The sequence below is a fragment of the Phyllobates terribilis genome, unplaced genomic scaffold (genome assembly GCF_046119375.1).
Source record: "Phyllobates terribilis strain yellow unplaced genomic scaffold, ASM4611937v1 Scaffold_2__4_contigs__length_985480577, whole genome shotgun sequence".
Lineage (NCBI taxonomy): Eukaryota > Metazoa > Chordata > Amphibia > Anura > Dendrobatidae > Phyllobates > Phyllobates terribilis.
In genome coordinates this window covers 184,396,559-184,468,647 of record NW_027362762.1, presented here as the reverse complement: position 1 = coordinate 184,468,647, position 72,089 = coordinate 184,396,559, and the positions used below count along the sequence as shown (strand labels likewise).

The window sequence follows — 72,089 nt, the reverse complement described above, 5'->3', positions numbered from 1 at the left end:
ACCTGGCGGAGGACCCCCTGTTGCCTCCTGAATCCTCCGGGATACCACTCGATGACAAATGGAGAGAGACTTCTCTACACCCGGTACTCGATACTTTGTCCGCTTCGTCCTGTGAGCCTGACAATGGGTACCCCAAAGTGGTAGTTACCTCCGAGTCTCTACACCCCTCCGACCAGGCGGAGGACCTCCAGTTGTCTCCAGAACCCTTCGGGGTGCTACCTGGTAGCGAAAGGACAGAGACTCTCCTATACTCTGTACCTGATACCTCGCTCGCTTCGTCCAGTGAGTCCAACCTAGTGTACTCCGAAGCAGAGGTTACTCCCGAGTCTCTACACCCCTCCGACCAGGCGGAGGACCTCCAGTTGTCTCCAGAACCCTTCGGGGTGCCACCTGGTGGTGAATGGATAGAGACTTTCCTATATCCTGGATCTGATACCTTGCTTGCTTCGTCCAGTGAGTCCGACCTAGTGTACTCTGAAGCAGAGGTTACCCCTGAGTCTCTACACCCCTCCGATCAGGCGGAGGATCTCCAGTTGTCTCCTGAACCCTTCCGGGTGCTACCTGGTAGCGAATGGACAGAGACTTTCCTATACTCGGTACCTGATATCTCGGCTGCTTCATCCAGTGAGTCCAACCTAGTGTACTCTGAAGCAGAGGTTACCCATGAGTCTCTTCACCCCTCCGACCTGGCGGAGGACCTCCAGTTGTCTCCTGAGCCCTTCGGGGTGCTACCTGGTAGCGAAAGGACAGAGACTCTCCTATACTCTGTACCTGATACCTTGCTCGCTTCGTCCAGTGAGTCCCACCTAGTGTACTCCGAAGCAGAGGTTACTCCTGAGTCTCTACATCCCTCCGACCAGGCGGAGGACCTCCAGTTGTCTCTAGAACCCTTCGGGGTGCCACCTGGTGGTGAATGGACAGAGACTTTCCTATATCCTGGATCTGATACCTCGCTTGCTTCGTCCAGTGAGTCCGACCTAGTGTACTCTGAAGCAGAGGTTACCCCCGAGTCTCTGCACTCCTTCAACCCGGCGGAGGACGTCCAGTTGTCTCCTGAACCCTCTGGGGTGCTACCTGATAATAAGTGGAGAGAGACTTCCCTGTGTGCTGTTCCTGGTACTCCACCTGTTTCGTCTGTTGCTGAGGATGGCTGGCTGGAGGTAGCATCCTAGCTACCCAGATGAGACCAGTTTCTCCAGTGGACAGTGGAAGTGATCTCCTTGAAGTAAAGGATTGGCCCTCGAATTCCCTGCGGAACATTCTGGCAGGCCTGAAGAAGAGGGGGCGTAAGGGGGGGGTACTGTAACATACCTGGCGGCGTCCTTGCATAGTGGTCCATCTCCCACTGTGCAAGAGCGCGCACTTGATCTCCAGTCCAGGGTGTCTCTCTGGCTTCCCTCCATGCTGTCTGTTTGCTTCTGTGTCTGCTGCTTATGGGCGGCGCCCGATCACTTCCTGCTTTTTGTACCTGCTGCAGGCACACCCTTTGTGCGTCCTCAGCCTATTGCTGTCTGTCACCTGGTATTTAAACCAGCTGCCCCATTAACCCATGCCTGAGCATCTTGCCCTGTCAGTTGGCTTTTGTCTCTGACATGCCAGGTCCTGTCTATGTTACCTGTCTTGCAGTATCTGTTCCCATGTCTGTACTGTGTCCTATCTGTGTACCTTAACCTGCAGTCTGTACTCGTTCCTTGCCTGTTCGTTCTGCCTTCCTGGAGGCTGTATTTCCAGGCCAGTCTGAACACGCTCCTTGCCTGTTCGTCCCGCCTCTCTGGGGGCCGTATTCCCAGACCCGCTCCTGTATCCCGCTGCAGTGTCGGTCTCCTCCGTACACTCAGTTCCAGTCTGAACTCTCTCCTATCTTTTACCTGTTTTTTCTCTATGTCCGTTCCTTTCCTTTTTCTGCAGAGTCTGAACTCGTACCTACTCCTGCTCGTTGTCACTGTACTTCCGTTTGTGAGTTTGTGGTCCACTCGCTACTTCTCTGCAAGTACCCTGTGGGTATCTGGTTCTGCCTTTCCCTTCTAGTCTGTTCCGTGTGAACAGAGCCCTGTTCCTTCCGCGTCTGCGGTTTTCGCTTTGCTCTGCTCTGTCCACCGCGTCTGCGGTTTTCGCTTTGCTCAGCTCTATCCGCCGCGTCTGCGGTTTTCGCTTTGCTCAGCTCTGTCCGCCGCGTCTGCGGTTTTCGCCTTGCTCAGCTCTGTCCGCCGCGTTTGCGGTTTTCGCTTTGCTCAGCTCTGTCCGCCGCGTCTGCGGTTTTCGCTTTGCTCAGCTCTGTCCGCCGCGTCTGCGGTTTTCGCTTTGCTCAGCTCTGTCCGCCGCGTCTGCGGTTTTCGCTTTGCTCAGCTCTGTCCGCCGCGTCTGCGGTTTTCGCTTTGCTCAGCTCTGTCCGCCGCGTCTGCGGTTTTCGCTTTGCTCAGCTCTGTCCGCCGCGTCTGCGGTTTTCGCTTTGCTCAGCTCTGTCCGCCGCGTCTGCGGTTTTCGCTTTGCTCAGCTCTGTCCACCGCGTCTGCGGTTTTCGCTTTGCTCAGCTCTGTCCACCGCGTCTGCGGTTTTCGCTTTGCTCAGCTCTGTCCACCGCGTCTGCGGTTTTCGCTTTGCTCAGCTCTGTCCACCGCGTCTGCGGTTTTCGCTTTGCTCAGCTCTGTCCACCGCGTCTGCGGTTTTCGCTTTGCTCAGCTCTGTCCACCGCGTCTGCGGTTTTCGCTTTGCTCAGCTCTGTCCACCGCGTCTGCGGTTTTCGCTTTGCTCAGCTCTGTCCACCGCGTCTGCGGTTTTCGCTTTGCTCAGCTCTGTCCACCGCGTCTGCGGTTTTCGCTTTGCTCAGCTCTGTCTACTGCGTCTGCGGTTTCGAATTTGTCTCCCAGTCTGTACTGGACCCTACCCAGCTTGTGCTCTAGTCTGCCTGTTCCTGTATTCCCCAGTGTGGGTCAACAGCCGTGTCCGGAGTCTGACCTGGAGTAGACCCTGGTTCCTCTGCTCGGTTCCTCCCTGGTGCACTGGCATCGTATGCCGTCGTGCGACCTTGGTCGGATCGGGCAGATACTTAGTTACGCCCCTCCAGGCACTCTCCGGTTCATGGCACAGTGGAATCACTACATAAACACGCACACGCCAGTCAGTCCGGGCGTGTGCATTACATTATATAACAGTCCAAAAAGGTGTTGAAACATTTTTCTGTATTCAATTACTCATCCATAGAGTATTATGTGCTCTATAGTACAATTCGGTGTTATATAATAGGCCAAAAATGCGTTGAAATTTTTTTCTGTATTCAATTGATCATCCATAGAGTATTACGTGCTCTGTGGTATATTTCTGTTTCATATAACATTCCAAAAAAGTGTTGAAATTTTTTTCTGTATTCAATTACTCATCCATACAATATTACCTGCTCTGTGGTACATTTTGGTGGCATATAACACTCCAGAAAAGCGTTGAAATATTTTTCGAATTGAATTTGTCATCAATACACTTTTGCGTGTTTTCTGTTACATTATGGTGGTATTAAACTCCAAAGAAACGTTTTGACTGCTGCCGGTGACCAATTTTTTTATTTTATTCAAAAAATAAACTTGGTTTCAAGATACCTAACAATTAGAAAATGCATAAGGCGTGCGGTAAGGGACAGGTAAGTGGAGGTGCTGATGATGGAGCATGAAGATGCTGAGGACGTGGGGCAGGTGCGACTATGCCTGTTACGGAAGTACAAGAAACACGCCAATCCGCGATACATAGATTCCTGTTCAACTTTGCAGGGAGGCACGGTACACCACTTCTGAAGCCAGAGCAGTGCAAGCAGATGGTCGGTTGGATAGCAGATAATGCTTCCAGCATGCTTGGCAGCACCACCTAGACTTCCACACGGTCCAGTCTCACCAGCCTACAGTTTGAATCACTTCATCTCCTCACCCTGATCCTCCTTCCACCAACCATGCTGAGTCCCAGGAGACTAGTAATCCCACACTAAGACAATCCGAGGAGCTCTTTACAACATTGTCGCCTCTCAACCTGCATGCTCCAATTGGGACAGGAGGACATGCTGTTTAGCGATGCACAAAACTTAGAGCAGCCATAGCCACAAAAAGATGACTTTGGGGAAAGGCAAATTTTAACTAAGGAGGAAGATGAAGATGAGACACAGTTGCCGATAAGTCAGGTTGTTGTTAAGTCACCAAGTCAGGAGGACCAGGGTGCGGCGGTGGAAAAAGAGGTGACGAAGTCACGACCCAACCTGGGAATCTGGCATGCAGAGCAAGGCCACAAGTGCTGAAGGGAAGTTATCAGCAGCACCGAAACAGGCAGGACGAGGCAGTGGGGTGACCAGAGGGAGAAGGTGGGCAACTGTTCCGCAGACACCGACACTAGTGAATTTCTCCATCAAAGAATTAGGGGTTCCCCAGTCTGGGACTTTTATAAATAGAGTTCTGAGACAAAAAAATAGTCATTTGCAACCTGTGGCATTCTAATATCAGCAGGGGCCTGACCACTGAGAGCCTAACTACCATCAGCATGATCAAGCACATGTCATCTAAGCACTCGACTTGGTGGGCCAAACATGTGGGTCCACGACAGGTGCCAGCAGGTGACACCACTGCCTCTTCCCCTGTGCTAGGTGCTTCCCAAACTCCTATCCATGACACTGGCCCAAATGCCTCCCGCCCTGCACCTGTCCTTGCACATTCAGATGCACCATCATCAGGCACTTCCAAATCTTTGTCCGAGCACAGCGTTCAGCTGTCCCTACCCCAGGCATTGGAATGAAAGAGAAATTTTCCAGCCACTCACCCACAGGCCCAAATACTAAATGGGCAAATATCCAAGCATTTACTGGGATTGTCCACTTAACGACCAACACATGGACAAGCACTATTGATCAGGAACACTACATTTCCCTTACGGCACACTGAACATTGTGGAGGCTGTAGCTGAGTTCTACCCTGGCTCGGCACATAAGCTCCTAATGCTGAGGATTGCTGGCCCTACTTCTATCAGGGTTTCCTCCACATCCTACATCAGTTCTTGCACCCCCCCCTGCTCCTCCTCATCCTCCATCTCCGATGTGTTATGTCAGAGCACGTTGCCCACATCAGCTGGAAGCTCTGCAGCACTGCCTCAGAGAAGTGGCAGCAGGCTCTGCTGAAGCTAATTTATCTAAGAGACAAACCGCACAATGCTGCAGGGTTACTTAAAGGAATAACAGACCAGACAGATCTGTGGTTCTTGCAGCTGAACCTCCAACCAGGCATGGTCGTATGTGATAATGGGCGCAACCTGGTGGCAGTTGTGAAGCTTGGCAAGCTCACACATGTACCATGCTTGGTACAGGTGCTCAACTTTGGTAGTTCAGCAGTTTCTGAAAACATACCCAGATTTGTCATAGCTTCTAGTCAAGATACCGCACGTCAGAGCCCATTTCTCCAAGTCGGCTACAGCTGTCGCTGCTCTGGCAGTGCTGAAGCAGCGCATGCAAGTGCCAGCTCATCAAATGGTGTGTGACGTGCCCATGTACTGTAACTCCACACTGCACATGCTAGCAAGGCTTTGTAAGCAGCAGAGGCCAGTTGTTGAGTACCAGCTCCAACATACCCGTCAGTATTCTGGTCAGCCCCCGTACATAACAAGTGAATAGTGGGCTATAGTCAGCGCGACGAACCCGCTTCTGTGCCTACTTAAACAGTTACTGCTTTGGAGATAGAGGAAGACAAGAGACAGGGAGATACTACCCAGCCCAGCCTCTTCTCCTCTGCTCAGCATGGATTGGGTAAAAATGAGGAGGTGGAGGCTGAGGAGGAGGAACAGGAGGCTAGTACACACTTTGTCTTGTCTTTGTCTTGTCTCTCCTATGTGGAGGGTCTGAGGATGGGAGTGAGGAAGAAGAGAGGGAGGAGGAGGAGATGGAGAGTTGTCATCATGGTGGAGACCGGGAAGTGTTGACTGTAGAAAGCTTGGCACATATGGCAAACTTTATGTACCGCGGCTCTTCCAGTGACCCTCGCATTACAATCATCTTGGCCAAAAAAACAGTACTGGTTGTTCATCCTGCTAGACCTATGCTACAAGGAGAACTTTGCATCTCTTCTTCCTGAGAAGGAAAGGTCTTTTGAAATAATGCTATACCAGAAGGCAACTGTGGAAAATATGTTGAAAAAATTCCCATCAGACAACGCTAGTGGCAGAGAGAAAGCTTCCTTGCTCAACTAAGGAGGAGAGGCGAGGGAGACACACAGCAGAAGCAGAGGTACATTGTCAAAGGCCTGGGCCAATTTCATGACACCAGCCCAGCGTCCAAAGTCTGATGACCCGGTATTTTTGACAATGAGGTAAAAGTTTTAAAAGATGATTAAGCAATACCTGGTCGACCAAACCAGCGTACTCCCTAATTCCTCTGCAACTTTCAACTATTGAGTCTCAAAGCTAGACACCTAGCATGAGCTGTCTCTCTATGCCTTGGAGGTGTTGTGCTGCCCTGCCTCTAGTGTCTTGTCTGAGCGGGTTTTTAGTGCCACCGGGGGGTCATAACAGACAGGCACTTTCGCCTGTCAACAGAGAATGCTGACAGACTCACTCTCATAAAAATGAACAAAGCCTGGATTAGCCCCCACTTTTCCACACCACCATATGACAGCATCATATAAAGTGTTTTTAATATTCAATATTTGAATGAGGCCCATCGGTTGTTGCTTTTCAGGGGTCTATGGATGACTGGATGACCCTCCTAATAAATTTTGCCAGGCTTTGCACTTTTTGCAAAGCCTTTATGAGTGTAGAAGTACATCAACTACACTTTCAAAATATTTACGTGCAACAAAAAATTTCTGGATTCAATTAGTCATCCATACAGTTTAACGTGATTATTGATACATTATGATGTTATGTAAAACTCAAAAAAAAAGTAGAAAAATATTTCTGGATTCAATTAGTCATCCATAGAGTATTACATGCTCTAGGGTACATTTCAGTGGTATATAACCCTCAAAAAAAGCATTCAACATTTTTTAGTATTCAACTACTCATCCATAGATTATTACGTGTTCTGGTGTATATTAGGGTGGTAGGTAAAACTCCAAAAAAGCATTCAAAATGGTATCTAGATTCATTTACTCATCCATAGAGTATTATGTGTTTTCTGTTACATTTCTATGGCATATAACATTCCAAAAATGCGTTCAAAATTTTTTGAGTATTATATTGCTCATCCATAGAGTATTATGTGCTCTGGGGTACATTTTTGTGGTATATTACACTCCAAAAAAGCATTTAAAAACTTATTTGTATTCATTTACTATTCTATAGAATATTACGTCCTCTGGGGTTCATTTCTTTGGATAATATACCACCAAAAAAGAGTTCAAATATTTTTCGGTATTATATTGCTCTTCCATAGAGTATGACATCCTCTAAAGGACATTTTGGTCATATATAACCCTCCAAAAAAGCATTCAAAAAATGTTTGGTATTATATTGTTCATCCATAGAGTATTATGTGCTCTGGGGTACATTTCTGTAATATATAACACTCCAAAAAAGGGTTGAAAAATGTATCTGTATTCAATTACTCAACCATAGAGTATTAAATCCTCAGGGGTACATTTCGGTGGTATATAACCCTCCAAAAAAGAGTTCAATTTTTTTTTCGGTATTTATATTGCTCATCCATAGAGTATATTACGTGCTCTGGGGTACATTACGATAGTATGTAAAACTCAAAAAAAACGTTCAAAAATTTATCTGTATTCAATTACTCGTCCATAGAGTATTGTGTGCTTTCTGTTACATTTCGTTGGTATATAACACTCCAAAAAAGCGATAAAAAATTATTCTTTATTCAATTACTCATCCATAGAGTATCACGTGCTTTGGAGTACATTTCGGTGGTATATAAAACTTCAAAAAAGCGTTCAAAAATTTTTCTGGACTGAATTAGTAATCCATACAGTGTAGGTGACAAAGATGGCAGAAACCCTTGAGCCTCCCGAGGGAGCGACCGAAGGAATAGTGGAGCCAGACCAAGCTGGCGCAACTGCGAAGTTAACAGTAGCCTGTGATCAGGAACCGGTTGCTTTCCCAGAACCACCAGGGCCCAAACCCAAACCCAGGCTGCAGCCTTCACTGCTAGGATTCTTGAAGACTGCTGATGCAAGAGCCAGGAACCAGCAACAGCAACTAGTGAGTGGACTGCGGGCCTAGGCAGGTTCAAAGAGAGAAGAAGGCGAGCCAAGACCAAGGCTGGAGAAACGGGCCCGCTAGTCGCAAGGTACCGACAGTTGGCATCCCGGGGGGGGGTTGTTATGTACGACCGGCAGTGGAGATGGGGGTCCATAGAATTCGGGACCCGTCATTACATCTCGTTCAACCAGTGGGCAATAGAGACGGAACACTTGCCTCGAAGGCTGCAGGAGCTGATGGCTGGAACCAAGGTCTCGTTCCTCAAAACGGAGGGTCAACATCGCTGGTATGCAATCGGTGTACTCCGAGAAGGGAGGGAGCAGGATGATCCCTTCTTGAGAAATTAACAGGCCTGGGAGAGGCTTCTCGAGGTGGCTTGAGACGGGGCTACCACCTCTGAGAGATCGTACTGTCCTTGGGGTTTCCCCCCTCCTATGCAGGAGCAGGCAATGGTGCAGGTGACACAGGGGGCAGTCACCCATTTCTATATGTCGGTTGCTCCAGCACTACCCAAAGCCGGGTCACTTACAGCCCAGGCACCTGGGAATCAGGCTCCGGGAAGCAGGTGGAGGTAGTCTACCCAGCCTCTGAAGGAAGGAGAAGACGAAACGGACACCAGAAAAGGATTACTTTATTACCTTCCTTATAATTTTTTCCTGGCTTTGCACTTCCTGCAAAGCGTTTATGAGTGTAAGAGCACATCAACTACACTTTCAAAATACTTCCATTCAAAAAATGTTTCTGGATTCAATTAGTCATCCATACAGTTTAACACGCTTTGTGTGAAATTACGGTGGGTTAAAATTTTTAAAAATCGCTTTTCCTGGTACAGTTCATGTGGCATCAGCAGGGAGAAGTAAATATTAGAATTAAAATATAACTTTTAAGGGTATATAATAAAAGAGGACCTAACACGGAAGGCCACAAAAGACATAAAACAATATGGAATACCAATTGGTACGGTACAAAAATATAAACCAGTGCTCAATAAAAAAAGGTTTGATCTCACCAAATTTTCAGACTCGATGATTCCAGGTCTCTGTGGTAGAAATAAGACCAAGATCATCTAGTAATTCACACAGGGGAGGGTTTTGAATGTCTGTCTCAATTACTGCAGAGTAACATGTTGTGCCTCTGTGTTGGTCCTGCCCTCACAAGGGCAGTACCCAAGTGTTGCCTAGATGTTACTAGATAATAAGCATATAACCTCCCAACATACTGTATGTGTAATCTCCCTACGCCTTTCCCTGTCCATGAGGAAGGATCATCAAGGGAGTTTCTAGAAGCTGTGGGATATTAGAGAAATAATGAATGCAGCTCCTGCAGTGGAACAGAGCTGTTCAGTGGGTCTGGTCACTTTTGCCAGTACCCGTATAGGGATCAGTGGTCTGTTTGAGCACCTAAGCTATGTTAGCTTAAATAACAGTGTGCCCTCCCTCCATTAGAATGGCGTCCAGCATCATTTCTGGTCCCTAGGCCACATGGTATTGCCGGCGTGACGCTGGGTACTCTGTAGTAATGTAATTGAGACAGACATACAAACCCTCCCCTGTGTGAATTACTAGATGATCTTGGTCTTATTTCTACCATAGAGACCTGGAATCATCGAGTCTGAAGATTTGGTGAGATCAAACCTTTTTTTTATTGAACACTGGTTTATATTTTTGCACGATACCAATTGGTACTTTGTATTGTTTTATGACTTTTGTGGCACTTCTTCCTGCTGATGCCATATTGTCTATATTGAGATGTTTACACATAGGTACAACTACTATATGGTTGCTTGACCTGGTACAGTTCACTAAATATTTTTGTTCCAAAAAATTACTATTGTCATTTCTGTAGTATACTGTAGAACCTGCTTTGCGTGAAATTTTGTTGGTTTGAAATATAAACCAAAAATGGCCTGCTACAGGTGTACAAATTTGGTTGTTCAAAAATTGACTATTGTCGTATATACTCTAGAACTTGGTTTGTGTGAAATTTCATGGTTTGAAATAAAAGCAAAAGTTGGCCTGTTACAGGTGTAGAAATTTTGCTGTTCCAAAATTGACTATTACCATTGTGACCATGCGCTGGAACTCCACACTGCAAAAGCTGACAAGGCTTTGTGAGCAGCAGAGGCCAGTTGTGAAATACCAGCTCCAACACGCCCATCGGTATTCTGGTCAGCCTCCACACATAACAACTGAAGAGTGTGCATGGATGTCTGACATTTGTGTGGTTCTCCAAGACTTTGAAGACACCACAAAGATGGTGAGCGGCGTTGACACCATCATCAATGCAACGATCCTGCATCTGTGCCTACTTAAACAGACGCTGCTGACAAACATGAAGCTTTGCATGCGGGCCAGGTAGAGACGGAGGAAGACATGAGACAGGGAGATACTGCCCTGCCTCATCTCATCTCATCTTCTCAACGCTGAGTCCCTCATTTTTGGCACTCTTGCTTCCTTCATAAATTACACTGAAATTTCCAATTTTTTTATAAGAAATTAAATTTTTGTTTACTTAAATTATATATATTTTTTAAATCTTTTTTACATTTTGCCTTGTATACAAGTCATTATACAGGAAAAAAATGTTTCTTAACATTTTTTTCCTTTAAACTCCAATTTCTCGTATATTTTGAATGTTTTATTGTCATTCCTTAAAGTGTGACACCATTGTTTTCAGCAGTGATATAGGAGTCAGAGATGCTTCCAAGGGACTTCCCCAAGGTGTTAATCTTCCATTCTGTACTTTTTGCATGCATTTCAACATTTTCACTGCCCCCCAGACCTCCTTGTAGGGTCTGCCGGAAAAATGCTCAGATTTCCCATTGACTCCCATCATACATGAGGAGGAAGACATGTGAAGACTCAAACTTCAAGGTTAGATTTTAGAAAGGCAGATTTTAAGAGACTCAGAAAGAGAATAGGAGGGATCCAATGGCTGGATGTCCTTAAGGACAAAAATGTCCAGGAAGGATGGGAAATTTTTAAAAATGAGATTCTCAAAGCACAATCGTTAACAATCCCGAAAAGTAGGAAGAATGGGAAGCATTTAAGGAAACCAGGATGGATGAACACAGAACTTAAACACATGCTAAAAAGAAAGAAAGAAATGTTTATTAAATGGAAAGAGGGAGGCATATCTAAAGAAGATTATAATGCAGTCTGCAGATCCTGCAGGGCACGTATCAGGTTAGCTAAAGCTGACAATGAATTAAGGCTTGCAAGAGATGTCAAAAGCAATAAAAAAGAATTTTGGGGGTATGTCAAAAGTAAAAGAAAAGTCAAAGATGCTATAGGATTTTTACAGGATGAAAATGGAGAAATGGTAAGAGAGGATGTTGAGAAGGCCGAACTTTTTAATTCCTATTTTGCATCTGTTTTCTCTCAGAAAGAAAATGTAACATCAACTGATTTTCACTGTCCTTTCAAAGGAATAGAAGAATCCAAGTTATCTGTAAACAGAAAGATTGTGAGGGAATATTTAGCTAACATAAATGAGTTCAAGTCTCCAGGTCCAGATGAATTACACCCCAGAGTACTGAAGGAGATCGTAGAAGAAATTTTAGAACCACTCTCCATAATCTTTGAAAATTCTTGGAGAACAGGAGAAGTCCCAGAAGACTGGAGAAGAGCAAATGTTGTTCCTATCTTCAAAAAGGGGAAGAAGGTGGACCCAGGGAACTATAGGCCGGTGAGTCTGACTTCTATACCAGGAAAGATCTTTGAACAAATTATTAAACAAAATGTATGTAAGTACATGGATAAGAATGAAGTGATTATCCAGAGTCAGCATGGGTTTGTAACTAACAAGTCATGTCAGACTAACTTAATTTCCTTCTATGACAGAATCACTGACTGGGTGGATCAGGGAAATGCTGTAGATATAGTATATCTTGACTTCAGCAAAGCATTTGACAAAGTATCTCACACCATCCTTATTGAAAAAATGACCAAGTATGCAATGGACCAGGCAACTGTTAGGTGGATTCATAACTGGCTTAGTGATCGGACTCAAAGGGTGGTTGTAAATGGCTTCACATCCAGCTGGATGAATGTCTCAAGTGGGGTACCACAGGGCTCCGTCCTGGGACCTGTATTGTTCAACATCTTTATCAATGATTTAGATGAAGGAATTGAGGGTAAACTGATTAAATTTGCTGATGACACAAAGCTAGGAGGGATAGCTAATACTAGAGAAGAGAGAGAGAGGATTCAAAAAGACCTAAATAAACTGGAGCAGTGGGCAGCAAACAACAGAATGGTTTTTAACAGGGAAAAATGCAAAGTACTACATCTGGGCAATAAAAATGAAAAAAGCATATACAGAATGGGAGGAATAGAGCTAAGCAACAGTACATGTGAAAAAGACTTGGGTATACTAATAGATCATAGACTGAACATGAGTCAATAGTGTGATGCAGCAGCAAAAAAGGCAAATACAATTCTGGGATGTATTAACAGAAGCATACAGTCTAGATCACGTGAAGTCATTATCGGTCTTTACTCCTCTTTGGTCAGACCTCATCTGGAATACTGTGTACAGTTTTGGGCACCACATTTTAAAAAAGACATCGACAAACTGGAGCAAGTTCAGAGAAGAGCGACCAGAATGGTGACTGGTCTGCAAACTATGTCCTATGAGGAACGGTTGCAGGATTTGGGAATGTTTAGCTTGCAAAAAAGAAGACTGAGAGGAGACTTAATAGCTGTCTACAAATATGTCAAGGGCTGTCACATTGTAGAAGGATCATCTTTATTCTCATTTGCACAAGGAAAGACTAGAAGCAATGGGATGAAACTAAATTGGAGGAGACACAGATTAGATATTAGAAAAAACTTTTTGACAGTTAGGGTGATTAATGAGTGGAACAGGCTGCCATGAGAGGTGGTGAGTTCCCCTTCAATGGACGTCTTCAAACAGAGGCTGGACAGACATCTGTCTGAGATGATTTAGTGAATCCTGCTTTGAGCAGGGGGTTGGACCAGATGACACAGGAGGTCCCTTCCTACTCTACCATTCTATGATTCTATGATACATAGTAACATAGGTTGAATAAAGACCTAGGTCCATCCAGTTCAACCTTTCTCCCCCAATTGTACTCCCTACAATAACTTACTAACTTACTGGGACTTGGCCTCACAAATGTATTATTACCATTTTTATTATTGCTGCACTATTGCAATTAAAAATTAATCCGTTTATAATTTTTTATTAGTTTTATATTTTGTATTACTCTTATGATTCTGATAATGGTATTACTAAAATCCCAATGCCTAAATCTGGTGATTCAGAAGAAGGCAAAAACCCCTGGACACATCCAGCCAATTTGCATCACGGGGAAAAATTCCTTCTTGACCCAGAGAAAAGGCGATCAGTCCAAGAACCCTGGATCAAACCTAAGTATGATATGACGAGCCCAGGGGATGCGGACGACTCGGCGCCCGGGCCTTGTTGTTGCCTTACCTTGGGGGATGTCGGGGGATGTCGTGGTGGTCGGCTCCCGGGCCCGTACCCTGGGGTCACTCTTAAAAAGAAGGGGGAAAAGTTATATGGATAGGGGAATGTTCGTGACACCACCTGTGTTGTCTGGTGAGGATCACCAGTGCTGCGACAGTCCTCTGAGGTCGGTGTTCAGGCAGCTTAGTTGGTGCGGCTCCCCACAGGTGGAGCGGGGCCTCAGGGCAGCGTAAGTGTAGGAGAAGGGATGCAGGACAGAGGGGACCCAGCCAGGTCAGAGGAAGGATAGAAGAATAGGCACGCACACCGGAGTTCACTTCAGTACCTTTACTGGTGGTGTTTCAGGCACGATCCAGGGCACTGTAGGGCGAAGGGTGCATATCATTACTTTCCCCAGTGAGCGGGTGTGGGGCCTCCTGTTTCTTGCCTTTCCTTGATAAGTTTCTGACCTGCCTGGAGCTAGGCCTAACTTGGTCTCTGTCTTGCACCTGCTGACCTGGTGGTAGGGCCTTCTGTTGGAGTTCACACTCCCTGGTCTCTTGGGCCTCCGTGACTCCTGACCCTGGTACGTAATCAGCTTTTGGTGTTCCTGGGACATATAGCTTGCCAGGCGTTCCAGTTGTTTCTGCTGGATGTAAGGAATCCCTGCAGACGCGGACCCAGTGTCCGGTATGTGTTCTTAGGGTGAGTGGGAAAAGCTCCTCTGCCCCCTATGTTACTCTCTTTCCACTCGCCTTCGGCCACGCTCGGGGCCCTCACTAGGCTTCACACGGGCAGTAGGCCTCGCTACTCTTCACCGCTCTTTTAGCGTCGGCACGCCCTAGGCTCACTACCTCGAGCTCTCTGAGTCTGGACTGAGCTGACTGTGCTCCACTGCAGGCTAGCTTCTGCAGGAGCTCCTCTCAACAGACTGACCTTCTCACAGACTGAACTTCTCACAGACTGGAGACCAGACTGAACTGCCTAGCTCCACCTTCCCTATTTATATCCCTAACGAGCTCCCTCTGGTGGTCTGAGGTGGAAGGTGGAGGTGTGTGAATGCTATGAGGGCCTCTTGTGGAGGAATCCGTCCATGCACCCCTCTGGGATCTGTGGCACCAATGCGCAGCAGGGCGCCACATTCCCCCCTAGCAAGGCTCAGTACTCCCGGACTGAAGTAATTTTTATAACAACAATAACTCTTCCCTTTATGGGAGGCACTTTGCTTAAACATTGCATATAAAACATTAGAGTTAATAAATAGATATGTACAATACAATAAGCAACCTCAGAATTCAAGTCTCTTCCGGTTAGGTCCCCTAACAGGGTGTCCATCTCACAGGTTAAAGTACTTGGTAGCTTGAGGGACCTGTCCAAAGCAAACCCTCAATGTAGGTCATGGGGTGGCTGCAGGGCATGGTGATCCTGAGTTGGACCTCCACTTTTGTTCTGAGGTCACCTAAAGGGGCACTCCAGGGAGTGCAATTATTTACAGCATACAGTTTTTGGGCTGCACACAGTCCTCAGCCACAAAGTTCTTTATGTACCCTTACGGGTAGTTAGAGGCAAACAAGAAAAGTGTCCATATCACTTAGATTGTCCATTATAAGGCATAACACAAGTTAAGGAATTCATACATGAAAATACACAATATAATACCCCAAGGGCAACTATCTACACTGTTTCCTTCTTTATTCTCTGTATCTGACAGGGGTCTGACCTCGTGTGCTACGTGTCGACCTACATGGTACTGGGATGCGTGAGGCACTAGTATTTGCATTACCTCCCATTCTGTCAGTTCTAAGTGTTGGAGGACCGCAGGGTTGCCTTAACCTCTCTACGGGACTGGCAAGTATACCATTGGCTGGGCCTTCTTGCTCTGCTCCAACCGAGGATCCTTCTTCCGGGCATTCTTCTTGAGCAGGCTCTTCTGAAGCACTTACAGGCTCTACTTGCTGTGGAGGGTCTTCTGGCTGTTGAAAGTAGTGGATCACAGGTATTATTACTGCTCCTCCTAGTTGAGGCCAATCTGCCGGGAAATCTCCTAAGTTAGTATGAAGTACTGCTTCTTTAGACTCCTCTGGTACGGTGAGAGGCACTTCTTCTTGGGGCTTTAGCAGGTCTGGACACAACTTCAGATGGTCTCTAGATACCATTGCAGTCGTTATTCCTCCGTCTTTGCTAATCAAACAGGTCTTCTTGTTATCAAATCTTGAATTTAACACAGTGTAGGGTTCTCTCTCCCACTGGTCATCAAGTTTGTGGTTTCTCCTTTTCCTCTTTAACACCACTTCTCCTGGTGTGAAGGGTTCTGCGGGCGCACTTTTATTGTAGCGGGCTTCCTGTTTCTCCCTTACCCGAGTGAGACTGTCTTCGACACAGGCCTGTACTCTTCTGTACTGCTCCTGTCTGGTCATGTCCCAGTCCTCAGTGGACATGTCTGCTTCTGGTTCTACTACACCAAGCTCCAGGTCCATGGGCAACTTCCCGAGTCTGGCTCGCATGAGATATGCTGGAGTACAATTGGTGGAACTCACAGGTATGTGGTTGTACAGATCTACCAGGTCAGGTAGTAGGTGTGGCCACTAATTTCTCTCCTCTAGTGGTAAGGTCTTCAGCAGGTCGATGATGATGTTATTCATCTTTTCACAGAGACCGTTGGTTTGGGGGTGGTACAGTGTAGTCCGGATCTTTTTACACCCGTACAGATGGCAGAACTCCTTGAACAATTCTGCTTCAAAGTCTGAGCCTTGATCTGTCAGCACCTGCTCCGGGTATCCATGGGGCCTGCAGAAGTATGCCTGAAACGTCCTAGCTGCTGTCTCTTCCGTCAGATCCTTGACGGGGGCGACCACCAGGAACCGGGAGTAGTGATCCACCATGGTCAGGGCATAAGAATATCCTGACCTACTGGGTGACAGCTTGACATGATCCAGGGCCACGATCTCCAAAGGTCGAGTTGTCTTGATAGGTTGCAGGGATGCCTTCTGGCTGCTGTAGTCTTTTCTTCTGAGGCTACAGGGTCCACAATTCCGGCACCACCTCTCAATGGAACTGAGCATTCCTACCCAATAAAGCCGACACTTCAGCAGGGTTTCTAGCTTCTTCCAGCCAAAGTGCCCCGCCTGATCGTGGTAGGCTTCCAACACCATCTGGATGTCTGTCTTGGGCACCACTATCTGCCACACCATCTCATGGGTTTTGGGGTTGACGTACCTTCAGCACAGCTTCTCTCTATAGATGAACAGCCGGCTTCTCTCATTCCACAGCTGCTTGGCTTGTAGAGACGCGTCCTTCTCCAGGGAGAAACCTTCCAGGGTTATCAGCGATTTTATACGGCTGACAACCGGGTCGCTGTCCTGGGTCTCCTTCCAGCTGTGGTGAGGCAGGGGGTTTAACGTCTTACCGCGATGCCTCCTGGAGGCTCGTTGCTCGTCGACCATTCCATTCCGATGAAAGGCAGGTAGTTCAATCTCCTCCAAGTCATCCACTTCTTCTTCAGTGTCCGACTGGTGAGGCATCCTGGACAGGGCATCGGCGTTGGCGTTCTTGTGGCCCTCCCGGTACTTAATAGTGAATTGGTAGATTGACAGCCGAGCCATCCATCGTTGTTCCATGGCTCCTAACTTGGCTGTTTCCAGATGAGTCAAGGGGTTATTATCAGTGAAGGCAGTGAACTTACTGGAGGCTAGGTAGTGCTTGAACCGCTCAGTGATGGCCCAGACCAGGGCCAGGAACTCCAACTTGAAGCTGCTATAGTTCTCTGGGTTCCTCTCGGTCGGGCGGAGCTTCCTGCTTGCATAGGCGATCACCTTCTCTCGGCCATTCTGCTTATGACTCAGTACAGCTCCTAAACCTTCGTTGCTGGCATCAGTGTACAGCAGGAACGGTTGGCTGTAGTCAGGGTAGGCTAGGATCTCTTCGCCGGTCAGGATCTCCTTCGTCACCTTAAAGGATTCAGCTTGCTCCTTACCCCACTGGAACGGGGGATTTCTGCCTCTGGGGGACTGTCCTACCAGGAGGTCTTGCAGAGGCGCCGCTTTCTTGGTATAGTCCTTTACAAACCTCCGGTAATACCCGACTAGTCCCAGGAACTGACGTACCTCCTTGAGGCTCTTCGGCTCCGGCCATTTCTGGATGGCAGTGACCCTCTCCGGGTCTGGTGCTACTCCCTCTGGACTAACGATGTGCCCCAGGTACTGTACCTTTTGCTTGAGCAGGTGGCACTTTGAGGGCTTCAGCTTGATCCCATACCGGGACAGCGACTCAAATATCTCCGCCAGGTGCTTCAAGTGGTCCTCATACGTTTTGGAGTACACTATCACGTCGTCCAGGTATAGTAGTACAGTCTCGAAGTTGCGGTGTCCCAGGCAGCACTCCATCAATCTCTGGAACGTCCCGGGGGCGTTGCAGAGTCCAAAAAGCATACTATTGCACTTGCAGAGTCCCATCGGGGTGGTGAAGGCCGTCTTCTCCCGATCCACCTCAGCAACAGCTACTTGCCAGTACCCACTAGTGAGGTTTAGGGTGGAGAAGTAATTTGCAGACTTTAAGGCAGCCAGGGATTCCTCTATACGTGGTAAAGGGTATGCATCTTTATGTGTAATGCGATTTACTTGTCTGTAATCTACACACATTCTCATGCTTCCGTCCTTTTTCCTGACTAGAACTAGGGGAGCTGCCCAGGGACTACAACTATCCCTTACTACAAGGTAAATAAACAAAAAAGACAGCCTCACCGTATCCTCTTAGTATAGCTCAGTCCGTTTTGCAATGCTGTGGGTCTCCAACCAATAGCCGTGACTTAAGGCTTCACATAAGAAAAATAAATATAAATTTGGTGAGTACCAAGAATAATTAAAATCCTCAATTTATTAGAAAATAATTAAAAGATCATACAGGTTGGGGATACATCTCAACGCGTTTCTGGCAAAAGCCCTTCCAGGACCTGGCGCTTCCTGGTTTGACGTTGAGGCGTGTGGCGTGTCCGGGGCTTCGGGCGCTTCAGCAGGTACGCCTCTCAGTTTCCCGCGGTTACGCCCTTCTTCCCGCTCGGCGGCACAACAATGGCGGCGATCTTCACCACAGTTAAATACACAGTTCTGATTAAAGGCGCACAATACCCGGTGGCAACGGGCACAACACTCCGTCGTTGCAGGGGGCACGGAATCCTGTTCGTGACGCCAGGAAGAGATGGCACGCCCAGGGGATGGGGAAGACTCGGCGCCCGGGCCTTGTTGTTGCCTGACCTTGGGGGATGTCGCGGTGGTCGGCTCTCGGGCCCGTACCCTTGGGTCACTCTTAAAAAGAAGGGGAAAAAGTTATATGGGATAGGGGAATGTTCGTGACGCCACCTGTGGTGTCTGGTGAGGATCACCAGCGCTGCGACAGTCCCCACTCTTGGGGTGAGCGGGTAAAGCTCCTCTGCCCCCTATGTTACTCTATTTACACTCGCCTTCGGCCACGCTCAGGGCCCTCACTAGGCTTCACACGGGCAGTAGGCCTCGCTACTCTTCACCGCTCTTTTGGCGTCGGCACGCCCTAGGCTAACTACCTCGAGCTCTCTGAGTCTGGAATGAGCTGACTGAGCTCCACTGCAGGCTAACTTCTGCAGGAGCTCCTCTCAACAGACTGACCTTCTCACAGACTGAACTTCTCACAGACTGGAGACCAGACTGAACTGCCTAGCTCCACCTTCCCTATTTATATCCCTAACGGGCTTCCTCTGGTGGTCTGAGGTGGAAGGTGGAGGTGTGTGAATGCTATGAGGGCCTCTTGTGGAGGAATCCATCCATGCACCCCTCTGGGATCTGTGGCACCAATGCGCAGCAGGGCGCCACAGATACTATGTATGATATTATGAAATTACTATTATCGTATTAAATGTACTACTATAGGTGTCACATTTTGTCTAATTTAACTGTAACCCACAATATTATGTGTATCTAGGAAATCTTCCAGCCCTTTTTTAAAAGTGGTTATAGTGTCTGCCATTAGTACCTCTTGTGGTAGGGCATTCCAAAGTCCAACTGCTCTGACTGTAAAGAACCCTTTCTTATTTAGGTGCTGGAATTGCCTTTCTTCCGCCCGTAATGAGTGTCCCCTGGTCCTTAATATGGTCTTTGGAAGGAATAAGTCATGTGCTAGTCCTTTGTACTGACCACACATATATTTATATATGTAAATGAGATCTCCTCTGTGGTGTCATTTTCCTAAGCTAAACAGACTCAACTTTTTTAACCTCTCATCATATGAGAGGCCTTCCATCTCTTGTAATTATCATATTCCGCAACGTTTTATAGACATTGTCATCACTGTCCCCATTACTTGAAATGAGCACCCAAGCATTAGAAATTGCACGGTTCGAGTAATGAGCATCCGAGCATTTTAGTGCTCGCTCATATCTATTTGAGACCCAATAGCTGAAGGTCGCAGAGGAATTAGGCAATACGATGGTTTTGTCTGCCAGATTTTGCATGACCATCTTTAAAAACTTTGATCTCCTTGTCAAAAATACCCTGTCATCAGGGCATGGGCGCTGGTTGATGTCATGAAATTGGCCCAAGCCTTTGACAGTGTACCCCTGCCTTTGCTGTACCTGGTGTGTGCCTCGCCTCTCTTCCTTGGTTGGTCAAAGAAGTTTGCCCCCTGCCGCTAGGGTTATCTGATGGGAATTTTTATTATACAATGGCCTTCTAGTATAACACCATTTTAGTACACCTCTCTACCTCAGGAAAGAGAGATGCAAGATTCTCCTTGTAGCATGGGTCCAGCAGGGTGAACAACCAGTACCTGTGTCAAGGTCCCTACAGCCAACACTTCCCTGTCTCCTGTCGGTGAGCTGGCATTTGCATGCGCTGCTGCAGCACTGCCGGAGTGGCAGCTGCTGTAGCTGATGTGCGGAATTTGGCAAACACGCGGCATACTTTCACTAGTAACTCAGGCAAATTTGGTTAGGTTTTCAAAAGCTGCTGAACCACAAAGTTGAGCACATGGGCCAGGTATGGTATGTTTGCAATCTTGCCAAGCTGTAAAGCCGCCACCAGGTTACGGCCATTATCACACACGACCATGCTTGGCTGGAGGTTCAGCGGAGAGAGCCACAGATCTGTCTGTTTTTTTTATTCCTTTCAATAACTTTGCCGTGGTGTGTGGTTTGTCTCCTGCAAATTAGCTTCAGCAGAGCCTGTTGCCACTTCGCTGAGGCAGTGCTGCAGAGCTTCCATCTGATGTGGACGATGTGCTCTGAGATGGAGGATGAGGAGGAGCAGGAGGGGGTGAAGGAGGTGGAGGAAACCCTGATAGATGTAGGGCTAGCAATCCTCGGCACCGGTACCACATGTTCACCCAGTGTGCCGTCAGGGAAAGGTAGCAGGCCTGTCCACAACTGATTGTCCATGTGTCGGTCGTTAAGTGGACAATCCCAGTAACCTCGTTGGTATGGGCACAGATTATGTTCCTGGACACGTGTTGGTATAAGGCGGGGATGCCACACCGGGAGAAATAGTGGCGGCTGGGGACCGAGTACCGCAGACCAAATTTGTACACCTGTTGGAGGCCAATTTTTGTTTTTACAAAACTTCACACAAACCAAGTTCTACAGTATATATGACAATAGTCAATTTTTAAACATCCAAGTTTGTACACATGTACCAGGCCAGTTTGTTTTTTATTTCAAACCAACAAAATTTCACACAAAAGCATGTTATGCAGCATGTATTAGAATAGTCAATTTTTGGAACAAAAAAAATTTGTGAGCTGTACCAGGCCAAACGGTTTTTAAAAATTTAGAACACCGTAATTTTACACATAGCACATTAAACTGTATAGACAACTAATCGAATCCTGAAAAAAAATTTCAACGTTTTGTTTGAGTTTTAGATACCACTGTAATGTAACACAAAGCACGTAATACTCTTTGCATGACAAATTCAATCCAGAAAAATTTTTGAAAGCCACGAAAAATTATAAGGAGGGTAATCCAGTCATCCATAGATGCCTGAAAGTTAACAACTGGCGGGCCTCATTCAAATATTTTGAAAGTGTAGCCGATGTACTACTACACTCATAAAGGCTTTACAGGAAAAAATTATAAGGCGGGTAATACAGTAACCCTCTTCAGGTGTATGCTTCTTCTTCTCCTTCTTCGGGAGATTGGGCAGACTGCCTCCACCTGCTTGCTGGAGCCCGATTCCCAGGTGCCTGGGCTTTAAGTGACCCGGCTTTAGGAAGTGCTGGAGCCCCCGACATGTAGAAATGGGCGACAGCCTCGAGGAGTCTCTCCCAGGCCCGTTCATTTCACAAGAAGGGTTCATCCTGTTCCCTTCCTTCTTGGATCACACCCAGCGCATACCAGCGATGCTGCCCTTCCATTTTGACGAACGTGGCCTTGGTCCCAGTCTTCAGCTCTTGCAGCCTTCGAGGCTAGTGTTCCATCTCTACTGCCCGCTGGCTGAATGAGATGTGATGACGGGTCCCAAACTCTTCTATAGACCCCCATCTCCACTGCCAGTCGTATGTAACAACCTTCCCCCCGGGATGCCAACTGTTGGTACCTCGCGGTTAGCGGGCCCGCTAGCATGTCTCTAGCCCTGGTCCTGGCTCACCTCCTTTTCACTTCCGACCAGCCTAGGCCCCACAATCCGCTCACCAGTTCCTGGATCCTGGCTCTCCCGTCTGCAGTCCGCAAGAACCAGAGCGGTGAAGGCTGCAGCCTGGGTTTGGGCCTTGGTAGTTCTGGGAAAGCGGCCGGTTACGGACCACAGGCTCCTGCCACCTCCGCTGTCGCAGCACCTTAGTCTCTGGTCGCTCCCTCGGGAGTCTCGTGGGATTCTGCCATCTTTGTCAACTTGTCGCCCAATAAGCATGTTACACTGTAAAGATAACTAATTGAATCCAGAATAATTTTCAACGCTTTTTTGGAGTGTTATATACCACTGACATTCAACAGAAAGCATGTAATACTCTATGGATGACTAATGGAATCCAGAAACATTTTTTTGGAGTGTTACACACCCCGAAGTTTAACACAAAGCACATAATACTCTATGGATGACAAAATATAGTCAATTTTTTTACCCCCCCCCCAAAAAAAAAGAATGTCTGAAAAGCCCAAAGCCCTGCCTATAGGCTGTATTCTGCCACTCTCCCTGCTCCTGCAACTGTTCCTCCCTAAGCTAAATGATGAATATATCTGATACAAACAGCAAAGCACAAGATTAGTCATTAGAAGGACTGATAGCATGATGGTTCAGCATCAGCAGTAGTTTTAACACTAGAGAACTCTGATTAATTAAACTGTGCACACACAAGTTTGGACAACCACTCTCTTCCCCCAAAGACAACTGTCCCTGAGCTGTGCAATGGTGTCAGTGCGCTGAGCTTGGCGGCGCCTGATTTTTTATAACCCCTGATGATGTAATCCGGCCAGCCAATCAAAGTAATGCCACTACCAAGATGGCTACAGCATTACAGTAACTGGCAGGCAATCCATGCATGTTTATTGGCTGTGTAACATGCGGGGCGGGGATTCCACTTTCAAATTTGAGCATCGGCTAATGCTCACCGAGTGCCAAGCATATTCAAACACCCAGATACTCGAGTGATACCAGAGTATCACTGAGAGCGTTCACTCATCCCTAGTTATGTATCATTACAAATATTTCCAGATCTCATTTCATGGCAGTCAGTGTGGGGGAAGAGCAAGAGTGGAAAGCACTGAAAAGTGAGATCTGGAAGTATTTGTAATAATAAAAAACTCAGCTTTGCTGTATCTCTATACAGAATCTGCAGAGATCAGTGAGGAGAGGAGGGCGTGTTCTTTTTCCCTGTATGTTCCTGCATGCTTATGATTAGTCAACCTCAAGCAGGAGAAGTACACACCCTGAGAGACAAATCGTGGTAACACTCAGATGAACTATGTCATAAATTATAACCTAAACAAGCTAATATGTCCGGAAGAGAGAAAAGAAATTAAAAAATAAAAACTGCATTTTACTCAGCTCTGCAGTCCCTATTCCATGATGTGGAATAACATGCTCAAAATCGTGATAGGTCCTCTCCTCTTTAAATGTAGCGGCATCGAATGTGCATGGCCCTATCTTAATTTAAATGTTATCACAGAACTCCTGTTGCCAGTGCAGAAGTCAGAGCATTAGAGATTAGATATTTATCACCTATCCTTTGGATAAATTTTGATTACAGTTATATGAAAAACTTTGGGCACCCCTATTAATGTTAAGCTTAATGTTTTATAAAAATTGGTGTTTTTGCAACAGCTATTTCAGTCTGATATATGTAATAACTGTTGGACACAGTAATGTTTCTGCCTTGAAATGAGGTTTATTGTACTAACAGAAAATGTGCAATCTGCATTCAAACAAAATTTGACAGGTGCATAAGTATGGGCACCCTTATCATTTTCTTGTTTTAAATACTCCTACCTACTTTTTACTGACTTACTAAAGCACTTTTTTTGGTTTTGTAACCTCATTGAGCTTTGAACTTCATAGCCAGGTGTATGCAATCATGATAAAAGCTACTTAAAGTGGCCACTTGCAAGTTGTTCTCCTGTTTGAATCTCCTCTGAAGAGTGGCATCATGGGCTCCTCAAAACAACTGTCAAATGATCTGAAAACAAAGATTATTCAACATAGTTGTTCAAGGGAAGGATACAAAAAGCTGTCTCGGAGATTTAACCTGTCAGTTTCCACTGTGAGGAACATAGTAAGGAAATGGAAGAACACAGGGACATGTTAAGGCCAGAAGTAGCAGGCCAAGAAAAACATCAGAAAGGCAGAGAAGAAGAATGGTGAGATCAGTCAAGGACAATCCTCAGACCATCTCCAGAGAGCTGCAGCATCAACTTGCTGCAGATGGTGTCACTGTGCATCGGTCAACTATACAACGCACTTTGCACAAGGAGAAGCTGTATGGGAGAGTGATGCGAAAGAAGCCGTTTCTGCAAGCACGCCACAAACAGAGTCGGCTGAGGTATGCAAAAGCACATTTGGAGAAGCCAATTTCCTTTTGGAAGAAGGTCCTGTGGACTGATGAAACCTAGATTGAGTTGTTTGGTCACACAAAAAGGCGTTATGCATGGCGGCAAAAAAACACAGCATTCCAAGAAAAACACTTGCTACCCACAGTAAAATTTGGTGGAGGTTCCATCATGCTTTGGGGCTGTGTGGCCAATGCCGGCACGGGGAATCTTGTTAAAGTTGAGGGACGCATGGATTCCACTCTGTATCAGCAGATTCTTGACAATAATGTTCAAGAATCAGTGATAAAGTTGAAGTTACGAAGGGGATGGATCTTTCAGCAAGACAATGATCCAAAACGCCGCTCCAAATCTACTCAGGCATTCATGCAGAGGAACAATTACAATGTTCTGGAATGGCCATCCCAGTCCCCAGACCTGAATATCATTGAACATCTGTGGGATCATTTGAAGAGGGCTGTCCATGCTGGGCGACCATCAAACTTAACTGAACTGGAATTGTTTTGTAAAGAGGAATGGTCAAAAATACCTTCATCCAGGAACTCATTAAAAGCTACAGGAAGCGACTAGAGGCTGTTATTTTTGCAAAAGGAGGATCTACTAAATATTAATGTCACTTTTCTGGTGAGGTGCCCATACTTATGCACCTGTCAAATTTTGTTTGAATGCAGATTGCACATTTTCTGTTAGTACAATAAACCTCATTTCAAGGTAGAAACATTACCATGTCCAACAGTTATTACATATATCAAACTGAAATAGCTGTTGCAAAAACACCAATTTTTATAAAACATTAAGCTTAAGATTAATAGGGGTGCCCAAACTTTTTCATATAATTGTATCTAATGAGTATCCAATCTAAACAAGTTATCACATATTTACTGGATAAGCAGCGACCAGGAGGGGATAAATGCACCATTGGGTCATGCATGCTGTCCACTACTTAATTCAAAAAGTGTATGATGCTGAAAATATGAAGAAAGTTAATAGCACTTTGCTATCTTTGTTCATAGCCTAGACTTGTACGAATCGACAGTGAGTTTGCTGCACCGCTCTCCTGGCCAAGGATATGCAGTCGCGGAGAACACGGCGGCACACATCCCACTTTCTACTTCTAGGTGGGGGTCCCAGTGGTGAAATAGGTGACAACAGGCTTAGAAAGGAAGACCCTTTTAATAACTTAGTGTTATGAAAACAACCCCTTATTATAAGGGCATAAGAACATTAAAAAAGGAAGTTTTCCCATTTTCACATGTCAAAAAGCTTACACACTAAACCCAGAGAGGAGGCACCTCCTTAAACGTTAGTACTCTAACTGCAATTGTAATGTAAGATTACTATCTTCTGTTTATAAGGGTCCAACATATTATAAAACTGGTGGAAATGGGTATGAAGTCCAACTAGTAGGCAGCCCTGTCCCATAGATCTGTGTATTTAGAAATATTCTTAGGATACATAAAAAATTATAAGATGATTACACTATACAGAAGCTCTACCTTTGGTGTCACTTTTATAATATTAATTTATAACTAGCAATTATTTCATAAAATTGTAAAATCAAATCTATTACAGATTAAACAAGTTCTCATAAAGGAATTATAGATGTAATAACTATATGTTAACTGCTAGTCAATCGTTTCTCTAATATAAACATGAAGAGTTGAAGCTTCCCGGAAAGGATACCATCACTTTATGAATTATGTCACATTAAACAAAAACACATTTCCTCAATAGACCTTTTGTCATCTACACAGATCTCCGAAGCTTGATTTTATGGAGTCCTTTGAAATATCTAGTAAAATATTTGCACTGTAGAATGGGGTAATTATCACAGCTTGAAAACTCAAGCCAAAGTGTTAATCACACGCGTAAGCTATAGAAAGAATGAAAATAAATAAGCCAATCTCTTTATGTGCTCCATGGGAGAAAGGAAAGACTTATTTGTTTAGAAATTCTTTTTAGCTGCATTCCTTGCACCAGGACAAAGGGACCGATCCACTTTATGGCTCGGACAATCTTAGAAGGTGTTTGCCTTTGCATAAGAGGATATCCTGGGCTACGAAAGCCAGGGCAATGATTGCAGCTTCAGGATATGTGGGATCATTTCCTGAATGTGAGAGCTGCTAACAAGTGTACCGTAAAATAGCCCATGTCACTTGCCGCGGAGACGGAGAGAACTAAAGAGCTGGGAGTAAAACTAGACTAAATTTTAGGAAACGTCTACGTCTTCTCAGGTGAGAACGCCTTCTAAATAAATCAGTAAATTCTATTATTTTATCTGGGTGGCAGAAAACGGCTGCAATTCTTACGCTTGCATGTAGCATGCACATTTATTGGACTTACAATTGGTCTCTTTTGTTTAATTATGATCAATTTCACAATTTAAGCTGCACAGTTCTTGTGTAGTTTATCACTTATATCTGTCACATAGTATCTAAATTTGCCAAGACTGGTTTCTCATGTGCAGACACCTTCACTACAATTCATGTTAGGAGTTTTTCAACTTTCATATAGCTAAGTGCATGATAAAGACTACACGGATGTGCAAGGTGTAGTGCCTCTATAAACATACATCTAGAGTCCATTTCTCCCTATTATCATACTTGTTTATAGCTCGACACCAGTGGTCTACATAAAACCTCTGACTCTCCCACTGTTGTAAAACTACAAGTCCCAGCATGCCCTAACAAACTGGGAACTTACAATTGCTGGAGCGCCACAGGTTAATGTCAACTGCTTTATATATGCTGCCTGCCTTTTGAATTATTCTACAACACCAATTTTATATATGTACATGCATAATTACATGCATTACTGTATGTTTTTCTGTACACCATTTATATCAGCACTATACTAAGTTTATTGCTATTATGTTGTTATAATTTTCATATGTGTTTCTGGGTATGTATTTGTTTAATATGCCTGTGTTTGTATCTACATACAATTTACCATGCTGTACATAGATATCTGGACATCTGTATATACCAGCATGGATGTCTTCATATCTACACTCCTCATATTAATTGAGGTTTTTATTCTACACTGCACCCCTCACTCATTATTTTACATTTTTTATTTATTTTATTTTTTTTAACGACCTTTGACGACTTGATGGATGAATGCTCTGTAGGAAGATCGATCTTGTGTAAGTCTAGATAGGTCCACCAGGGTCTTCTCCGCCGTTATCTTGTTAGTATCAAGCCATTAGGTTGCTTGTCTTCCTCTTTATACTAGCAAATTCATATATATCAATGTTGGTATTACTATTTTTTACCATATTTATTATTATTTTTAATATCATACTATTTACATCCCTTCACTTATACCTTATGCACGTATATGTGCATATTTATGGACATACTGTATATATGATATATATCCACAATTTTTCCCATCATTCACATTTATATTTCTCTTATTTACATTCATACAATCCAGTGTTCTCATCTACTTATATACATAGTCATTAATCCCTTGTAGACACCTGTCTACATTTATCTCCTGTAGACTGTAAGCCCACAAGGATAGGACCCTCTCCCCTCTCTATCAGTCTGTTATTGTTAGTCTGTCCATTGTAATTTAGATTTAGATTTTCTATGTAAATCCCTTTTCACATGTCCAGCTCTAAGGAATCAATGGTGCTCTAAAAAGAAATAATAATAATTGCCATAGTTTCCCCTTGTTATTATATACACTGCTACCTAGTGTCCAGTCTTTATTATGATTCTCATTGTTGGATAGAATGCAAGCGCTCCCTGTCTCCTGGGTTTTATCCACCACCGGCATCTTAATGCTAGTCTTGACATTACGAGTGGCATGACACAGGCTATGAAAGACTTCCAGATCCCACCAGGACAGCGCATAAGTTGCGATCATAGCCAGCATTGAGGTGTCATTTGACGTTTACTTACACAATGCTCCTGTTGGGCACAACTACTATTTAACGAGGCCCCTCCCACTATGACACCATTCCCTGACGAAGGCAGAAACTGAAATGCGCGTCGGGTTGGGTGCCAGCTCGGCAAGTGAGGATCCTTGATGAAACTTACATTTTTTTTGCGTCCTTATAATTACCGTCACTATATTCATATTACATATTATTGAATATAGGATTCAAGTTCACTTTTTTGGGGAAAATATACTTCACATCGGTGAATATAATTAACTTACCTTGGCGTATATATTCTAGCATACTGCAATTCTGTTCCCACAATACTGATATACTTATATTCAGGGTAATGTTCTCCAATTCACATATATCTACAGTGGCTTGCAAAAGTATTCACACACCACCTGGCTTTTTATCTATTTTGTTACATTACAATCTGTGTTTTAAATATCCGATTTGTGTGTGATGCATCAGAACTAAAAAGTCTAAGTTGGTGAAGTGAAGTGAGAAAAAAAATAATTAATTTTATGAGATCAAATAACTAAAAATTGGCATGTGCATATGCATTCACCCCTTTTGATATGAAGCCCCTAAAAATTTCTGGTGCAAGCAATTACCTTCATAAGTCACATTCTTAGGGAAAGGAAGTCCACCTGTGTGCAGTCTAAGGGTCACATGGTCTGTCAGTATATACACGCTTTTTCTCAAAGGCCACAAAGGCTGCAGCACTATTAAGCAAGAAGCACCACTAACCAAACAACACCATGAAGACCAAGTTGATCTCCAAACAAGTCAGGGACAAAGTTTTTGAGAAGTACAAGTCAGGGTTGAGTTATAAAAAAATATCCCAATCTTTGATGATCCCCCAGAGCATCATCAAATCCATTATTGGCAAATGGAAATAACATGGTACCACAACAAATCTGCCAAGACAGGGCTGCCTACCAAAACTCTCAGCTTGGGCAAGGAGGGCAATAATCAGAGAGGCAGCACAGAGACCAAAGGTAACCATGAAAGAGCTGCAGTGTTCCCAAGCAGAGACTGGAGTATCTGTCCATACCACCACAATAATCTGTACATTCTATAGAGATGGCCTTTCTGAAAAAGTGGCCAGAACTAGCCTTTACTTACACACAAAACTTTTAAGGCTCATTTTGAGTTTGCCAAATGACATGTGGGACACTCCCCAAATGTATGGAGAAAGGTGCTGTGGTCAGCTGAGACCAAAATTTATTTTTCTGGCCAACAAAGTAAACGCTATGTCTGACGCCAACACAGCTCATCAACCCAAGGACACAATCCCCACAGTGAAACATGGTGGTAGCAGCATCATGCTGTGGACTGTTATTTGTCAGGAGTGACAGGGAAAATGGTCCGAGTAGAGGGGAAGATGGATGGTGCAAAATATAGTGATATCCTTCAGCAAAACTTGTATCAGTCTGTCAGTGATTTGAGACTGGGACAGAGGTTCACCTTCCAATAAGGCAATGACCCAAAGCTTACTGCTAAAGCAACACTCGGGTGGTTTAAGGGGAAACGTGTAAATGTTTTGGAGTGAACTAGTCAAAGCTCAGGCCTTAATCCAATTGAGAATCTGTGGTCAGACTTGAATATTCCTGTTCACCAGAAGAAACCATCTAACCTGACAGAGCTGGAGCAGTTTTGTCTTGAGGAATGGGCAAAAATTTCAGATGTGGAAAGCTCATAGAGATTTATCCAAAGCGACTTGTAGCTGTAATTGACACAAAAGGAGGCTCTACAAAGTACTGACTTTAGGGGGTGAATATTTATGCACACTAAAGTTTACAGTTATTTTGTCTTATTTGTTGTTTGTTTCACAATAATAAAAAAACAAAGGTTCAAAGCAAATTCCAGGTTGTGAGGTAGCAAAACATGAAAAATGCCAAAGGGCATGAATACTTTTGCAAGCCACTGTATGTCATATATTTATAATATTTTCTGTTCCTCCTTGTCGAGGTTGGTTGCTTCTTCCATCATATTTTTACCTGCCCTTGAACAAAATAAAATATATTATTTTCATTTATTGGTGTAATGTTATCTATGGACAAATGATCAGTTCTTTTGCCCTTATCTGTAAAAAATATAGAAAATTAAATAGAGTTTTACTATAATAATTTTAATGAAAAAATATTGTAAGGATCCATTAAATATCAGCATTATTATCATTGAATATATTCAATGTGGTTTTTAATCAATTTAAGTATGATTTCTTGTACTAATAAGAGAACCACTAAAATTGCAAATAATCTGATTTATCTAGCACAAACATATTCTGCAGCTCAGGACACGGGATGTCCACAACTCACGCAACATAGGAACTATTTTCTATGAAGTATAAGTACTGTATGTTTCTGGAGTTACAGATGCAAGATAATTCCAGATACTACGGACTCTACAGTATTACAGTATCTTGGCATGACACAACTATATCCTTGGTATAAGCCTATGCATCGTGATATTCGGAGCACATGTAGCCTACATATTTAGGTCTTTTGTTCTATGGCGCCACTATTCTCTCAACAGTTAAATATTTCCACACATTTCCCCATCTCTTTGGAAAGCTGGGATGGAGGGCCTGACCTCACTTTGTGGAATGCTTTGTGAAATCTATGCACCTAGCAGTTATCCATCAACATGAAACATTTTATCTTCCGAATGAAATGTTGGGGATTTCTCTGTATCTATGGAATATGTTAGGGATCTGTTATTCTGCAGGCCAGTGGTGATGTTTATACTACTATATGTTGCTCTCAGAACTATATGTAAAGAAAGTTCATCCCAGAACCTATCCGGTTTATATATAAACACCGACGTTAACTATATTACAGAAAGAAGTAAAACACAAATATAGGGCACAAATGTAGCATTTTATTTTTTATAACAATCTGCAATGGAACCTAGAGCAGGGAAGGGAAAGTCTATGCTACTATCCTTTGAACTATTAATAACAGGAGAAATCTTGTGTGCGATTGTGGGGAAAGAGGATAAGAGGGAAGGAGAGAAGGAGATCTTGTGAGGATCGAAGTTTGCGCGCAGGTAAGTACCGGGAGACTAGGTCACAGATGTATGGATGAGACAGGTTGTGCATGGCTTTGTATGCCATGGTTAGGGTTTTGAACTGGAGTTTCTGGGTAATGGGGAGCCAGTGAAGGGATTGACAGAGCGGAGAGGTCAAGGAATGGCGGGGGGACAGGTGGCTTATTCGGACAGCAGAGTTTAGGATCGATTGGAGGGGTGCGAGAGTGTTAGAAGGGGGGCCACAAAGCAAGAGGTTGCAGTAGTCGAGGCGATAGATGATGAGGGCATGCACTAGTGTTTTTCATGGTTTTGGAATGTGCGAATCCAGATATTTTTGAGTTGGATTCAGCAGGAAGTGGAAAGGGCTTGGATATGTGGTATGAAGGAGAGATTAGCGTCCAGGGTTACCCCGAGGCAGCGAGCTTGCGGGACTGGGGAGAGTGGACAGCCATTGACTATGATAGATAGGTCAGTTGGGGGGGTTGAATGAGATTGCGGAAAGATGATGAATTCTGTTTTATCCATGTAAAGTTTTAGAAATCTAGCAGAGAAAAAGCATGAAATAGCGGACAGACATTGTGGGATTCTGGTTAGTAGGAAGGTGATATCAGGTCCAGAGAGGTAGATCTGTGTGTCATCAGCATAGAGGTGATACTGAAAGCTGTGTTGGTAGGGTCATAAATGATCAGGAGCCCAAGCCCCAGAGTACATGTCTCCCCATACGACCTCATCCCCACTTATAAGAGGATCTATAGATATACTGTATTTTTCAGACTATAAGACGCACCGGATCAAAAGACACACCTAAGTTTTATAGGTGGAAAATAGAGAAAAAATTGAAGCAAAAAATGTGGTCATGATGCACTGTTATGGGGGAGGGGGTCTGCTGCTGACACTGTTATAGGGGTAATGTCCCACAATTCTGTACTAATATCCCCCACCCTGGTATATATGCCCCCCCTTCCTGTTATATATGGCCCCCATCCCCATCTTGGTATGCATGGCAACCCTCATTCCCATCCTGGTATGCATGGCACGCCTATATCCTGGTATGCATGGCACCCCCATCCCCATCCTAGTATGCATGATACCTCAATCCCCATCCTGGTATGCATGGCACCAATCATCCCTATGGGCATGGGGAGCAGTGAATATTAATCTTCATTAACAGCGGGCACAGTGTTGGCTGCAGCAGGATGCATCGAAGTTAATGAGCTGGCATATGACATACCCTGTATGTCATATGTTGTTAAGGGGTTAAACGTGCCCCAAACCTACAAATGTTTTTACACAGAAATTCACCTCAATACACTATTACATACAAGCACATATTACAAACATATATACAATTCCAGATACACAGACAAGTACATATACAAATACATACACACATACTTACAATTCTGCATTCATGTAGAAATACACACATATATAATTATAATAATAACAATAATAATCTTTATTTATATAGCGTCAACATATTCAGAGGTTCATATACAACAGTCATCAGTAACAAAGTTAAAGATAATACAATAATTAAAACAAAAATAATGACGAACCTGCTCATAAGAGCTCACAATCTACAATGAGGTGGGGGTGACACAAAGTACAGGTGCTTATTTACAATGATGGTCCAGCCATCTTGAGAGAATGCGGGATAGATGAAGGCTGCATGAGCTAGTCACCAGCCAATATTTGTAGTGCTTTTAGGGTGCAGAGGAAATTATGGAGTATTATGTTCAGAGAAATAGTGAATGGGCTATATATAAAAAGGACTTTGATTAGGAAACAATATAGGCCGCCCTAAACATGTGTTTTTAGGGAGTGCTTAAAACTGTATAAGTTGGGGTTAGTCCTAATTTCTTGTGGTAGAACATTCCAAAGAATAGGTGCAACTCGGGAGAAGTCTTAGAGCTGGGAGGTAAGGATTAGTGCGGATGTTAGTCGAAAGTCACTTGAGCGTAGAGAACAGGTAGACCGATAAACAGAAATGAGGGAGGAGATGTAGGGGGGTGCCGCACTGTGGATTGTGGGTGAGAACAAGCAATTTAAATTGGGTCCTATAATTCATGGGCAGCCAGTGCAATAACTGGCACAGAGTGGAAGCGTCTGGGTAACAGCCAGATGGATGACCCTGGCTGCTGCATTAAGGATGGACTGGAGAGGAGAAAGTCGAGTGAGGGGGAGGCCAATTAATAGAGAATTATAATAGTCAAGTCAGGAGTGGATCAGGGCAACAGTGAGGGTTTTTGTTGTTTCGATGGTGAGAAAGGGGCGGATTCTACAGATGTTCTTCAGGTGCAAGTGACAAGAGTGAGCAAGAGATTGTATATAGGAGGTGAAGGAAAGATTGGTGTCAAACACAATACCCAGACATTGCACCTGCTGCCTAGACGTTATTGTGGTGCCACACAGAGTGAAGGAGATGTCCGATTTAGGGAGATAAGTAGATGGTGGAAGCAGAAGAAGTTCAGTTTTGGAAAGGTTAAGTTTCAGATAGAGAGAGGACATAATGTTAGAAACTGCGGTCAGACAGTCACTGGTGTTCTGTAGTACAGTGGGGGTAAGGTCAGGGGATGAGGTGTATAGTTGTGTGTCATCAGCATAAAGTACTGAAAGCCAAATTTGCTGATGGTCTGTCCAATTGGGGCCGTGTAGAGAGAGAAAATAAGAGGGCCAAGGACTGAACAATAATGGACCCCAATAGTGAGGGGAAGAAGAGAAGAAGTGGAGACAGCGAACAATACACTGAAGGAGCAGATGGTGGTCAACAGTGTCGAAAGCTGCAGAGAGGTCAAGAAGAATGAGCAGAGAGTAGTCACCATTACGTTTTGCTGTCAGAAGGTCATTGGTCACTTTGATGAGCGCAGTTTCTGTAGAATGTAGGGGTTGGAAGCCAGACTGTGATGGATCTAGGAGAGAATGAGTGAAGAGGTAACAGGTAAGGCAGGAGTAGACCAAGTGCTCCATGCGTTTAGAGATGAAGCGGAGATTGAAGACTGGTCTGTAGTTATTTGTGCAGGATGTTTCAAGAGAGAACTTTTTAAATAATGGCGTAATGATAGAGTGTTTGATGGAAGAAGGGAAGATGCCAGAAGAGAGGGAGAGATTAAAGATTTTAGTTAGTTGAGTAATGACGACTGAAGAGAGAGACTGGAGTAAGTGTGAGGGAATTGGGTCAATAGTGCATGTAGTGGAACAAAAAGAGAGGAGTTTGGAGACTTCTTCTTCTGTGACTGTGTCAGGGAACGACAGAGACGACACTGGGGAGATCACACAATATCCCCCCTCTGCCGTCACTTTGTCAGGATTGAGCAGGGATTCGCACACACACAATTCCGATTACTCACTACATAGGTATCTGCAAGCGCACAGTGAGCATATGGCGCATGCAACTCCGGATTCCAAAGCATGGAATATGTGCATATGCCCTGTACGGTTACTGCCAGCTTCACGATAGCCCAATTAATATTATTCGCTGCCACCACCGACCAGCTTTGAAATATAATATAGGCCTGGTAGGGCGCCTGCTTTCTGGTAGCATATATGGCTTCGAGGGAGGGAACGATTACAGAACAAAAGAAATAGAACTATTAAATGTTATATTTAATCCAAAAGGGAGGCAGTGTTTAGGAAAAATATACAAAGATTTTACAAAAGGGGACAATGCAGTACAGAATATACAGTTACACAAATAAAATAGGATTAAAGAAGAAACTTACTATAAAGTTCGCAGAGATGACTCAGTATAGCCGGAGGGTTGGTGCTGGGCTCCAGCCTTCATATTATTATTAGCATATCTGGTTTCTGCAATAATTTCTCGCTGGTTGATCGCAGAAGCCCGAAAGTGATACCATATTTTTCATTATGAATTTACCTTTCTCCAGAGACCACACATGATATAGCTGCGGTCTGTCATTCTGAACTTTTGCGTTACTGCTCCCCAGAGGGGCGTACAGCTACGGAAAATTATGCATATTGTTCCTTGGCAGACCCTGCCACTAAAAATATGGATTCCATTATTATCAGACGTATGGAACTCCAGATATTGCATACTTGTTGTCAGCGCCGGCCCGGCTGCAGATTTCGGTTGAATTCTTTTGAAGCTTGGGATTAATCTTCCTCAGATAGTTGTAAATTGTCACAGGTCTGTGTCACTGGAAACTACACTCGCATGTTAAGTGGGTCAGTAGCACCTTTTGTGCTAGCATTTGCTTACAAGCTACTTCTGGTGTGTGAGCTAATTTGCATGGAGACAGCTGCTTGGAGGGTCAGTTTTTCTCCTGTGACATATACTATAGGGGAGGGGGGATGAAGAGGGGCTTGGGGAGAGCGACATTTTCTAAATATCTATGACAGGGGAGAAGGAAGATTTTCAATATTTCCATGACAGACTGGTGGCCAGTGTCAGGCAGCTGCTGCAAAGGCAAATAAAATAATGGGATGCATTAAAAGAGGCATAGATGCTCATGAGGAGAACATCATTTTACCTCTATACAAGTCACTAGTGCGACTACACTTAGAATACTGTGTACAGTTCTGGTCTCCGGTGTGTAAGCAAGACATAGCTGAACTAGAGCGGGTGCAGAGAAGAGCGACCAAGGTTATTAGAGGACCGGGGGGTCTTCAATACTAAGACAGATTATTACACTTGGGGTTATTTACTTTGGAAAAACGAAGGCTTAGGGGTGATCTTATTACTATGTACAAGTATATGAGGGGACAGTACAAAGACATTTCTACTGATCTTTTTACTCTGAGGCCTGAGACGGGGACAAGGGGGCATCTTCTACGTCTGGAGGAAAGAAGGTTTAATCATAATCACAGATGCGGATTCTTTACTGTAAGAGCAGTGAGACTATGGAACTCTCTGCCGCATGATGTTGTAATGAGTGATTCAAAAAAATTTAAGAAGGGCATGGATGTCTTTCTTGAAAAATATTACAGAATATACAGTACAGACCAAAAGTTTGGACACACCTTCTCATTTAAAGATTTTTCTGTATTTTCATAACTATGAAAATTGTACATTCACACTGAAAGCATCAAAACTATGAATTAACACATGTGGAATTATATACTTAACAAAAAAGTGTTTAACAACTGAAAATATGTCTTATATTCTAGGTTCTTCAAAGTAGCCACCTTTTGTTTTGATGACTGCTTTACACACTCTTGGCATTCTCTTGATGAGCTTCAAGAGATAGTCACCGGAAATGGTTTTCACTTCACTGGTGTGCCCTGTCAGGTTTAATAAGTGGGATTTCTTGCCTTATAAATGGGGTTGGGACCATCAGTTGTGTTGTGCAGAAGTCTGGTGGATACACAGCTGATAGTCCTACTGAATAGACTGTTAGAATTTGTATTATGGCCAGAAAAAAGCAGCTAAGTAAAGAAAAATGAGTGGCCATCATTACTTAAAGAAATGAAGGTCAGTCAGTCTGAAAAATTGGGGAAACTTTGAAAGTGTCCCCAAGTGCAGTGGCAAAAACCATCAAGCGCTACAAAGAAACTGGCTCACATGAGGACCGCCCCAGAAAGGAAGACCAAGAGTCACCTCTGCTTCTGAGGATAAGTTTATCCGAGTCACCAGCCTCAGAAATCACAGGTTAACAGAAGCTCAGATTAGAGACCAGGTCAATGCCACACAGAGTTCTAGCAGCAGACACATCTCATCAACAACTGTTGGAGCCTTTGTGCAGCAGGCCTTCATGGTAAAATAGCTGCTAGGAAACCACTGCTAAGGACAGGCAACAAGCAGAAGAGACTTGTTTGGGCTAAAGAACACAAGGAATGGACATTAGACCAGTGGAAATCTGTGCTTTGGTCTGATGAGTCCAAATTTGAGATCTTTGGTTCCAACCACCGTGTCTTTGTGCAATGCAGAAAAGGTGAACGGATGGACTCTACATGCCTGGTTCTCACCGTGAAGCGTGGAGGAGGAGGTGTGATGGTGTGAGGGTGCTTTTCTAGTGACACTGTTGGGGATTTATTCAAAATTGAAGGCATACTGAACCAGCATGGCTACCACAGCATCTTGCAGCGGCATGCTATTCCATCCGGTTTGCGTTTAGTTGGACCATCATTTATTTTTCATCAGGACAATGACCCCAAACACACCTCCAGGCTGTGTAAGGGCTATTTCACCAAGATGGAGAGTGATGTGATGGGGTGCTACGCCAGATGACCTGGCCTCCACAGTCACCAGACCTGAACCCAATCGAGATGGTTTGGGCTGAGCTGGACCGCAGAGTGAAGGCAAAAGGGCCAACAAGTGCTAAGCATCTCTGGGAACTCCTTCAAGATTGTTGGAAGACAATTTCCGGTAACTACCTCTTGAAGTTCATCAAGAGAATGCCAAGAGTGTGCAAAGCAGTCATCAAAGCAAAAGGTGGCTACTTTGAAGAAACTAGAATATAAGACATATTTTCATTTGTTTCACACTTTTTTTGTTAAGTATATAATTCCACATGTGTAAATTCATAGTTTTGATGCCTTCAGTGTGCATTATCAATTTTCATAGTCAAGAAAATACAGAAAAGTCTTTAAATGAGAAGGTGTGTCCAAACTTTTGGTCTGTACTGTATATACTAGATTCCTTGATAGGGCGTTGATCCAGGGAACTAGTCTGATTGTCGTATGGAGTCAGGAAGGAATTTTTTTCCCCAATGTGGAGCTTAGTGTTTGCCACATGTTTTTTTTTGCCTTCCTCTGGATCAACATGTTAGGCTATGGGTTGAACTAGATGGACTTAGTCTTCCTTCAACCTTAAAAACTATGTTACTATGTTAAATATGGAGAGTGAGCCAGAGGAGATGTGGGGAGGGATGGGAGTCATAGCACTTGGTGGCTGGGAGCTGATTTCCTGACAGCTATTTTCTATTTTCTCTGCAAAGTAGTAGGCCAGATCATCAGCACAAATATCTGTGATAGGGGCCTGCACTTTAGGACTGAGGAGGGAGTGATAGGTGTTGGAAATTTTTTTTGGGTTGCTGGATAGTGAGATCAGGGTGCTGAAGTATATCTGTTTGGCGAGGTGAAGGGCAGAGTTATAGGTTCTTAACATGAATTTATAGTGGATAAAGTTTTCTGGTGGTGTGAGTTTTCCTCCATAGGCCATTCGGCACTTCTAGAGCATCTCAGGAGAAATCAAGTTTGCGGTGTGAGCCAGGGCTGTTTTACTCTGTGTTTGGAGGTTTGAGGGTGAGGAGTGCTACTTGGTCCAGGGTGCTTCTGAGAGTTTCATTGTAGTGATATACAGCCAGATCAGGACAGGAAACAGAGGAGATTGGGGACAGTGATGAGCGTAGGGAGTCTGTAAGTGTATGAAGGTTAATGGCTTGTAAATTTCTGAATGTGTGAGAAGTAGGAGTATGCTTGGGTGGGCAAGGATTTGTGAGCGTGAAGGAGAGAATTTTTTGGTCAGAGAGGGGAAGAGGTGAGGTATCTAGGTAGGAGATTGAACAGAGCCGGACAAAGACCAGATGAAGGGTGTTACTGTCTATGTGTGTTTCACAGGTTGAAAGCTGTGAGAGGCCTAGTTAGTGGTTAGAGTCGGGGATGCAGATGGGGAGGTGGGGCTGTTTATGGGGATGTTGAAGTTTCCCAGGATAAGGGTTGGCAATTCTGAGGACATGAAGTGCTGCAGCCAGGCAGAAAAATGGTCAAGGAACTAGGTGAGCCTGGGGGACGGCATACGACCGGTACTCTGATGGAGAGGGAATGGAAGAGCCTCGTGGTGTGGACCTCAAAAGAAGGGAATGAGAGTGATGGAACTTGGGGAGATGACCTGCAAAGTGCATTGTGGGGACAGGAGTAAGCCAACACCACCACCAAGTCCGTTCGCAGGTCTCAGGGAATGGGAATAATGTAAGCCGCCATGAGAAATAACGGCAGGGGAGACAGTGTCCGAATCCGGAATCCAGGTTTCAGTGAGGGCCAGCAAATTAAGAGAGTTATTCAGAAAGTAGCTGTGCAAGAAAGGAAGCGTGTTGCATACAGACCGTGGATTCCAGAGTGCACAATTAAAAAAGGGAGATGAAGGAGTACAACTAATGTTAATAATGTTAGCAGGGTTTTGATGTGAGGTGGGGGAGGGGTTGAAGTTGACAGAGGGTGACTTGGGGTTAGGAGAGCTATCCCCTCAAATAAGTAGTAGCAGTAAAAAGAGAAAGAGCAATTAGTTTTTGGATTTGTGACATGGTTTATTGTGCGATATCTTTGGACAAGATGGACTGAGATTTTTCAGGAAGGTGAAAAGAGCATGGGAGCTGTACATGGGAGAGGGAAGGAGAGAGGGGCGGTGATGGAGAGGGGAAGGGGCGGTGAATGTGGTTGACAAAAGCAGACAGGAATATGAATTTAGAAATAAAGCACATAGTTAAAAGAGAGTACATAGTGTGGGTTACCTGACTCCTGCCCTGACTAACTGCCATTGAAGTAACTGCCAGACACTTGGCTATGAGGACACTTTGCATCCCTTGACTGGAGCAGCCAGTCACACAGTGCTTACCTGCTAAGCCTCACTTGTTTGACATAACATGGTCAATTTCTTTGAAGTATAGATATGGTTTCTTAAAATCACAGTTTTAATATTTCTAAAAGGTTTTTTTTAAGTGCTTATGATTTTATTTTCCTTTTTTTGTATGCAGTTGATTTTCTAAACCGATGTCAATGAAGAAATCACAATCGGTGAATTTATACTGCATTTTGGGAATGGGTGATTTTGAAAATGTTAAACTCCTATTGACCACCATGTAAAGTCTATATTTCACGCCAAAAGAAGTGAAAACGATTATTGGATTTGTTTTGTTTTTTTGCAGTAAAATAATTTTCTTTCAATATTTTCCAAAGTTAAACCAGATCTTTAGAAAGTAGAAATACTACTTTAGAATTTGCTCTTTAGAGGTATATTGTGTTTGGAAAGTCATTTCCAGCATAGTTCTTTGCTTTTTTTTTTCTTTAAAGTTGTTGTCCGGTCTACAATGAAAAGCCTACCGTCACTGTGTGACTGCAGACTTATGAATCCTCCCAACGCATGTAACGTGCGCTGTGAGGGTTCGCCGTTCTCTGCCTCGGAAATGCAATATGCATACTCTCGGGCAGAACCTATCTAGTGGGCGCGACACAGTGACATAAAGACTAAGTCCTGCACCTAGCTGGCTCTTCTGCAATAGAAAGTTATAAATGCATCAGAGTTCATGCTCAGTCTCGATAGCTCTCTACTGTCCCCCCTCAGTTCTGTCATAGTTAAAGATAGCATCAGGGTTCTTGTACACAGATCTCAAAAGTGGGGGGAGGAGAAAGTAACTACAGTCTCAGGGAGGGCAGGGAAAATATGCTTTAGAAAAGGAAGAATGCACATGAAGAGGAAGTATGTACAGGATAAACCTTAAACGGTGCTGATAAATGACCTAGTAAAGACAGCATTACTCTGGATATACACAGAGCTCATATCTTGCCAATATTACGTGGAGAGACACTCCACAAAAGAAAAATATGAAACTTGGGAGCAGGCTGAAAACTGAATATCAAGGGGTCATGACAGAATGAAGACTGCAGACAGAAAATGTTATTAAATACAATTTTACTAATGGCACATACGTATTTAAACATGATTGTTTTCCAAAGATGTCCAAATACTTTAATCTGACAATTGCCTTCATGTAATGCAGCATCAATTATTTGGGGTAACTGACACAAACAGAAAATTGCACATTGTTTTGTGCATATCGGCATTTTTTTCTTGCCTTTGTAAACATTAATTTATTACTGTATGCCTAAACTTACTGATAAGAACATTGTAAAATGTATAACCTGCATGTGTATTAATGCAACTCCCAGACTTTAAAAAAACTACAATTAGGAAATTGTGACATACAGTGGGTACGGAAAGTATTCAGACCCCTTTAAATTTTTCACTCTTTGTTTCATTGCAGCCATTTCATAAATTCTAAAAAGTTCATTGTTTTTTTCTTATTAACCCCTTAACCCCCGAGGGTGGTTTGCACGTTAATGACCAGGCCAATTTTTACAATTCTGACCACTGTCACTTTATGAGGTAATTACTCTGGAACGCTTCAACGGATCCCCCTGATTCTGAGACTGTTTTTTTGTGACATATTGTACTTCATGATTGTGGTAAAAATTTTTCGATATCACTTTCGTTTATTTGTGAAAAAAATGGAAATTTGGCGAAAATTTTGAAAATTTTGCAATTTTCAAAATTTGAATTTTTATGCCCTTAAATCAGAGAGATATGTCAGACAAAAGAGTTAATAAATAACATTTCCCACATGTCTACTTTACATCAGCACAATTTTGGAACCAACATTTTTTTGTTAGGGAGCTATAAGGGTTAAAAGTTGACCAGCGATTTCTCATTTTTCCAACAAAATTTACAAAACCATTTTTTTAGGGACCACATCACATTTTAAGTCACTTTGAGAGGTCTTTATGACAGAAAATACCCAAAAGTGACACCATTCTAAAAACTGCACCCCTCAAGGTGCTCAAAACCACATTCAATAAGTTTATTAACCCTTCAGGTGCTTCACAGGAATTTTTAGAATGTGGAAGAAAAAAATGAACATTTAACTTTTTTCACAAAAATGTTACTTTAGACCCAATTTTTTTTATTTTCACAGGGGTAACAAGAAAAAATGGACCCCAAAATTTGTTGTGCAATTTCCCCTGGGCACGCAGATACCCCATATGTGGGGAAAAAACACTGTTTGGGCGCACGGCAGGGCTCGGAAGGGAAGGAGCGCCATTTGACTTTTTGATTGTAAAATTTGCTTGAATAATTAGCGGACGCCATGTTGCGTTTGGAGAGCCCCTGTGTGCCCAAACATTGGAGCTCCCCCACAAGTGACCCCATTTTGGAAACTAGACCCCCCAAGGCACCTATCTAGATGCATAGTCAGCAGTTGGAACCCCCAGGTGCTTCACAAATTGATTTGTAAAAATGAAAAAGTGAAAAAAAAAAACTTTTCCATTTTTACGAATCAATTTGTGAAGCACCTGGGGGTTCCAAGTGCTCACTATGCATCTAGATAGGTGCATTGGGGGTCTAGTTTCCAAAATGGGGTCACTTGTGGGGGAGCTCCAATGTTTGGGCACACAGGGGCTCTCCAAACGCAACATGGTGTCTGCTAACAATTTGAGCTGACAATTTGTTAGCGGACACCATGTTGCATTTGGAGAGTCCCTGTGTGCCCAAACATTGGAGCTCCCCCACAAGTGACCCCATTTTGGAAACTAGACCCCCCAAGGCACCTATCTAGATGCATAGTGAGCAGTTGGAACCCCCAGGTGCTTCACAAATTGATTCATAAAAATGAAAAAGTGGAAAAAAAATACTTTTCCATTTTTACGAATCAATTTGTGAAGCACCTTAGGGTTCCAAGTGCTCACTATGCATCTAGATAGGTGCCTTGGGTGGTCTAGTTTCCAAAATGGAGTCACTTGTGGGGGAGCTCCAAAGTTTAGGCACGCAGGGGATCTCCAAACGCAACATGGCGTCCGCTAACAATTTGAGCCGATTTTCCATTCAATTTGTTAGCGGACACCATGTCGCGTTTGGAGAGCCCCTAATGTGCCTAAACAGTGGAGCTCCCCCACAAGTGACCCCATTTTGGAAACTATACCCCTCAAGGATTTTATTAAGGTGTATAGTGAACATTTTGAAACCAGAGGTACGACACAGAATTTGTTTACATTAGGTCATCATATTGAATAAGTTGTCATTAGTCTTGAGCGCAAGTGCTCGCTACTTGAGTTTGCATTAGGTACTCAGGTATGCACCATGTACTGCGTGTGCTCGAGTGACATGCTCGAGTCCCCGCCCGGATGTTTCTCGGTTATTAGACACCCAAAAAAAAACATGCGGGGATCGCTCGTGCATGGCAGGCAATCCTCCGCAAAGTTTTTTGGGCCGTGAAGCATATGGGGCGGAGACTCGAGCATGTCACTCAAATACCCACAATACTCAATGCATACCAGAACACCCGATGCAAACTCAAGTAGCGAGCACTTGCACTCAACACTAGTCGCCATATCGTCATCTTTTTTTCTTACTTTTGAAAAAAATCCAAACCCCAACCCCAGCCCTAACCGTAGCACAACCCTAACCGTAGCACAACCCTAACCCTAGCACAACCCTAACCCTAGCACAACCCTAACCTGAGAGTTTATTTTTTACGCCGTTCCTCATGCGGTATAAGTGATTAGACGACCTTATTCTTCGGGTCGGTGAGACTATAGCAATACCAGAATCATATGGGGTTTTTATGACTGACAGCTGTCACACACTAAAAGACGCATTTTTTGTAAAATCTAGTTTTTGCATCGCCATATTTTGAGAGCTATAATTTTTCCAGATTTTGGCAGACAGTCATTTGACGGCTTTTTTTTTGCGGGATGAGTTGACGTTGTTATTCGTGCCATTTTCATGCACGTGACATTTTTTGATCGCTTTCTATTCCGATTTTTGGGAGGCAGAATAAACAAAAACCAACAATTCAGGAATTGTTTTTTTTTTGTTTTTTTTTATTCTGTTCCGCGTGTGGTAAAATTGATAAGGCAGCTTTATTCTTCGGGTCAGTACGTTTACAGCGGTACCGCATTTATATCGTATTTCTATGTTTTGCACTTTTACATAATAAAAGCAATTTTATAGAAAAAATTATTTCTTAGCATAGATTTATTCTGAGAGCTATAACTTTTTTATTTTTCGGCTGATGGAGCTGTATGGTGGCTTGTTTTTTGCGGGACGAGATGACATTTTCAGCGGTACCATTTTTATTTATATTTGTCTTTTTGATCGCGTGTTATTCCATTTTTTGTTTGGCAGTATGGTGATAAAGCATTGTTTTTTGCTTCAGGTTTTTTTTTTTTTTTTTTACCGTGTTCACTGAAGGGGTTAACTAGTGGGACAGTTTTATAGGTCAGGTTGTTACGGACGCGGCGATACTAAATATGTGTACTTTTATTGTTTTTTTTTTGTTTTTTTTTTATAATAATATTTATTGATGGGTACATTATATTTTTATTTTTGGTGGATTATTTTTTTTTAAATATTTTTACAATTTATTTATTTTTGTTCGCTTTCTGATAGTTTTTATATTTTATTACTTTGTCCCACTATGGGACTTTCACTTTTTTTTCTCTGATTGCCTGCATGGCACAGGAATGCAGCACCATCCCTGTGTCATGCAGGCTGTCAGCGCTGGACAGGGAAAAGATTGTTTGGAGATGCACTGCGCAAGTCCAAAAAATCTTCCTGCTGTCTGGTGACCCGGATGTTGTCATGACGACATCGGGTCGTCCTGGCAACATCCTGGAAGCCACGGCAGACAGCGCTGGAAGCCGGAAGAGGAGGTGAGTATCTGCGATCACCTCCCCTTGCATCCGCAATGCTGCGATCTACTTCGATCGCATCATCGCGGGGGTTAATGTACTGGGAGCGGTGCGTGACCACTTCCTGCACATAGTACCAGGTGTCAGCTGTGACAATCAGCTGGCACCCGGCGGCGATCGCGCCCGCACAGCCTGTGTGCGCGCGCGATCGCCATGACGTACTAATACGGGTCTGTCTCTTAAGTCCCAGGCACAGACGCGTATTAGTACGTCAAATGTTATTAAGGGGTTAAAGTACACTCTACACCCCATCTTGACTGAAAAAAAACAGAAATGTAGAAATTTTTGCAAATTTATTAAAAAAGAAAAACTGAAATATCACATGGTCATAAGTATTCAGAACCTTGGCTCAGACACTCATATTTAAGTCACATGCTGTCCATTTCCTTATGATCTTCCTTCAGATGGTTCTACTCCTTCATTGGAGTCCAGCTGTGTTTAATTAAACTGATAAGATTTGATTTGGAAAGGCACACACCTGTCTATATAAGACCTCACATCTAACAGCGCATGTCAGACCAAATGAGAATCATGAGCTCAAAGGAACTGCCCAAGGAGCTCAGAGACAGAATTGTGGTAAGGCACAGATCTGGCCAAGGTTACAAAAGAATTTCTGCAGCACTCAAGGTTCCTAAGAGCACAGTGGCCTCCATAATCCTTAAATGGAAGAAGTTTAGGAACACCAGAAGTCTTCCCAGACCTGGCCGTCCAGCCAAACTGAGCAATCGTGGGAGAAGAGCCTTGGTGAGAGAGGTAAAGAAGAACCCCAAGATAACTGAGGCTGAGCTCCAGAGATGCAGTAGGGAGATGGGAAAAAGTTCCACAAAGTCAACTATCACTGCAGCTCTCCATCACTTGCGCTCTGCAGTGTCTCTGAAGGATGACAAGCTGGATGGCAGCGTTCTGCTACCATCCAGCCTGCCATCTCAATGCCACCCCAGCATGGGAGAATACTCATGCAAAAGAGGTGACGTCATTTGCCGGCACCGCATGCGCAGGAGAATTCTCCCACGCTGTCAGTGACGTGCATGAGGTGAGCTGAGTTCATTGGACATGAACTCGGCTCATCTGGATGCCGTCACAGCCAGACACTGAGGAGCTTCACTGAGGAGCTTCTCAGTGTCTGCGGCATGGCAAGCTGGATGGCAGCGTTCTCCTGCGATCCAGCCTGTCATGTCAATGTAGCAGAGCTGAAGCCATCCTGGGAACCATGGAAAGGTAAGGATGAGGTTGGTTTATTATTTTACTTTTATTGCAGGAGATCGTTGGCTTCAGCTGGAATGGGCGTGACGGTAAGTAGAGTTTAATTTAGAACATTAAAGAATTGTGTCTTTATTTCAATTAAAGGACTTTATTCTGGGTGTTTGTGTTTTTTTTTTTAACTTTCACTATGGGGTTAGTAATGGGGGTGTCTTATAGACGCCTCTCGATTACTAACCTGGGCTTGATGTCAGCTGGCATTATGAGCTGACATCAACCCCAACCCTATTACCCCACTGCCACCGCTACAGGGCAGTGGGAAGAGCGAGGCTAAGTGCCAGAATTGGCACATCCTATGGATGCGCCATTTCTGGGGCGGCTGACGGCTGGTGTTTCTAGCCTGGGAGGGGGCCAATATTCATGGCACCCTTCCTGGGCTATTAATATCAGCCCCCAGCTGTCTTCCTAGCCTTTGCTAGCTATTAAAATAGGGGGACCCCACGTAATTTTTTTTTGGGGTCCCCCATTTTAATAGCTAGTAAAGGCTAGGTATTCAGCTGGGGGCTGATATTAGTAGCCTGGGAATCTCCGTGGGTATTACCCCCTTCCCAGGCTTCAAACATCTGCCTCAGCCATCTGCTTAACCTCTGTTAGAGACTAAAATTACGGGGAACCCCACGCCAATTTTTTTTTTAATAAATCCTTGATTTTAACACTAAATGACAAGTACAGTAACCAACACTGTCACTGTACTTATTATATATGTGACTGACATGTTTCTATCTATCTAATCTATGTGTGATGCTCTATTCTTTCTGTTCTAAATTGTCGGGTACCGATGTATGCCGCTGATGAATTGCCGGCTGGCTTTTTTAAAGAGACGGCCGCATGAAAATCGGAGGGCACTAGTGTGTTCCAAGTGCCCTGCTATGTTTTTCATGCACCCTCCTATATACCCTGCCTGCCTGTCTGCCTATAAATTCTGCCTGCCTGACTTTAAATTGAGCACTATTCCCATCGATCTGGGCAATTTTTGACCTTCTGCTGACCGCCGGGGGGGACCACCAGAAAAATGCTCGAGCTTCCCCTAGACTTACATTGGGCTCATTGCTCGGGTCAAGCACCCGAGTATTCCAATGTGCTCGACCCGAGCTTCGAGCACCCGAGTATTTTAGTGCTCGCTCATCACTACACAGAAGCATCTGGCTAGAGAAACAGTCAAACACTGAAGTCCAGCACAGCCGAAAGGGCGGAGCTGGAATATAAAGGCAGATGGTCACGTGACCACAAACACAAGATGGAAAAAACAAACAGGAGGGTTCTAACAGTTGCAATTGAAGGAAACATGAATGCGGCCAAGTACAGAGATATCCTGGATGAAAACCTCTTCCAGAGTGTTCTGGACCTCAGACTTGGCCGAAGGTTCACCTTCCAACAAGACAATGACCCTAAGCACACAGCTAAAAGAACAAAGGAGTGGCTTCAGAACAACTCTGTCACCATTCTTGACCGGCCCAGCCAGAGCACTGACCTATACCCAATTGAGCATCTTTGGAGAGACCTGAAAATGGCTGTCCACAACGTTCACCATCCAACCTGATGGAACTGGAGAGGATCTGCAAAGAAGAATGGCAGAGGATCCCCAAATCCTGGTGTGAAAAACTTATGGCATCATTCCCAAGAAGACTCATGGCTGTACTAGCGCAAAAGGGTGCTTCTACTCAATACTGAGCAAAGGGTCTGAATACTTATGACCATGTGATATTTCAGTTTTTCTTTTTTAATAAATTTACAAAAATTTCTACATTTCTGTTTTTTTTCAGTCAAGATGGGGTGCAGAGTATACTTTAATGAGAAAAAAAATTAACTTTTTGGAATTTACCAAATGGCTGCAATGAAGCAAAGAGTGAAAAATTTAAAGGGGTGTGAATACTTTCCGTACCCACTGTAGATCTATTGTCACTTTACATCCCAATACATACAATTCATACTGTGCATATGGACCCGATTCATTAAGACGGGTGTTTTGTACAAACAATCTTAATGATGGGCTTGCAGGACTGGAGTAGTATTTCAGGCGTAATTTACGCCAGAAACTTTTGCATAATTTATTGCAGGGGCTTTGGCACGCTGTCCCGCCCCACCTCTACCCACTTTTGAAGAGCCGTCTGAAGCTGAAGTTAAGAAACTCACAATTTTTTGGCACAACTGAGTCGCGCAAAAATGTTGCCGCATTTCAATGTGTTTTACACCAGTATTCTGGTAAAAACACCTTAATGTATCAGTTATGCAAGGAGAAAAACAAGGAGTTTACTGACTAAAAGCATACAACTTTTATTTGGAAATACAAATGTGTAAATCTACATGACATTAAAGACAATATATCAAAAGACGAATACCAGTACACTGGCAACCAAAGGTTAAATAGGTACATAGAGAATATACAGATAATAGACACAATGGTCAGATAAGTATACAGATCTCAAATTGTACCGCCAAAACATATATGTAACAAAATTGGCTCTTGTGTATAACTGACTGCATAGTTCTACAGCCCAATTATAAATAAATAATACATCCATAGGCAAAGTAAAATGCCAAGTGTAGGGGAAAAGAACACTATTATAAATAATAGACACAATGTCAAAAAGATAATCCAATCCCCAACCATTGCCTACATATATATATGTTATGGCTATGGGCTCTTGCTCCTAATATCTTGCACCAGGTGTGGTTCCCAATAATATATGGTCCCCAATGCGTGTTTGGCGTACAAAAGATGTTGCTTCCTCAGGGGATTGATCAGCACTGATTTCCTGAGGTCTCAACCAACAAAGGCAACAACAGAATGGAATTTGTATATTCTCCTCATTTCAAATCCACGCACATAAGTTAATTGGAAGAAATTAGTCCTCTTCAGCAAAGTGTCCTATTCGACAATTGTGTGACAGTCATTTCAATGGCAGTCATTCAGGGCAGGAGTCAGGTAACCCACACTTTGTACTCTCTGCTATGTATTTTATTCCTGCGTCCATATTCCTGAGTGCATTTTTCATCCACATTCACTGCCCTATCCCCCCTCTATCACCACTCATCCATATCTGCCCCTCTCTCCTTCCCTCTCCCATGTACAGCTCCCATGCTCTTCTGAACTTCCTGAAAAATCTAACTCTTTCTCATCCAAAGGTATTGCACAAGAAACCATGTCGCAAATCCAAAAACTATCTGCTCTTTCTCTTTTTACTGCTACTACTCATTTAAGGGGATATCTTTCCTAACCCCGGACCACACTCCAACTTTAACCTCTCTCTTACCTCACATCAAAACCCTGCTAACCTTATTAACATCGGCTGTACTCCTTCATCTCCCTCCTTCAATTGCGCACTGTGGAATCCACAGTCTGTATGCAACAAGCTTCCTTTCCTGCACAATTACTTTCTGACCAACTCTCTCAATCTGCTGGCCAACACTGAAACCTGGATCCAGGATTCTGACACTGTCTCTAGTGCCGCTATTTCTCATGGCGGCTTGCATTTTTCCCATTCCCCGAGACCTGCGAACAGACTTGGTGGTGGGGTCGGCATACTCCTGTGTCCCCACATTGCACCTTCCAGGTCATCCCCCCTGTACCATCACTCTCATTCTTTTGAGGTCCACACCATCAGGCTCTTCCATCCCCTCTCCCTCAGAGTAGCGGTCGTATACCATCCCCCAGGCTCACCCACCCAGTTCCTTGACAATTTTTCTGCTTGGCTGCCGCACTTCATGTCCTCAGATTTACCAACCCTTATCCTGGGAGACTTCAACATCCCCATAAACAGCCCCACCTCCTCATCCGCATCCCAGCTTCTATCTTTAACCACTTCTCTTGGCCTCTCACAGCTTTCAACCTTTGAGACACATAAAGATGGAAACACCCTTGATCTCGTCTTTGTCCGGCTTAGTTCAATCCCCCACCTAAATAACTCCCCTCTTCCCCTCTCTGATCATAACATTCTCTCCTTCACGCTCACAAATCCTCGCCCACCCCAGCACACTCCTACCTATCACACATTCAGAAATCTACATGCCATTAACCCTCATACACTTACAGACTCCCTTCACTCATCACTGTCCCTAATCTCCTCTTTTTCCTGTCCTGATCTGGCTGTAAACCACTACAATGACACGCTTAGAAGCACACTGGACCAAGTAGCGCCCCTCACCCTCAGAACCTCTAAACACAGAGTAAAACAGCCCTGGCTCACACCGCAAACCGGATTTCTCCAGCGTTGCTCTAGAAGTGCCGAACGCCTATTGAGGAAAACTCTCACACTAGAAAACTTTATCCACTACAAATTTATGTTGAAAACATATAACTCTACCCTTCACCTCGCCAAACAGACCTACTTCACCAACCTGATCTCCTCACTATCCAACAACCCCAAAAAACTCTTCGATACCTTTCACTCCCTCCTCAGTCCTAAAGCAGAGGCCCCCACCACAGACATTTGTGCCGAGGACTTGGCCCCCTACTTCACAGAGAAAATAGACACCATCCATCAGGAAATCAGCTCCCAGCCACCAAGTGCCGTGACTCCCACCCCCCCCCCCACATCCCCTCTGGATCACTCTCCACATTTGACCCAGTCACAGAAGACAAAGTCTCCAGGCTCCTCTCTTCTTCTCATCCCACTACATGCACCACTGACCCCATCCCCTCACATCTACTCCAGTCTCTTTCTTCAGTCGTCACTACTCACCTAACTAAAATCTTCAACCTCTCTCTCTCTTCTGGTATCTTCCTCTCCTCCTCCAAACACTCCATTATTACTTCATTATTAAAAAAGCCCTCTCTTGACCCTTCCTGCACAAACAACTACAGACCAGTCTCCAATCTTCCCTTCATCTCTAAACTCTTGGAGCGCCAGGTCTACTCCCGCCTTACCAGTTACCTCTCCACTCACTCTCTTCTAGACCCATCACAGTCCGGCTTCCGTCCCCTACATTCTGTAACGGGACCGGGAGGTGGAACCTCTGAGCTGCAATACAAAGGGGAAGTCCTTGTAAGGAAGCGAGTGACTCCCAGGGAAGGCAAGCAGGTAGTTACAGCAAGTGACGGGGACAGTCTTTGGGTAAGCAGGCAGGTGGTCACGGCAAGTGATGTGGACAGTCTCTGGGTAAGCAGGCAGGTGGTCACAGCAAGTGACGGGGACAGTCTCTCGGTAGACAGGCAGGTGGTCACGGCAAGTGACGGGGACAGTCTCTGGGTAGACAGGCAGGTGGTCACCGCAAGTGAAGGGGACAGTCTCTGGGTAGACAGGCAGGAGGTAGAAAGCAAGCAGGTGCTCCCAGGAGAGCGGGCAGACAGACGAGGCGGATAACTGACAGTTAACTGGCGGGCGCTCCCAGGTGAGCGGGCTGACAGACGAGGCAGGTAACAGGCAGGTAACTGGCGGACGCTCCCAGGTGAGCGGACAGATAGCCAAGGCAGGTAACAGGCAGGTAACTGGAGGATAACAGGCTGACAGGCAGGACGAGAAGTCAGGCTAGCAGAGGGACCTGAGGGCTGAAGCACAGGAAGACACAGTGCAAACAACTTTGCTCGGGCACCTCCATTTTGGAGGAGGTGCCTTATATATGGGAGATCCTCCGGCAATTGGCCGGGGACTCCTTAGGACGGCGCGTGCGGCCCCTTTAAGAGAGAAGGAGCGCGCACGTGCGCGCCCTAAGCACAGTGCCTGGGAAGCAGCGTGGGAGGAGCACGCCGAGCACGGAGCAGAGAGGTGAGGGGAACGGCGTCTCTGCCTAGCAGGGGGCAGAGACGCCGATGCTACAGTACCCCCCCCTTTAGGCCCCCCCTTTCTTAGGCCAGAGAGAAATTTATCAAGGATGAGCGGGGCATGGATGTTCTCCCGGGGCTCCCATGTTCTCTCCTCAGGACCAAACCCCTTCCAATCCACTAGAAAAAAGGTCTTTCCTCTTACCCTCTTGATGGCCAGAATGCTCTCTACCTCAAACCCGTCTTCAGCGGAGACCGGAGCAGGAGGCGTACCTGTAGACTTGGAAAAATAGTTAAGTACCACGGGTTTGAGGAGAGATACATGGAAGGAGTTGGGGATCCGCAAGTTGGCCGGGAGTTTCAATTATGGGCCACCGGGTTGATTTGCGACCACCCAAATGACCGTACAACCAGCAGAGACAGGGAGATCCGTTATAAAGTCCATGGCTATATGCTGCCACGGGGCAGCAGGTACAGGAAGAGGCAGAAGGCGGCCGGCTGGCAGATGTCTAGGAACCTTGTTGCGAGCGCAGGACACACAGGCCGAGACAAAGTCTATTACCTCCTTGCGCAGGGTAGGCCACCAGTAATGCCGGGTAATAAGCTGGAGGGTCTTCTTTTGGCCAGCATGGCTGGCTAGCTTAGACGAATGTCCCCAGTGCAGAACCTTCTCACGATCAGGTACTGTCACGAACGCCTTACCGGGTGGAAGACGATTCTAATCCACGGGCGCCACCTGCATTACCTTGGCAGGGTCGATGATGTGCTTTGGCTCCTCCTCAAGATCGGAGGACAGAAAGGATCGGGACAAGGCATCGGCTTTGATATTTTTGTCTGCCGGGCGGAAATGAAGAATGAAATCAAAGCGGGCGAAGAACAAGGACCACCGGGCCTGGCGCGGGTTAAGTCTTTGGGCACTCTGGAGGTAAGCCAAGTTTTTGTGGTCCGTATAAATTATTACCGGATGAAGAGCCCCCTCGAGCAAGTAACGCCACTCCTCCAGTGCCAACTTAACGGCTAACAATTCTCGGTCTCCTATAGAATAATTGCGCTCAGACGAGGAGAAGAGTTTGGAGAAGAAGCTGCAGGTTACCATTCTCCCGGATGACGACTTTTGGGTGAGTACTGCTCCGGCTCCGGAGGAGGAAGCATCTACTTCTAAGAAGAATTGTTTGTTGCAGTCCGGACGGTGCAGCACAGAAGTGGAGGAGAAAGCTTGCTTCAAAGAAAGGAAGGCCTCCTCTGCCTTGGGCGGCCATTCTTTGGGACTAGCGCCCTTACGGGTGAGCGCGGAGATAGGGGCAGTCCGGGAAGAGAAGTGCGGAATGAAGAGGAGGTAGTAGTTGGCGAAGCCCAGGAACCGCTGAATAGCCTTCAACCCCTCCGGTCGGGGCCACTTCAGGATGGCAGAAAGTTTCTCAGGATCCATTCGTAGGCCGGTCTGGGAGATGACGTAGCCCAGAAATGGAAGAGAGGTCTGCTCAAAGAGGCACTTCTCAAATTTTGCGTAGAGGTGGTTCTGCCTGAGCCTGAGCAGGACTTGACGAACGTCCCTCCGGTGTGTGGGAAGATCCGGAGAGAAGATCAAGATGTCGTCCAGGTACACCACCACGCAGGAGTAGAGAAGGTCACGGAAGATGTCATTGACCAACTCTTGAAAGACGGCGGGAGCATTACAGAGGCCGAAGGGCATTACGAGGTATTCATAGTGGCCGTCCCAGGTGTTGAATGCCGTCTTCCATTCATCCCCCCGACGGATACGGAGCAGGTTATACGCCCCACGGAGATCCAGCTTGGTGAAGATTCTGGCACCCCTCAGATGGTCAAATAGTTCAGGAATGGGCGGAAGGGGGTATTTATTCTTCACCGTGATCCGGTTAAGACCTCTATAGTCAATACAGGGACGGAGTGAACCATCCCTTTTTTTTAACGAAGAAGAAGCCTGCTCCCGCCGGGTACCAGGTCGATTGGGCAATCGTATGGTCTATGAGGGGGTAATGTCTCTGCTTCTTTCTTGTTGAAAACATCAGCATAAGACCATTAAGGGACCGGTAGGCCGGGTAGATTGGCTGGAGAAGGAGAGGGATGAGAAGGAGAGGGATGAGCAGGACGAACAGGAACTAAACAAGTCTTATGGCAGTCCTGCCCCCAACGTAGGACTTCTCCGGTCTGCCAATTCAGCATGGGTGCATGTCTCTGGAGCCAAGGTAAGCCTAACAAAAGGGCGTGAGAGAGTCCAGGTAGAACATGGAAGAAGATGCTCTCAAAGTGCAGCATTCCCACCTGCAGAGTTATGGGTTTGGTGATGAGTTGGATGGTTTGCGGTAAGAGGCCCCCATCCACGGAGGCGACAGATAAGGGTTCAGCCAGAGATTTGTGGGAATGCGGTATTTCTCTACCAAGGACTGAGAAATGAGATTTCCGGCAGCTCCAGAATCAAGTTGAGCTAGTTCAAAGTAACGGTTCTCCCTGCAGATGATAGAGACCGACAGCATCAGAGATGGAGAGGGTTTACTCTGGTCTAGGACGACCTCTCTGAGCGATCCTAGACACAGGCGTTTCCCGGCCTCTCCGGGCAGGAACGGATCCGGTGCTCCTTACTGCCACAGTAGAAACAGCTCCCCTCGGCACGGCGTGACTCTTGACGGGTTTTGACCATCTTGGTCTGGTCGACCTGCATGGGCTCTGGCGAGTGCGCCCGGGGAGTTACAGATGAAGAGACGAGTCTCTGGAAAGTAGGAGCAAGACGGGGAAACTTCCTTTCACGGGTGACCTCTTTGGTACGCTCCTGGAACCGGATGTCAATCCGGGTGGCAAGTGTCACCAAGTCATCCAGGGTGGTTGGAATGTCCCGACCGGCAAGTTCATCTTTAATCCGGCCAGATAGGCCCTCCCAGAAGATGGACACCAGTGCCTCGTTATCCCAGGCAAGCTCGGAAGCAAGGGTACGGAACCGTATGGCATATTGGCCCACGGTGAGACTCCCTTGGCGGAGGCGTAGCAGAGAGGAGGCAGAAGAGGTCTTTCGTCCTGGTTCGTCAAAGACTTTCCGGAAAGCCATGAGAAGGGCTGGCAAGTTGGACACCAGGGGGTCTCCTCTCTCCTATAGAGGATTTAGCCAGGCCAGTGCCTCCCCAGTGAGATGGGACATGATGAAGGCCACCTTGGCCCGGTCGGTGGTGAACTGGTGTGCCAAAATTCGAAGTGCAGGGTGCACTGGTTAATGAAGCCCGTGCCAGGCCGGGGTCTCCACCAAAACGAGGCGGGGCGGAAAGGCGGGGACCGGGAAGGGATGCCATGGTATTGATGGGCAGCGACGCTGCCGGGGTAGTAGTTGTGCGAGTGGAAGCAGCTCCCGATGAGGCAGTCAGTGTATCCAGGCGGGAGTTAACACTACGCAGGTGACTCAGGATGGACTCCTGTTGGGACCTCTGACGGGATAGTTCATGGCATAGGTCCGAGAGTGAGGGAGCTTGGGTGCCACCGGGTTCCATGGCCCGAGCAAACTGTAACAGGACCGGGAGGTGGAACCTCTGAGCTGCAATACAAAGGGGAAGTCCTTGTAAGGAAGCGGGTGACTCCTAGGGAAGGCAAGCAGGTAGTCACAGCAAGTGACGGGGACAGTCTCTGGGTAAGCAGGCAGGTGGTCACGGCAAGTGACGGGGACAGTCTCTGGGTAAGCAGGCAGGTGGTCACAGCAAGTGACGGGGACAGTCTCTGGGTAGACAGGCAGGTGGTCACGGCAAGTGACGGGGACAGTCTCCGTGTAGACAGGCAGGAGGTCCAGGCAGGCTGGCAGAAAGCAAGCAGGTGCTCCCAGGAGAGCGGGCAGACAAACGAGGTGGATAACTGACAGGTAACTGGCGGGCACTCCCAGGTGAGCGGGCTGACAGACGAGGCAGGTAACAGGCAGGTAACTGGCGGACGCTCCCAGGTGAGCGGACAGATAGATAGCCAAGGCAGGTAACAGGCAGGTAACTGGCGGATAATAGGCTGGCAGGCAGGACGAGAAGTCAGGCTAGCAGCGGGACCTGAGGGCTGAAGCACAGGAAGACACAGTGCAATCAACTTTGCTCGGGCACCTCCATTTTGGAGGAGGTGCCTTATATATGGGAGATCCTCCGGCAATTGGCCGGGGACTCCTTAGGACGGCGCGTGCGGCCCCTTTAAGAGAGAGGGAGCGCGCGCGCGCGCCCTAAGCACAGTGCCTGGGAAGCAGCGCGCGCTGCCAGCAGCGCGGGAGGAGGACGCCGAGTACGGAGCAGAGAGGTGAGGGGAACGGCGTCTCTGCCTAGCAGGGAGCAGAGACACCGATGCTACACATTCTACAGAAACTGCACTCATCAAAGTAACCAATGACCTTCTGACAGCAAAACATAATGGTGACCACTCTCTGCTCATTCTTCTTGACCTCTCTGCAGCCTTTGACACCGTTGACCACCACCTCCTACTCTCTATGCTCCACTCAATCTGCATAAAGGACACTGCTCTCTCCTTGTTCTCCTCCTACTTATCTGATCGCTCTTTCAGTGTATCGTTCGCTAGCTCCACTTCTTCCCCCCTTCCTCTCACTATTGGGGTTCCTCAGGGTTCTGTCCTTGGCCCTCTTCTCTTCTCTCTCTACACAGCCCCAATTGGACAGACCATCAGCAAATTTGGTTTGCAGCACCATCTTTATGCTGATGACACTCAACTATACACCTCATCCCCTGACTTTACCCTCACTGTACTACAGAACACCAGTGACTGTCTGGCCGCAGTTTCTAACATCATGTCCACTCTCTACCTGAAACTCAACCTTTCCAAAACTGAACAACTTCTGCTCCCGACGTCTACTCACCTCTCTAAATTTAACATCTCTCTCGCCGTGTGTGGCACCACAATAATGCCGACCCAGCAGGCGCGTTGTCTGGGCGTTGTGTTTGACACCAATCTCTCCTTCACCTTCCACATACAATCTCTTGCCCGCTCTTGTCGCTTGCACCTGAAGAACATCTCTAGAATCTGCCCCTTTCTCACCTTGGAAACAACAAAAACCCTCACTGTTGCCCTGATCTACTCCTGCATTGACTACTGTAACTCTCTATAAATTGGCCTCTCCCTCACTTGACTTTCCCCCCTCCAGTCCATCCTTAATGCTGCAGCCAGGGTCATCTATTTGGATAACCATTACTCAGACTCCTCTGCTCTGTGCCAGTCATTGCACTGGCTGCCCATGAATTATAGGATCCAATTTAAATTGCTTGTTCTCACCCACAAAGCTCTCCACAGTGTGGCACCCTCGTACATCTCTTCCCTCATTTCTGTTTATCGGCCTACCCGTTCTCTACGCTCCACAAGCGACTTTCGACTAACATCCGAACTAATTCGTACCTCCCACTCCCGGCTTCAAGACTTCTCCCGAGCTGCACCTATTCTTTGGAATGCTCTACCCCAATAAATTAGGATGAAGCACAACTTACACAGTTTTAGGCGCTCACTAAAAACACACCTGTTTAGGGCAGCCTATCACCTTCCCTAATGGAAGTCCTTTTATCTTCTTATAGCCCATCCCTTATTTCTCTAAACATAACTCTCCACCGAACCAAAAAGCACTATAGATACTGGCTGGTGATGAGCTCATGCAGCCTTTATCTATCCCTCATCCCCCTCAAGATGACTGGACCATCCTTGTAAATAAGCCATTGTACTTTGTGTCACCCCCACCTCATTGTAGATCGTAAGCTCTTACGAGCAGGGTCGTCATTATTTTTGCTGTAATTATTGTATTATCTTTAGCTATGTTACTTATGACTGTTGTATATGAACCTGTGAATTGTTAAGCGCTGCGGAATATGTTGGCACTATATAAATAAAGATTATTATTATTAAAAAAGCTTTGCAGGACCTTAGTACTCATTTTGACCCAGACCAGGTCAGTGCGAACTTCCTTGCCTGGTACTTGAATGCGGGGACCTGGTAATTCCCAAATGCCCGTAATGCTGACATTAAAGTGCCAGTCACAGGAGTTTGCACTGACATTTGTCTGGCATCAATGTCTGTACTCAGGGTACTTCAAATCTTTTTGCTCAACTCTGTTAATTAGTGTCATGAAAAAACTATGTCCCAAATGTGTGTACGGAAATTAAATTGTGCAGATGTTTCTACTATACAAACAACAGGAAATAAGTAAAGTTCACAGAGTTCTAGAAAGAAATGATTATGGATCATTTTACATTAATTTAACTTTCGGGCCAAATTGCTAAACAATTTTGTTTTCTTATAGGCTTTTGTCTTTACTTCCAATGGCTGAGGAAAATGTTCACAACTTTACAGAGCTTCTACATTTTCTTAATTCCTCATTTTCTCTCTGTGCGGTTGACTTGGATGAAGGTGTAAAGAAGATCTTCCTCTTCATTCTCTACCTTGTTACATTTGTTCTCGGACTGGCTGGAAATCTGCTAGTAGTATGGGTCAACTGGCAATCAAGAAGAAGAAAAAGCTCTATTAATCTCTACATCCTCAACATGGCAGTGGCTGACCTTGGGGTGGTCTTTTCCTTACCTTTTTGGATGTTAGAGGCAATGTTGGATTACACGTGGCTGTGGGGAAAATTCCTGTGCAAATTTACTCATTACTTCTATTTTGCAAACATGTTCAGTAGCATTTACTTCCTTACTGCTCTAAGTGTGGACCGTTACTTGACTATAACCTCTTCCTCGGTTTTCTGGCAGCAAAACCAGCAAAAAATCCGTAAAGCTCTTTGCATTGGCATCTGGGTAATATCCGCCATATTACCTATACCAGAAGTCATCCATATGCAATTGGTGGATATCATAGACCCCGAGTGTATGTTTATGGCCCCATTTGAGACTTACGATGAGTGGGCGCTGGCTGTTACCCTAATGACAATTGTTCTTGGATTCCTGATACCTTTCTTTATAATCCTTATCTTCAACGTGATGACAGCTTGTCACATTAGGAAATCTAGAAGACCGGAAAGCAATAGACACTGTCGGCTTATCTATGCCTATATATTGACGTTCTTACTCAGCTGGCTTCCGTACCATTCTACTCAGATTACTCTAGTTCTCCATGGAAGCTACATTTATCTGAACTGCCATGCGACTGCCGTTCTTTATTTCCTCTATGATATCATTGACTGTATTTCACTGTTTCACTGTATGGCTAATCCAATTCTTTACAATGTTTTTAGTAAGGATTTCAGAGGCAGATTTATTAATGCAGTAGTTAAGTACATTCCTAAGGAAAAACAAGGTAATGGCAACCATGCTGAACAATCTACATCTACCACAGATCATTCTGTTGTAATAACCGCTGAACCTGCAGTTTTGACAAATGTAATCAATGTCTCAGAAGATAAAGTCATGTAGTATTAAGCTTAGCCTAAGTAATAAATTTATAGCTCCTAACAGGCAGTTCCTCTTTAGTATACCATATACACTCCTGTTAAGAGGTTCTATGCCTGTGTAATCCAAAATCATTAGTCCACTCTGTTCTTTGGCAAATAATTGCCATATAATACAGGTTAGTGATGCTCTGCTAGAACCATATAAGGGGTCCCAAGTAGATGCCCCATCCTCTACATAACGTTCATATTCCAAAACAGGGCATGTGGGAAAAGGTTGGCGAGATGAAACAACCCTTTTAAAATGTATTCCAACCAAACTATGAAAAATAATAACTCAAAAGCTATCCACAGATCAACTTGTGTTATACTATGTTTAAAGGTCTCTGACATGTCATAAATATGTGACTTTTTTTTATCCTTTGGAAATGTTGTTTTTCTTCTGTATCTGGCATTCTTTATTTTTTGTTCCCGCACCTTCATTTCTGAGAAATGGCCCCTATCCTTTATATAAGTCTAGCCTCCTTAGTCAACTGGGCATGGTCAACAGGAAGCCATCACTGGAGAATAGCTAAAGACCATGCCCATATGGAAAACAAGAATAGATTTACATACGGGAGGTGGGAGCTATATCCCAGAAGAATAGGTGCAGGAACAATTGAAAAGACATCAGATTCAAGAGAACAGTAGTTTTACAGCAAGTAAAGAAAATTACATATTTATGGCAAGTGACAGATCCTCTTTAAAGCGTACCTGTCAGCAGGATTGTGCTTAGTAAACTACATACACTGTGGGCGCCGTTACACTGAGTAAAATGATACCTTTGATGATGAAATCCATCCAGGGTTCTTTTATAATCTTTAGTTTCAGTTCTGCCATAATGATATGCATGTGCTCTGCTTCTGTATTCATGTCTTCCGATCTCTGGCCTCTGACAGGTCACTGTACTTTCAGTGACCTGCCTACTATTTTAAATACTGACTGTGTAATTTCTCTGCCCAAGTGAAATTTACATATGCCAAAATGGCCGCCCGGCGCCAGTGCATCTTTCAGTAGCTGATGCTACTGCACACGCGCCATTTTGTTACAGTAAAAAGAAACTTGCCTGCAGCAATATGGACTCCGCCGCCCGTGCTTGCGCAGTAGCATTTTTCAACTGCCGAAATGCTACTGCGCATGCGCAGCGCCATATTGCTGCACCCACACTCTTTTTCCAAAAGCAAAATGGAGCCCGCGCGTGCGCAGTGGTATCTCTCGGCAAACGAAAAATGCTACTGCGTATGTGCGGGCATCGGGCGGCCATTTTGCACAGTCAGTATTTAAAATAGTAGGCAGGTCACTGAAAGCACAGTGACCTGTCAGAGGCCAGAGATAGGAATACATGAATACAGAAGCAGAGCACAAGAGCACATGCATATCATTATGGCAGAACTGAAACTAAAGATTATAAAAGAACCACTGGATGGATTTAATCATCAAATGTATCATTTTACTCAGTGTAACGGCGCCCACCTGACAGTGTATGTAGTTTACTAAGCACAATCCTGCTGACAGGTGTGCTCTAAGTGCACCTACTAAACATTGTAAAAGGTAATTAATGTAAATATTAATTTGATGTAGTTAGACATATTTATCAACTCAGAAAATAACTCTAACATCCAAGAAATCAGTTGTAAATAATGAACTTTTTTATCAAATACCTGTATCATATATGTAAACTGTATTTTCATTAAAAATATGGAAAACATTTTTTGAATTTTGTCTTTATATGATCTTTCTTAGTTTCCTTCAAACTTCATCCTAAATTGCTAACTTTGGAATTACATATTTTTAATAGTTGTAAGATTAAAGAAAATCTATCACCAGGTTTTTGCTATCCCATCTAAAAGCAGCATGATTTAGGGGAACAGACCCTGACTCCAGCCCTGTGTCACTTACTAGGCTGCTTGTAGCAGTTTTGATTAAAAATTGTTTTATCTCCTGCAGATCTACCAGTCTGTATAATCTTCCCCATCACTGATTGGCAGCTTTCTGTGTACACTGTGCCAAGGCAGAAATTTCTCCCTTATTAGACTGTGTGCTGTTGTTTCCATACAGTGAGGGTATGTGCACACGATCAGTGTTCGCTGCAGATTGGATGCAGCGCAAGTGCGCTGCGTGCAATCCGCAGTGGCCAGATGTTACAGCATAGTGGATGGGAATTATACAAATCCCATGTCCACTATGCGTCTGCGGCACACCCACGGAAACAGACATGCGCGCCTTTCCAGACAACAGCATGTCTATTTCTCCTGTGGGTCCGCATGCGGGCTTTCCACATAGAACTAATCTCTATGGGGAAAGCCCATCTGTGAGAAAAAAAAAAAGAGGCCGGGGATCATGTGCATAATGAGTGGAAGCCGGAGGCGGCTCCTCCGCAGCCTCGGGGCCGCAGCCAGCTCCGGATGGACTGCACATACCCTGAATGTTTTATCACCAGGACATTATCACTGCACAGACTAGCTTCCTGATGCCAAGATGTCCAATTCCACCCCCTCCTCTGATAAGCAGCTTATTTTCAAAAGAAAATGTACACAGAAAGCTGTAACTCAGTGGTGTGGGTGGGACTAGCTTTCTGAGCTCTGCTACATCTAAGAACTCTGATTGTGTGTACAACTACTGCACCCAGTAAACTGATATATGCAGTGGCTTGCAAAGTTATTCACCCCCCTTTGCTTTTTACCTATTTTTTTTTACATTATAACCTGTGTTTAAATATTTTTGTAATCCAATTTGTGTGCAGCGCTAAATAGTCTGAGTTGAAGTGAAGTGAGAAAAATATAGGCATAGATTAAATTTATGGGATCAAAAAACTAAAAATTTACATAGTTACATAGGTTGAATACAGACCTGGGTCCAGCAATTTCAACCTTGCTCCCTAAATTGTACATTTTGTCACTAATTTAACCCTTTTCCGACCAAGTCAGTAATAGTACGTAGCTGCACACTGGGACTTATGGACCAGCTACGTACTATTACACATAATGCGATCGCGCCCGCAGATAAGCGGTGCGGGGCGATCGCCGCCGGGTGTCAGCTGATTGTCACAGCTGACACCCAGTGCTATGCGCCAGGAGCGGTCCCGCACCGCTCCCAGCACATTAACCCCCTCAATGCTGCGATCGAAGTCGATCGCAACATTGCAGGGGCAAGGAGGGAGGTAAGCGCCGGTACTCACCTCCTCTCCAGCGTCCAGCGATGTCTGCGGCGGCTCCCAGATGTTGTCATGATGACCCGATGTCGTCATGACAACATCCAGGTCACCAAGAGGCAGGAAGTTACTTTGATCATGCGCAGTGCATGACCAAAATAATGTCTCCCTGTGTGCAGCGCTGACATGCTGCATGGCATAGGGAGCTGCTGCTCTCTATGCTATACAGACGATCAGACTGCAAAAAGTGAAAGTCCCATAGTGGGACAATGTGAAAAAGTAAAAAAAAAGTGCAGGAAAGTGAGAAAAAAAATTGTAAAAATATAAAAAAAAATTTTTTAAAAATAATCCACAAAAAATAAAAATATATTGTACCCATAATATTTATTTATTATGGAAAAAAAAAATAAACCAATAAAAGCTCACATAGTTGGTATCGCCGCATCCGGAACAACCTGACCTATAAAACTGTCCCACTAGTTAGCCCCTTTAGAGAACACGGTAAATAAATAAATAAAAAACGAAGTAAAAAACAATGCTTTATCATCATACCGCCAAACAAAAAATGTAATAACACGTAATCAAAATGACGAATGTAAATAAAAATGGTACCGCTGAAAACGTCATCTTGTCCCAGAAAAAACAAGCCACGATATAGCTCCATCATCCGAAAAATAAAAAAGTTATAGCTCTCAGAATAAAGCGATACAAAAAAAATTTTTTTTCTAGAAAATAGTTTTTATTGTGTAAAAGCGCCAAAACATAAAAAAATGATATAAATGCGGTACCGCTGTAAATGTACTGACCCGAAGAATAAAGCTGCCTTATCAATTTTACCACACGTGGAACAGCATTAAAAAAAAAAAAAACAATTACGGAATTGCTGGTTTTTGTTTATTCTGCCTCCCAAAAATCGGAATAGAAAGCAATCAAAAAATACCACGTGCCCGAACATGGTACCAATAAAAGCGTCAACTTGTCCCGCAAAAAACAAACCTTTACATGGCTCTGTCGGCCAAAATATGGAAAAATTATAGCTCTCAAAATATGGCGATGCAAAAACTAGTCTTTGCAAAAAAAGCGTGTGACAGCTGACAATCATAAAAACCAGATATGAATCTGGTAACGCTGTAATCGCACCGACCTGAAGAATAAAGTTGTCTAATCACTTATACCACACGAGGAATGGTGTAAAAAAATAAACTCTAGGGTTAGGGTTGTGCTAGGGTTAGGGTTGTGCTAAGGTTAAGGTTAGGGTTGGGCTAGGGTTAGTGTTGGGCTAGGGTTAAGGTTGGGGTTGTGCTAGGGTTAGCGTGGGCTAGGGTTAGGGTTGGGCTAGGGTTAGGGTTGGGGTTAGGGTTGTGCTAAGGTTAGGGTTGTGTTAGGGTTGAGGTTAGGGTTTAGCTAGGGTTAGGGTTGGGGTTAGGGTTGGGCTGGGGTTAGGGTTGGGGTTAGGGTTGGGCTAAGGTTAGGGTTAGGGTTTGGGTTTTATTAGGGTTGGGATTTTTTCAAAAGTAAAGAAAAAAAATGATGACAATATGGCGACCAGTGTTGAGTGCAAGTGCTCGCTAATTGAGTTTGCATCGGGTGCTCAGGTATGCACTGATTATCTCGGGTGTTCGAGTGACATGCTTGAGTCTTTGCCCCATATGCTTCGCGGCCAAAAAAAAAAGTTTCTGGGATCGCCTGCCATGCACGAGCGTTCCCCGCATGTTTTTTTTTTTGGGCGAGGACTCGAACATGTCAATCAATCACCCGTGATACATGGTGCATACCTGGGTACCCGATGCAAACTCAAGTAGCGAGCTCTTGCTCTCAAGACTAATGACAACTTATTCAATATGATGACCTAATGTTATCAAATTCTGTTGTACCTCTGTGTTCAAAATGTACACTATACCCCTTGATGAAATCCGTGAGGGGTCTAGTTTCTAAAATGAAGTGAATTGTTGGGGGTTTCCACTATTTAGGCACATCAGGGGCTCCCAAAATGCGACATGGCGTCCGCACTTGATTCCAACCAATTTTGAGTTCAAAAAGTCACACAGTGCTCCTTTCCTTCTGAACCCTAACGTGCGCCCAAACAGTCTATTTTCTCCACATATGGGGTATTGGCGTACTTAGGATAAATTGCACAATAGTTTTCAGGTTCCATTTTATCCTCTTACCCTTGTGCAAATAAAAAATTTGGGGTTAAAAGATCATTTTTGTGGAAAAAGTTTGATTTTTTTATTTTCACGGCTCCATGTTATAAACTTTTATGAAGCACCTAGGGGTTAAGGGTGCTCACCACACACCTAGATAAGTTCCCTGAGGAGTCTAATTTCAAAATGGTGTCACTTGTGGGGGTTTTCCACTGTTTAGGCACATCAGGGGCTCTCCAAACGCAACATGGCATCCACTAATTATTCAAACAAATTTTACATTCAAAAAGTCAAATGGCACTCCTTCCCTTCTGAGCCCTGCCGTGTGCCCAAACAGTGGTTTTTCCCCACGTGTGGGGTATCTGCGTGCTCAGTGGAAATTGCACAACAAATTTTGGGGTCGATTTTTTCTGTTACCCCTGCAAAAATAAAAAAAATTGGGTCTAAAGTAACATTTTTGTGAAAAAAGTTAAATGTTCATTTTTTTCTTCCCCATTCCAAAATTTCTGTGAAGCACCTGAAGGGTTAATAAACTTCTTGAATGTGGTTTTGAGTACTTTGAGGGGTGCAGTTTTTAGAATGGTGTCACTTTTGGGTATTTTCTGTCATAAAGATCCCTCAAAGTCACTTCAAATGTGATATGGACATGCACCGAATCTAATGGCACTCACATTTGGAGACAGAACACTATGGATATATAAAGGCACTTAAATGTCCATTACACTATACCCCTTGTCAAAGTGGCAGCGAAACGCGCATCAGGGCTTCAGCGGCGAGTGCTCTTCTTTTTTCACCAACATGGGTAAGTTGGTAAGCTTTACTAATGAATTCACAGCAATATATCATGTTTAAATCACTACTGAGACATAGAATGTATTTCCTCCCCTTTGTGGCAATAATAATGTAATGAAATCCCTATATAAGAGAGTATAGACTTTCTTTGATTTCTCTTTGCACATGCGCTTTATTTATTGCTACTGAATGTTTCTGATATCACACTTTATATGTGCTACTGTATTCTATAATATGTAGATGTAGTGACACTTGTCTGTAAAGGATTGGACTTATTTAGTTCTCTTTTCTACCCATACGTTTTTTTCACCTGCTGTGATTGTCATAGCTTGATACCAATTACTCACCCAGCTGTGACTCATCTTGTATTCTATCTGATGGACCTCTTTTATGATACCATTGATATGTTTTCATGCTTGTATAAATAAAGTATTCTTGTTTTATCAATCCCTTTGGTGAGCTGGATTTACTCCGCTTTTCTTTGTGTGTGTTAGAATAATTAGGAGTACATGATGTCTTTACTATTATCTACATATGGGGGGGAACAATTTGATTATGTTCCCAGCCTGATATATTTATTGGTGCTTTGTCCTTTTTCTGATGTGCCCTCAGATGAGGTAGCAATAACTTGCTGACAGATTCCCTTTAAGTAATAAAAACCTGGTGACAGATTCACTTTAACCTCCTCACAACATCCGCCGCATATGTACGGCACAGCGGGCGGTCCGTTCCCGCAATCATATGTGTCAACTCGCTCGCAGAGCCGGCACATTCATCAGCAGGCAAAAGCTAAACATTAAAGCTGACACACTGCATAAATGCCCAAGATCAGTGCTAGCGCTGATTGTGGGCATTTAATCCCTCTGATGTCGCTGTCAATAATGACAGCAACAACGATTGGCATAGCAGTGGGAGGGAGCTCCCTCTCTGTTCCGATCGGCAATAGGCAATTGCGATCGCATTGTGCCGATGGACCTCATGGTGACCCCAGGCTGAAAGATGGCCACAGGGTCACCCAGTTACAGTGGTCTGTAAGTTCCTGCTCAGAGCAAGAGCTAACACGCCTCCTCCCTGCGAGACGCTGCTCTAATACCTTGCAATCCGAAAGCATTGCAAAGTCCTAGATCAGCGATCAGGGCAGTGAAAGTTGTTATCCCATACTGGGACAAGGTAAAAAAGTTAAAATAAAGTTGGGAAATAAAATAAAATTGTAAAAAAATAAATGAAACACAAAATCAAGAACAAAAAATTGAAAGATATTATACCAATAAATACACTGCTCAAAAAAATAAAGGGAACACTCAAATAACACATTCTAGATCTGAATGAATGAAATATTCTCATTGAATACTTTGTTCTGTACAAAGTTGAATGTGCTGACAACAAAATCACACAAAAATCATCAATGGAAATCAAATTTATTAACCAATGGAGGCCTGGAATTGGAGTCACCTCCAAAATTAAAGTGGAAAAACACACTACAGGCTGATCCAACTTTGATGTTAGGTCCTTAAAACAAGTCAAAATGAGGCTCAGTATTTTGTGTGGCCTCCACGTGCCTGTGTGACCTCCCTACAACGCCTGAGCATGCTCCTGATGAGGTTGCGGATGGTCTCCTGTGGGATCTCCTCCCAGACCTGGACTAAAGCATCCTGGACAGTCTGTGGTGCAACGTGACGTTGGTGGATGGAGCGAGACATGATGTCCCAGATGTGCTCAATCGGATTCAGGTCTGGGGAACGGGTGGGCCAGTCCATAGCTTCAATGCTTTCATCTTGCAGGAACTGCTGACACACTCCAGCCACATGAGGTCTGGCATTGTCCTGCATTAGGAGGAACCCAGGGCCAACCGCACCAGCATATGGTCTCACAAGTGGTCTGAGGATCTTATCTCGGTACCTAATGGCAGTCAGGCTACCTCTCGTGAGCACATGGAGGGCTGAGCGGCCCTCCAAAGAAATGCCACCCCACACCATTACTGACCTACTGCCAAACCGGTCATGCGGAAGGATGTTGGAGGCAGCAGATCACTCTCCACGGAGTCTCCAGACTCTGTCACGTCTGTCACATGTGCTCAGTGTGACCCTGCTTTCATCTGTGAAGAGCACAGGGTGCCAGTGGCGACTTTGCCAATCCTGGTGTTCTGTCGCAAATGCCAAGCGTCCTGCATGGTGTTGGGCTGTGAGCACAACATCCATCTGTGGACGTTGGGCCCTCATATCAACCTCATAGAGTTGGTTTCTAACCATTTGTGCAGACACATGTACATTTGTGGCCTGCTGGAGGTCATTTTGCAGGGCTCTGGCAGTGCTCCTCCTGTTCCTCCTTGCACAAAGGCGGAGGTAGTGGTCCTGCTGCTGGGTTGTTGCCCTCCTACGGCCCCCTCCACGTCTCCTGGTGTACTGGCCTGTCTCCTGGTAGCGCCTACAGCCTCTGGATACTACGCTGACAGACACAGCAAACCTTCTTGCCATAGCTCGCATTGATGTGCCATCCTGGATGATCTGCACTACCTGAGCAACTTCTGTGGGTTGTAGAGTCCGTCTCATGTTACCACGAGTGTGAAAGCACAACCAACATTCAAAAGTGACCAAAACATCAGCGAAAAAAGCATTGGTACTGAGATGTGGTCTGTGGTCCCCACCTGCAGAACCACTCCTTTATTGAGTGTGTCTTGATAATTGCCAATAATTTCCATCTATTGTCTATTCCATTTGCACAACAGCATGTGAAATTGATTGTCAATCAGTGTTGCTTCCTAAGTGGACAGTTTGATTTCACAGAAGTTTGATTTACTTGGAGTTATATTCTGTTGTTTAAGTGTTCCCTTTATTTTTTTGAGCAGTGTATATATATTTAATGTAAAAACAAAACAAAAATAAACAACCTAAGTACACATATTTGGTATCCCTGCGTCCATAACGACCTGATCTATAAATCTGTCCAACTAATTAACCCCTTCAGAAAACACTGTAAAAAATAAATAAAAAACGTGTCAAAAACAATAGTTTTTCATGATACTGCCAAACAAAAAGTGAAATAATATGCAATCAAAAAATGGAATGTAAATAAAAATTGTATCGCTGAAAATGTCATGAAATGCCACAAAAAACAAGCTGCAATACAGCTTTGTCAGAAGAGAGCACTAAAATGCTTGGGCGCTCGTTGCTCTGTCGAGCAAATTGAAATGCTCGAGTGCTCAGCCCAAGCAACGAGCCCAATGTAAGTCTATGGGAAACAAGCATTTTTCTGGCGCCCCCCCTCCTTCCTGGCGGTCTAAAAATTGCCCAAATCGATGGGAACAGTGCTCAAATTACATGGGAACAGCATGGGGAAGACCCCTGGAAGCATCTCTGACTCCCAGGTCTCTGCTGTCAACAATGTGGTCAGAGGTATTACACCATTTTTACGTACTCACAATAAAACATACCAAAAAACATACCAAAAACTAAACGGAACTGGATTTTCCTGGGAGAAATGTTAAGGAACATCCTTTCCAGGGTAAGGACTTGTATATAAGGCAAAATAAATATACAAAAACAACAATGCTCCTCCACACCTTGGGCTATGTTCACACGTAGCGTTTTTGCACTTTTGCATTGCTTTCAACGGTGAAAAATGCATTCACCGGGAAATGTCATTTTAACATTTTACAACCTTATCTGACCATGTGGTGTGTGAGACATCATCAGACACATCCTGTTTCATTTATGAAGGAGGTACTCTGAAAGTCACAAATACTATTTTATAGGGCCATCAGGCGGCCCTTACAATTCTTAAAGGGCCAGCAGTAGGCTATACTTTGTTGTTCCCATTATTAAAGAGTGGGTCTCTTATACTGCTTTTGCATATGCAGTGACTGCAAGGGCTGCCAAAAATTTGGATGAACATCAATACCCCTTTGAAGAGACATGTTATGCATGGTATACAGTGAGTCCAACGGTTGCCAAAATTTAGGAAAAACCCTACTAACAATTTAAAGACACATAGAGCTGGGCCACAGTAACAACATGTTCCCATTAGAAAGGAGCGGGTCTGCTATACAGTTAAAGGGTATGCAGTGAGTCCAATGTCTGTCAAAATTTAGGAAAAACCCCAATAACAATTTAAAGATACATTAAGGTGGGCCTCAGTAACGACATGTTCCTAGAATGGAGCGGTTCCGCTATACAGTTATAGGGTAACCCCACTAACAGTTTAAAGACACATAGAGCTGGGCCACAGTAAAGAGTACGACATGTTCCCATTAGAAAGGAGAGGGTCTACTATACAGTTATAGGGTATGCAGTGAGTCCAACGGCTACCAAAATTTAGGAAAAACCCTACTAATATTGATGAGCGAGTGTATTCGTTACTATTCGCACGGATAGTACGGTATTCGGGTTACTCGTTATTCTGCGAGTGTTTGTGTACTCGCCTCGATATATTCGGATGTCCCGCCCTGCAGTTATGGCGCCTTCTTTGCAGCCACTAAACATGCTGGGCTTTTTAACCAATCACAATAATGCCGCAGACATCTTGGTTGTGGCATTACTGTGATTGGCTGGCCGCCCAGCGTCATAGGGTCATTTAAGCCCTGCCGCCGCCATTTTGTGCACATTGCATCTGGAGCCTGCATTGTAATAGCCTAGGGAGAGATCGCTGACCTGCTAGGGAGAGTGTTTAGGCAGCTTGATAAAACAAAAGCCCTTTTAAGGGCTACCTGCAGTGTATACTAGTTCTGTGTTTAAAGGAGCCGCTCACTAGCTCCCTAATACTACCAAAAAATAGCTCTTTTCAGAGCTGAAGGCACACAACAAAGTCAAAGTACATGGAGGGAGAGATTGTGTATTAGGTAGGGAGTGTATTAGGTAATATTCTTCCAGTGTCCATCTTAAAACAGCTCTTGTCAGAGGCAAAGCAATATTTTTCCAGCACACACAGAAGTAGCACTTTGTGCTATTTTTTTTTTAGCACGGGTCTGTTTTCCCTGCTGCTTTAGGGGTCAGAGCCTGGCTTCTGCTGTCCACATTAGTCCACTTAAAAGGCGTTTGGTGCCCTATGCAAAGCAGTAGTCCAAACATTTCCTACTGCCTGCTACCAAGCACGCACTAGGCCATTTTAACCACTATTTTGCGGTGTCTGCCTGCCTTCTGTCCATATTAGTCCACTTACGAAATCGTTTTGTGAACTACACAAAGCAGTAGTCCAAACATTTCTTACTGCCTTTTACAAAGCATGCACCAGCCCATTTTAACCACTATTTTGGGGTGTCAGCCTGCCTTCTGTCCATATTAGTCCACATCAAAAATCATTAAGTGCCCTGCACAAAGCAGTAGTCCAAGCATTTCCTACTGCCTGCTACAAAGCACGTACCAGGCTATTTTAACCACTATTTCGGGGTGTCAGCCTGCCTTTTGTCCATATTAGTCCACTTAAAAATCATTAAGTGCCATGCACTAAGCAGTAGTCCAAATATTTCCTACTGCCTGCTACAAAGCACGCACCAGGCCATTTTAACCACTATTTTGGCTGTGACAGCTAGCTTGGCTTGTGCCATCAACATCTGAAAATCTGTCAACAAAACCCAAAATGACAAAAAAGCCTGTTGTTAAGGGATGTGGACGTGGTGTTGTCAGTGGTGCGTGAGAAGGCACTCAGTCTGTGTCAGGTCAGAAGAAGCTTGATGCATCTACTATGTCCCTGGAAAAATTTCTTGGTCTGGAACGTAAACGTGTGTGGAAGCCAGAAGAGCGAGATCAGATTCTGTCTTGGATAGCAGACAAGGCCTCTATGCATTTCTCAAGCAGCAAAAAATCTTCCACGACCACACAGTCTACTGCGGATACACAGAAGGCTGGCCCATCCAATCCTGAAGCTGGTTCTCCTTCCTCCCGCCATTATCAGTCACAGGAGACATATGACCCCCAAGCTTGGCCACTCCGAGGATCTGTTTGGTATGTATGCTTTGGTTGGCTCTGGCCTATCACCGTGCAGCATTGAAGAGGGACAAGAGGAGGTGGCGTGCGTTGATGTTCAAGTATTTGAGGACCTACGGCCAGAAGAAAGCCACTTGGCGGAATGTAATTTACTGTATCCAAAGGTTGAGGCTGATGATGATGAGACACAGTTGCCATCAGGTCATCCTACAATGTCAACTGGGAAGGAGGATGAGATGGAAGATGAGGTGTCCGATGATGAGTCCACTGATCCGACCTGGACCGTTGGCATGCATAGCCATGACAGCAACACAGAGGAAGATGGATATGTAGCACTAACACAGGCACCAATGGGTCGTGGATTACCCAGAGTGAGAACTGGGTCAACTGTTCCAAGAAAACCTCCGCTGTGCACCAAGTCAGCAAGGGGGCGTTCAGCTGCTGTGTGGAATTTTTTTTCTGAAAGTCTTTCAGAGAAAAACATTGTAGTCTGTAGAATTTGCCATACCAAGTTGAGCAGAGGCCAGGGCAAAGGCAACCTGAGCACCACCAGTATGCAAAACCACATGGCAGCCAAGCACCCCAGTATGTTGGCAGAATACTAGGGCACCAAATCTGCGTCTGCGGGTCAAACCAATGCCATGTCACCTGGGCTATGTCCTTCAGAATCTGCTGTTCAGGAAGCAGGCACTCATACCTTCTGCCCACAAGCTGTGGTTGTTCACACACAACAAACATCAACCACATCCACTTCCTGGTCCCAGCAAAGCATCCAATTTTCCATGCCT

At 44.7% G+C, this 72,089-nt stretch overlaps 1 protein-coding gene across 1 annotated transcript; it reads left to right on the top strand.

Moving 5' to 3' along the window:
- The first annotated feature begins 26,646 nt into the window (after positions 1–26,646).
- Positions 26,647–60,076, top strand: GPR182 (G protein-coupled receptor 182). The gene is made up of 2 exons (XM_073670179.1): positions 26,647–26,835; positions 58,175–60,076. The coding sequence occupies exon 2, from the start codon at positions 58,194–58,196 to the stop codon at positions 59,280–59,282; it is 1,089 nt and encodes a 362-aa protein (XP_073526280.1). The 5' UTR covers positions 26,647–26,835; positions 58,175–58,193; the 3' UTR covers positions 59,283–60,076.
- The last annotated feature ends 12,013 nt before the right edge of the window (positions 60,077–72,089 follow it).

Coding starts and splice junctions, on each gene's coding strand:
- GPR182 (XM_073670179.1), top strand. CDS start 58,194: ATGGCTGAGGAAAATGTTCACAACTTTACAGAGCTTCTACATTTTCTT.